At 46.4% G+C, this 64,517-nt stretch overlaps 3 protein-coding genes across 6 annotated transcripts in view; 2 read left to right on the forward strand and 1 right to left on the reverse strand.

Annotated features, from left to right (window-relative positions):
- The window catches only part of LOC121833252 (homeodomain-interacting protein kinase 2-like), a 20,765-nt gene extending 14,937 nt beyond the window's left edge, over nt 1-5,828 (forward strand). Inside the window, 4 exon segments of the mRNA XM_042286390.1 lie at nt 684-837; nt 3,935-4,153; nt 5,131-5,353; nt 5,355-5,828. Of these exon segments, the coding sequence (XP_042142324.1) occupies nt 684-837; nt 3,935-4,153; nt 5,131-5,353; nt 5,355-5,468 (710 nt within the window). The 3' untranslated portion in view covers nt 5,469-5,828.
- Nucleotides 5,829-6,367: 539 nt separating this feature from the next.
- On the forward strand, nt 6,368-11,783 carry LOC121833251 (heat shock protein beta-1-like). 4 transcript variants are annotated; one of them, XM_042286387.1, is made up of 4 exons: nt 6,368-6,527; nt 8,484-8,675; nt 9,816-9,974; nt 11,221-11,783. In XM_042286387.1, the coding sequence occupies exons 2-4, from the start codon at nt 8,493-8,495 to the stop codon at nt 11,419-11,421; spliced, it is 543 nt and encodes a 180-aa protein (XP_042142321.1). In that variant the 5' UTR covers nt 6,368-6,527; nt 8,484-8,492; the 3' UTR covers nt 11,422-11,783. The 4 variants fall into 4 exon arrangements, with proteins under 4 accessions (XP_042142321.1, XP_042142323.1, XP_042142320.1 ...); XM_042286389.1 differs by lacking the exon at nt 6,368-6,527 and adding an exon at nt 6,722-6,842; XM_042286386.1 differs by lacking the exon at nt 6,368-6,527 and adding an exon at nt 7,008-7,224.
- Nucleotides 11,784-15,490: 3,707 nt separating this feature from the next.
- Nucleotides 15,491-27,614, reverse strand: LOC121833250 (gametocyte-specific factor 1 homolog). Its single transcript, XM_042286385.1, has 10 exons — nt 27,481-27,614; nt 27,069-27,183; nt 25,515-25,638; nt 21,730-21,819; nt 19,583-19,709; nt 18,726-18,822; nt 17,491-17,533; nt 17,245-17,349; nt 16,510-16,654; nt 15,491-15,915 (listed from the first exon to the last, which is right to left on the reverse strand). The coding sequence occupies exons 2-9, from the start codon at nt 27,174-27,176 to the stop codon at nt 16,560-16,562; spliced, it is 789 nt and encodes a 262-aa protein (XP_042142319.1). The 5' UTR covers nt 27,177-27,183; nt 27,481-27,614; the 3' UTR covers nt 15,491-15,915; nt 16,510-16,559.
- Nucleotides 27,615-64,517: the final 36,903 nt, after the last annotated feature.

A 64,517-nucleotide genomic window follows, 5' to 3' on the forward strand; every position in this document is an offset into this window, starting at 1 on the left:
TATACTTCGCATCATCGAACGCTCATTCTCCGCCAAAATATGGCACTAGTAGTCCAAACTTCTAAATCAAAAGCTAAAGACTCCTTGCAGCAGCTGTGCATGGTTATTATGGAGGCTCGTCAACGATCTGGCGCTTTTGCAAAGCGTCTATAAGGGATTTTGTAAAATTTTCAGTGGGAAAATTGCGGCCAACATACCTCTCAAACACGGAGAGCCAAACGGCACCAGTCACGGAAAACTGGAAAAAACGGGCCCCAATTTCCCATAGAAATTTTCAGACAATTGCTTATAACTTTTGAATGATATAACGGTTAGTTCTGAAGCTTTGGCATCTGGATCGAACCACTAGCGCTACATTTGGGCAAGAAGACTAACATTTTTCAATTTGTAAATTATTTTTGCAGTGAAAACAAAAAAAAAAAAAACACCGTAAATTTTTGGGGAGACACAGTGGAGTTTGTTTTCATTTTGGAACCGCTCTTGATTTGCGGTCGTCACGTGACCCTAGACGCACCAATCGAAGACACGTCCCACGGAGAGCAGAGACCTTGGCAGGAAGGGCTTGTCCTGTTCTTCTTAACCGGCAACAGAGCATGAATGCTGTATCGAAACGGTTCGGTGAAGGCCATTGCGTGCAGCGTCGACCGTTGGGGGGGTGCCTCACGCCGTCCCACGCTGCGCAGGTGCGATGGGGGCCCTGCGACCCCGCATGGCCAGCTGCATCACGGTGCCGGACTCGGACTCTGAGGGCCATTACAGCCCCCTGCGGCCCCTGCCAAACTTCACCAACAGCGTGCTGGCCGCCAAGGCCATCAAGCCGGAGCCGCACAGGGACACGTAAGTGTTACCACTGGCTCACACACTTGCGACCTCTTACGACAGATGGATGGATGGAGAAAACTGAACCCTTTGAACCGGGTGTGGCTTGGCCACCTAGCCAGTGTTTTTTTTTTTTTTCTTAACATTTATTTAATATAGAGTTATAGCTTTTACAGCGGAGCCGTTAAGGACTAGTTTCCCGAGGATCGTGTCCCCCGCAAAGAAATGTCGACACAAAACTCTGGACAGCTACCGCCATCTATGACCAATGGCGGCAACCAGACAACCGGCTTCCCGGCCTTGCTCATGGATGGCGGCAACCTTTCCAGCCTTTCCACTCTGGTTTTCACCAGAGTAGAAAGGCTGAATTTCTCAAGGCGTCGTCCTAGATGTCGTCCTTGAGGTCGTCTTTGAGATTGTTCTAGAAGTCATTGTTGGGATTGTCCTAGAAGTCATCCTTGAGGTCGTCCTTGAAGTTGTCCTTGAGGTCATCCTAGACTTCGTGCCTGAGGTCGTCCTTGAGGTCATCATAATACAGCTTTGCTGGTCTTCCTTCTTCACCAGAGCGGAAAGGCTGAAAATTTTGTTTGTGACGGGGACACACTAGCGTCACCTATCGGGCAGCCGTAGAACTCTTGCCATTTCCGTACGTTTTCTTTTTCTTTTGTGTATCATTCTTCCTTTCTTGACCCGAAAACCTTTTGACAATGTTATAAAAGACCATTTCTCATAGATAGTATGTACATTTGACCTCGCAAGTACCGCAAAACCTTCGCTCTAATGAAGTGTGGTTCCAGGGTAGCCTCGAGGGGGGGGGGGTAGCAGCTAAGGGATGCTATTGCACTAAAAGTTCATGCGTTCTCATGTGTATGTGCTTAATAGTCTCCATTGTTATGACTATTGCATATTGTCATACTGAAATTATAAAGCACAAGGGACAGACATGGACATGAAGTAGACAGGACAGCGCCAGGGGCAAACTTAGAGGGGGGATCCGGATGTCCTGACCCCCCTCTTGATTTCTGCATGTGTAAAATTTAGGGCGTAAAACGAAGGAGAGGGGGAGGGCTTACTAAACATATGGTACGCTGACCAACACCTGACCCCCCCCTCCTCTCAGGAAATTCCTGCATCCGCCCCTGGACAGCGCTTTCCTGTCTACTTCATGTCCTAGTCTGTTTCTTGCACTTTATAGTTTCAGTGTGTTGAAGCAGCTAGCCCACTTTGATATTTTAGTGCATATTGTTAGCATTATTTCTGCCAAACAGATTAGTCTTCTATCTCCTAACAATATGCCAAGGCTCTCAAGCTTTTTCATTTATGCCCGGTGAATTTTCTGGCTTGTAATTATTGTATAATATCATAATTAGCTTAATGTAGAATCAATCTCGACCACATGTGAAAACAACTTTTCTTTTTATTTTTACATTGCATTAAAATTTTGCACTATGCTTTGTGGCATGGTGCCTTCAAGTGAGGACAGAAAAAGCTTTTCCAAGTGGCCAATAGACGGCAGATGGTATGCTACTTCACCTCCACTCATTCGAACGCCAAGCAGCAGTTCATAAAAGTAAATAATTTTCTACTTGCAAAGTTTTGCCAAAGCATCGAAACAAAAATAATTTTTAGTTTGTTCTATCCATAAACGAATTATTAGCAATCAAAATTAAGAAATTATTTCCTTATTTGTTTCGTTGATGCTCACTATATCTGTCCTCAAATGGGAACAGCACAGCCCTCATTTGCTTCACGCACTGTCAACTTTTGCTCACAAGACACGTCGACTTCGTATGCTTATGAGTTTTGTATCGCTCTGTATTCTCTTCGCAGGAATGAGAAAGTCTAGACAAGTTTTACCTGACAAGCGAAGAAATTTAAGCAATTTTAGACATAGCCTGATGACAGTGCTCATTGTCCCCAAAAAGATGGTCTCGAAGAATGAACAGCGCTGTTGCAGCAAGACACGCTATGCCTGTAGGTGTTGCAATGTCCCACTTTGCCCCAAGTGCTTTGCATCGTTAGACGTTCACGTCTGTTTTCCAGTGCTGCAGGATTTTGTTTAGTATTGTAGTACGGACACAAAAAAGTGATAAGGTGTTCTAGTTCAAATGCTCTAATCATTTTGATTTTAAAAATTTATAGCATAACACCGAAAATGAGATTACCTGACCACTGGAATGCATGTCGTCCTGAAATGAGGACACATCCGTTCTGCTTAAGCAAAATATATTTTTAAGTAAAAAAATATTTTAATTTTCTGAACATATTATGTACTTAACATGCATGAGAAGGTTAACCCCCTAAATGCCAAATTGTTTTTCCAAAAATAACTTAAAAGTGCCATATTTTTTATTTTGAATTATTTTTCTAGTATTAGACATTAAATTTGAAAAGTTTATTATGCAAAAATTAGCGGAGGCGAAAAAAGTATTTGCCAACTAAAACAAGTGCTGCCATCTATGATCAGCGCCGCAAAACTACTTGGACGAGCCTAGCTCGTCCATGGAATTGGCGGCTATCAGAAAAACCACTGGACGAGCTCCGATCGTCCATGGCATTTTTAACCAGAAAGTGGCCGACGAGCTCAGCTCGTCCAAGGCACTTAAGGGGTTAATGCCCCTCAATTCTTTTTTTTTTCTAACTTTAATTTGTGTCAATGCTTATTTAGGTTTATTTATTTAGCTTTTTTCAGATATATTTACTTATTTATATTCTGGCCTTCGAGGCTGCGACAGATCCCCGATCCAAACCCTTAGGCAAAATGTTTGTAGACTTCTTGGTCTAGAGCAGTTTGCCTGCATTTGCAGACACGGTTGATGCGTGCAACAGCCTCCGTTCTAACACGGCAACAGCATATCGCTTGGCTACGGCTTATTGTTTGGCTGACGAAGCATGCTTTATGTTTTGAACCACACGTCCCCTGTCCAGTGCACTCTAGAGCATAGGACGGTGACGCACAAAATTGTTGCTAGGGGTGATGCAGGGTGACACAACGAGCATTACAACTCTGCCGTCTTTAAAACTAAACTGAACATCGGGGGCACTGCTAGACGCTTCAAATACCGTGGTAGTGCCACGCACCTGCGCAGTACAGCGGTGGCATTGTGCCTTGCAGCGGGGGCATGTGCGGCCAGCCGACACCGCAGCACCCGGCTGGGACCAGCGGCGGGCGCCGCCTGGTGTTGGGTCTGAGCCCCAAGCGGGAGGTGGACGAGCGTAGCTCCCTGCTGGAGGGGGACCGTCTGGTCAAGGCACACCTGTCGCCCCTGCACCAGCTGGGGCCACCCCTACAGCTGGCGTCCTCGGGGCCCGCGCAGGCGGCCGACCTGTACCGGTGAGTGGCGCTGCGGTGCCCACACTCCATTCGCCCCTAAGCTGACAGTGCAGTGGGAGCTATGCACTCGTGCGACCAATCGGCGACCCTTCACCTGAGCCTGCTCGCTGAGCTCAGGCAGGGGCGGGAGCGTGATTGGGTGGTGGAAGAAGGATGTGTGAGCGGTCCCAACAAACGCGCATCTTCCACCGCACTGGCAGCTTAGGGGCAAACAAAGTACAGAAGACGCGTTTAACTGGTCCGTTTGCCGCACAGTTTTTCATTATTTATCGATACTGCTGGCCTTCTCTGGAAGGCCATTACGGGAGAGGTTGAAAAATGTTTACACAATTGCATTAAACTTGTAACAAACAAAACATATTCGCTGAGAATTACAGAAAGTTATCACTTATAGAAATTTTAAAAAGAAACATGAACACGAGAGAAAAAAAAGCAGCATACTATTTCAGCTTAAATTTGTGGATATATGAGCCTAATATTTGTAAAATTAACGCCAGTCATAACCACAAAAACTTTATTCATGTTTTGTTTTTTTATAATTCTGTATTTGTAAAACGGTGTTTTTAATGAACGAATCATTTGTGTCTGACGAGTTGACAACATATTCCGGTTTAAATATTTTGTCGCGATTTAGACTGCGTGATGGCTCGTGCACTTCATGTAAGTATAGTTTGGGCTCCCTCGATCGCCACCCGCGGCGTCACATTCATGTCACGCAGGGGCCTGTGGTGGAGGTCAATGCAGCAGATCAGTGTCCTGTTGTAGGTGGCTCTCCAGTCTGGCAGCTTGCACAAGCTATGGCAGCGGGGATTGGGAATGCCGCGACGACGGCAACACTCGCGTTCGCTCGTCTCTTTTGCCGGAACTTTTGCGACCAACCGCCGGGATAGCGACATTCGAAGGCATAGACATTAAACACGCCAGTCGAAGACACGTTCAGGCACCGTACAGTGAATGCCCGACCCCCCCCTTCGCAGCGAGTACTGCCGGCCGACAGTGTACGTGGCGGCCAGTAGCCTGGGGCAACCCTACCTGCCTGGCCAGCAGCAGCAGCCCAAGTATGTGCTGGGACAGTTCCTGGCGCCACCCCCTGCCCACCACCACGGCGGGGGCCGGGCCCCGGCCCCCCTGGCGGCGGTGCCGTACGCGGCCCACCCACTCCCGGCCCACCTGCAGCCGGGCCAGGCGCCCGCCGCTGCCCCCGCCGGCGCCGGGACCACCGACTTTCCCTCCCTACGCCGCCTACGGCCTAAACCCGCTGAGCCCCGGCAAGCCCCAGTACCAGCACGTGTACCACATGTTCGGGGAGGGATGACAAGTGCCTCTCGGGGCCCCATATCACCTGTACATAGCCCCCCCCTTCGCTGGACAGGGGGGCCAGCCCCGCCAACCTTTAGCGCCACGGGACGAAACCCGCTTTCCGGTTTTAGCCGCACGCACTGGTCAATGCTTGGCCCCGCCGCCTTTCGGCGGGCCGCCCGGCCGGAGCTCGTGCCGCCGTCGTTCCCACAAGGGAGTCAACCAATGCCGCCCCCGGCACGCACGTCTGGGCACCCGAGCATCGACGGTTGTTTTGCCTTGTAGATAGAATTGCTTCTTGAAAAGCGCCTTGTACAATTTTTGTAGATATGTATTCTGGGCGGTATGCTCTGGGTGTTGTTTTTTTTTTTTTTTTTTTCTGCACGAGTTGGTTAATGTGTACGGTTGCTGTAATTACAATTTTAATTTTTTTTTTCCTTTTTTTTTTTGCATTTCCTTTGGAAATGAAGTGGAGCCGTTTTATTGCGACGAGTCTGGCGGGTTTGCTGTGGGTTGATTTCCTTTACCCCTTTGGAGCGGTGTTGCTTTGGGGCAGAATAAATGTTTCTCACCCGTTGACGGGCGTCTGCGTGCTCTCTTATCGGGACTTCGGGGGCCCTGTCGCAAGGCCGGCGGCCTCTGGCACCCCGTGGGCGCGTGTGACGTTTCGGCTCGCGTGGGAGCCTTCACCTTCGAGAGAAGCGGTTCGAGCCATCTTTGGCGATTCTGGAGCGACGCGTACGGGAGCGCCGCCCTTCTTTCCCATTCCGGGGCCGATATTTGCGTTCGATGTCGGAACCGGCAGACCGGCTACGCCGGCCTCCTCGACCTTGCCGAGTGGGCCGACAAACCAAACATTGGGGGATCGCCATGGCGACGACGGCGCGCCCCACCGGCGCATGCGCGTAGGTTCGCCCGCCCTTTCCGACGTTAGCCCTCGCGTTCTTTTTAATGAGTCAGGCGAGCGGATCGTAGTGGCGTTGTTCGGGAAGTTTCTGCACTCGCGTCTATTAAAGCGCCAGTGACGCCGAGTTGCGCCAGTAGGTCTACCGGACGTGGATAGCCCGTTGTTCAAGTAAGTCGCCTTCCTGTCGCGCGTTTTGTCTGCCGGCTCCGGCGCGGAAGAGTGGGACAGGTGCCCGATAGAGACAAATTGAGACCGATAGTGTGGGGCGGGACGCGATTTTGCCGACGTCCCCTGGCGCGGTCGCGAGACGTGCGGTCGCCGGCAGGGCGTCTGACCCCGGAGTAAAGATAGGACGCTGCTATTCTAGTCGGTCTCTTCGAGACAAGCGCGATTTCCAGGAACGCCGGACGAATAAGCGGCGCCCGACGTATCGGGTGTCAAATTCCTTCCGGATACAGCTGCCAAGCTGCATTTTTATCGAGGGTCTGTATTGCTGTTATGTTGTTTTTGGAGAGCAGACACGTTGCTGCTGACGGTGTAATTTGTGGGTAGACTGACGCGTTTTCCTCTCAAGGGTCGGGTAAAGCCCCTGGCTTTAGGGGTCGGGCGGTTTCTTGCGCCGCCTGCCGAGGAAGTCTTTGAGGACACCGGGTTTTCTTGCTCGCGTGATTTGATTCCCCCTTTGCATAACACGATAACAGGCTCTTGACACTTACCTGACTCTCTATCAAACGCCTGACTGTGCATCCTGTTCATAAGTGAGTTTTTATCATTTCTTTGGGAAGAATTTGAGTGGCAAGGTGAGCTCCGTCGACTCATCGTCAACCTGCCTAGAGTCGAGTGTTGTGGCTGTGCACCTCCCTCCGTAAGTTACCTCTAACGCTGTGGCTGTGTCGTACCTTTAAACGGCAGTTTCTCGCTCACTGGGATAGACGTTAACTATGAAATGTCATCGAGTCATATATGTGACAGATCGAATCATTTTAAATCGTGACCTTTATCAGTAGAATAGTGGGAACTTTATATGCGGTGCATAAACCCTGGCATTGCTCGAGGATGGGTTCCAGCCACTGGTTCCAGCTGCCGCTTTGTTGTCCACTCCAAAAAAGAAAAAAATAATCAAAAGAACCCGAGCGGTAGTGACTTCCATTGTCCACTGCGTGCTCTGGAAACTCGTTCTGGTGCTTCATCCAGGAGCTGTAATCGTAAATGATTGATGGGATCGAGTTTGGCTCTTTGACGTCCGTCGAGGCCACTTGACCAGCCCACACAGAATATCGCCCACCAGAATTGCGGGGTGCGAGACGGACGCACCCATATATGGGCCTTGTCTGCTCTTGATGGCGAAAAGAAGTGACACTGCGTGACTGCATCTCCTGATCTCTTTTGCGCGGTCGAGTTTAGACGAGGGGTGGGGGGAGCATTGCTTCCGTTTGAGAAATTTCGCGCCGTCGCCAACGCGGTACACCTCCGCAGTTCCGTCTCCAAAACGCCAGCTTGCCACGGGCAGCGGTTCGTGTTTGCCGCTCATCTTATTGATAGAGCTGTAGCGGAGTTTGTCTCTCGCGGACTCCGTGATGACGGCAGTCGGACCAGTGGGCGCACTGCAGTGCATGGCGCCTGTCGTTAACCCGTGTCGCAACGCCGCTGCTGTGCTCTTGCCCAACTGCTCGTTGCTCACGGAAATGGGGTAATCTCCCCCCTGCGCCGTCGAGCGTCTCGCTGGCGCCAGCTTTCCCGGTCGGCCGCCTGGGGTTTTGACGACACCTGGGCGATAAAATCGCGGATCGAACACCGCGGCGCACGACGTTTGAGGTGTGGGCTTTGGTGATGGGAGGCAGTGGGCGCCGCACATTAGGAGGCCCCGCCGCTTGTACCATGTGAAGCGTACTGTCGCGCTGCTGCAACACCACCTGATGGCCAAGCCAAGGTGCCCAGTGTTCGGTGTCTTAGAAGGCTATTGTGGGGCACAGAATTCGGCACTGCAGCAAGTTGCTTAGACATGAGGAAGATACATAGAAAGGGGGGACGGACAACGAAGACTTCCAATCCTGGACAGCAAGTTGCTGTCCAGGATTTGTTGGCTGCCGTCGGCCAGTGATTCAGAAACCTTCGTGTGCGCAGATCATCACCATGGCTCCCGAGCGGCGTGTACCCATCCAGAAGTCCGAGCTCAGCATCCTGGACAACGAGTTCAGCTCGATCCGGGAACGTTTCGAGGCCGAGATGAAGAAGATGGAGGAGGAGATGTCCCGCTTCCGCTCCCAGTTGCTGGACCACGAGCGGGACTTCTTCTCCAGGGCCCCTGGCTCGCAGGTGAGGGGCCATGGACGTTTGCAGAACCAACACCACCTAGAAGAACCGAAGTCCCTGAACGGCCTTCCCTACCGCCACATAACATTGTCACGCAAGGACGGTGCCAGTTCTGCAATACACTGATCTTACAGCCAGTTTCATTACTCCACCGCTGCCGCCATGCATTGCGAGGTCTGTAGTCTTTATGCACACGCAGCAACCATGCTGAGGAAGAGCACGGGGCGGCACAAGTTCCCTCAAGCAGTGGCGCTAGCTTCCTAGTAACTACAGATATGGCGGCATCACATACGCATGGAACTTTCAGTGAGAACAGTCTATTGGACCCAAGCCCGACGCAGTGACCATAGTGGGTGACAGGTTGAGAACCCAATAGATACTATGCTTCCAGCATGTGCTTGTTGCTTTCCAGCAAGCTTTGGGTGTGTGACGAGGTGTTGTCAAAGGCAGAAAGCTCGCGCTCGAGGCAGAGCATATACTGATTTCTTCACCTGTCGTCGGGTGCAGACACGAGGCCCAACCAAATGCTGACACAGCAGTTATGTCCAATCTTTCTGCACCCTATCTCACCATGATGACATCAAGAGTCTACACTCCGTTTGACCAAGTTTGACCGCAGCCAGCGCTACCATTCGTTGGAGCCAATCAAGTAGTGGCGAACGTGCATTGTCACGGCGCTTGTAGTTTTTGTCGGTTTCCTATCATATGGGCTGAGCCAATCGCGCATTGAAAAAAGCGCAGGATTGCAACATGTTTTCCGTGCAGGATTGGTTTGGTTGGGAATAGCAAACGGCATTGGGAGTGCCGTGATGATGCACTTTTGGCACTACTCGACTGGCTCTATCGGATCGTATAGTGTCGGCTGCGGGCAGACTTGAAGTGAAAAAAAGTACAGTGCGCAGACTTTAGTTCCCGAGCCCGACGCATTAATTGGACGACGTCCGGCCGAACGCCGACGCAGCAGTCATGTCCTCCAGTCTGTGTCCACGCTCAGTCTCGTTGTGATGGCATCAAATTCTAGTGCACAAGCTTTCATTATTTTGGGTGGCGTTAAGGTGACCCCTCCGCACGCCCATTGCTTGGGCAAAACCATCTATCTGCCCCTGCATCGTCCAAGCCCCGACAGTAGCTCTCTGGTTGCAGACTGGCCTTGGTACGGGCAGCAAGACGTGGCTGGACGGCATGAACTCGCCCCTGATCCAGGATGCCGAGGACGGCAGCAAGCAGCTCAAGCTCCGCTTCGACGTTTCCCAGTATGTTCCGGAGGAGATCGTCGTAAAGACCGTGGACAACCGGCTCCAGGTACGCCTCTTGCGCTTACGCATTCTGCTACTGCGCTTTGCTTGCCTACGTTGGTGTGGTCTGTAGGTGAGGCTGCCTTTCGCCAGCAAACCGTGGTAGGTGTCAGCAAACATTGCGTACGGTCACCTTCACAGTGATTGGGCTCCCTTTTCTTGGGTATGATTCTGGTCGTTGCGAGAGAGCTGGCCAAGCTGAGCAATTTGTACCGTGTCCTTGTGCAACAACATCTCAGCACTAAGGGTGGGGAAGGACAGTCGATTATAGCACTCATAATTGGTTCCAATGATGTGGCAGCCAGAGTTGTTTGAATTAATTACATTTTTATTTACAGAAGATTACTCTGGCGGGCCTCCAGTCAAAAAGCTGCCATGAGATAACTTGACTGGGTCACGGGCCCTAATGCAAAACAAGTACAACAATGTTGCAGAAATATAAGAATGAAAGAGTAGGAAATAGAAAAACATTCACAACGTTCCTTATACAATAATTATAGACTTCCGCCTAACAAGTAAGGCGTGCACCCAAAAAAGAGTAAAGCACAACAAGGTAAAAAAGTTCTACAGCATGTAGTGAAATGAAAAGCAAGAAACATACAACGCACCATACACAGAAATTCCGTCTAAATAGAACACATACAGCTCAGCTGTATAGACGCTTTGCAGCAGCTCTGCATGGGCGCCGCCATAACTGACCTTCAGTTTTTGTTCCCCCTTATTGCGTTTACTTCACTTCATTATTGCCATAGCAGGCCAGGTTATTGACATCTTAGATTTTATTCTGTCTTTCTCCCCAGCATTGGCCTTTGTGGAGGCTCACCACGCCAATTTCAGTGGCTCGGTATCTCGGTAAAACAAGAGAAGGTCAGCAATGGCGGCTGTATTCTGGCGCGTGTGTAAAGCGTCTATATGATGGTCAGGGAATATATATGTTTTCTACCTGATATCTATTTAGTAGGTATCTATTCAATAGGTTTGAAAACTCCTCAAGTTGTTGTTTTTGCCCTCCCCTCTTTAACTGCAAGGGCATGTGATGTCGGAGTTAAAAGATGGAGGGCATGTGGGAAGGGAGGACGCCAGGAAAAGTGGAGAAAGAAAGAGAGATAGAGAGGTGACATAAGAGAAGTAGGGTAGGTTGTTCTAGCGGGAATGCTGAGCTGGTTCCCTGTAGTGGAAAATGCAAGGTGTTGATCGGTCTTTTAATAACTCTGCCGACTGATGTCATGTGTGCATTTGTGCTGGCCACGCAGGTCCACGCCAAGCACGAGGAGAAGTCCGAGAACCGCTCGGTGTACCGCGAGTACAACCGGGAGTTCCTGCTGCCCAAGGGCACCAACCCAGAGCAGATCCGCTCATCGCTCTCCAAGGATGGCATCCTGACGATAGAGGCGCCCCTGCCAGCACTCGAGGCGCCCAACCGGGAGCGCACAATCCCCATCGACAAAAAGTAGACTGCGCCCTTTTCGGTCGATGCATGCCTGCCGCTTTCGGAGCTTCCTTGGCAGCTATAGGCCTTTTCTAGTGACCTTTCCGTGTTTTTTTTCTTTCCTCGTCTAAGAGGTGCCTTTCTCGCGAGCCTGTTTTAGCTCACTCCGGGACCATAGTTTGGATTGTACACCGCAACTGCTTTCCGGCCAGCACGTGAGTGTCCTAGGTGGCAGAACTGCTTCTGGCCCCCGAGCCGCTTGTCGTCTTCGTTGTGCGACGGGCCTCCTCCGCCCGCAGCGGCGAAAGGCCAGTTGGTACGACACGTCGCCACGCAGCTGTTGAAAGCCTGTGTGTGCAGAGAATAAAAATTTCTGTTGACCCCCTCGCCCTCTGTTCTTCCGACTGGTGCACCTAGTGTCCTGTTCTGCCCGTGCATCAAAAGTGGTCCCAAAGTGTCAACAAATGATACGAAAGTCGAAGTGTCGTGTTGTTGGATGTCCCGAGTCTGGGGTGGTTGGACATAGACGTTCTGGAAACGAAAGCACGAGACTATGTGAGAGTCGCTGTCATCGCGACGTCCCAACTCCTAGCTGCCGAGGCTTCTATAGACTTGAGCTGGAGGGCGACCTGCAGCAGAACAGGCATGACACTGCAAAGACGTTATCGAGCAGAAATTAAGGAAGCACTTTTTAGGATGCAGTAAATGCCAGTCGGAGAGGGGAGGCACTCACTTGATCGAATGACGTTTTAGCGAACGCCCACGTTTCATCGAACGACACTTTAGCGAATAGTCGGCGGCGTTTTCGGGTGGGCCAAGTGAGTTCATATTTTTGTAATGAGTTGCCGTAGACTGTCGCCGCGAAGCGGCGTAAAGCGCAGCGCAACGGATGGGTTAACGCGCGCCCCCGTTATTCGCTAAAACGACCATTCGCTCAAATGTCGCCGTTCGCTAAAATGTCATTCGCTCTTGTGATATGGACCCGTCGGAGAGGAGTTCCAGGTACCATAGCCATACTGTGCCGCCAAGCCTGTTTTTGCTTTCGAGGTGTTTGGCTAGATATGTGGTGTGTCCTGCAGCTCATGGACCTTGCATGCTTTGTATAGGTATTCAATGTGGTGGCCTTGCTGCTGAGCACATACGACCCTGGTCGGTGTGCTGACATGCTGACCCTGGTCAGTGTGCTCAAATTTGTTTGGCTATACATGTGAAGCGGATAGGTGACTGAGATGCTAATGTAGAAAACTAACATGTTGATTTTTAAGTGTTACAGAGTGAAAAAAAAATTTATATTTTAATGCACTTGGCTTTTTATCGTTAAAACTGCATGATGCACGAACACGCCGATTAGAACCATGCAGTAGCAGCAGCACCAGGCCCGACAATTCCTGCCACCATCTCCACCGCCACCCACGCTCTGGTTCTTCCTTAGTGCGCGAGCGACGGGCTGGAGTTGCGAATATATTTTCCACCATTGAATTCGTTTTTCTTAGCAAGAAGTACGACTGACCACCAGAGTCCAGCATTGTGCGGTGATGCATAAAACCCCTTCATGTTTTAAAAGTAGCGCAAGCCTCAAGGTGCGTCGCTGACCCCCGTGCGTGCGTACTGAACAATGTCTGCACGTGTGGCTCGGCCCTCAGGTTGCTCAGACCGTCGAAAAAGTGCAACTCACTGCTCAAAATAAAAGCAAAACGAAGAAGCCGGCTGGTTGGGTGGACAAAAACCGTGCGCTCCGAGTGCAGTATGCAGTATGGGAGGGCCCCTGAAAAGGGACCAAGCAGGGAAAAAAAGTTTCGAGTGACGTCCGAAGGCGTGGTCAACAGGGAAATACTTGGTTACAGAGAGTTCTCACGCTCCTGCGTGAGAACTCTTTCCAGTGCCCACCGCGCACGGTAGGTGCTCGAAGTGCTTGCCGCGCAAAACAAAGCTACACCGACCGGCGGACCGCGGGAGGTGAACGAGGGTCGGAAAGCTATTGCCGCTCGAAGGGGATCTTTCCCGCCATCCCTACACAGGGGAAAAGAGGAGATCTCCATGATCGTGCCATCAGGCAATTGCATCAGGCCACAGATACCGGCCTTTTACTTTTCTCCGCATTTTCTCGGAGTTGCCGCGTCGCCCGCGGTTTCCTGACACTTTGCTTTACTTCGCAATTTTAGAGCGCAGCTTTAGGCGCCCGTTTCCGGCTTGAGCGGCGTCGCCGTAACCGCGCGGTGCATTTAGGTAAATTTCCCCGCTAAATCTAGCGGAAAAATTTCCCCGTTATATCTAGCGGAAAAACTTCCTCGCTAGATTTAGTGGAAAAAATTTTCCGCTAAATCTAGCGAAAAATTCTCTGGGGGGTCACGTGACCCCCCAGGACACGTGACCTTCAGTACCAGACAATCGGCTTGCCGGCCTTGCTCATAGATGGCGACAACCTTTCCAGCCTTTCCATTCTGCTTTTTACCAGAGTGGAAAGGCTGAATTTCTCTAGGCGTCGCCCTAGATGTCGTCCTAGAAGTTGTCCTTGAGGTCGTCCCAGACGTCATCCTTGAGGTCTTCCGAGAGGTTGTCCTCGAGGTCGTCCTAGAAGTCATTCTTGAGGTCGTCCTCGAGGGCATCCTAGAAGTCATTCTTGAGGTTGTCCTCGAAATTGTCCCAGAAGTCGTCCTGGACGTTGTCCTCGAAATCGTCCTAGAAGTTTTCCTTGAGGTCGTCCGAAGGTTGTCCTATGGTGTCGTCTAGATGCCGTCCTCACGGTCGTCTTAAAAGTCGTCCTTGAGCTCGTCCTTAGCCGTCGTCATTGAGGTCGTCCAAGAAGTTGTCCGACCATAGTACAGCTTTGCTGGTCTTCCTTCACCAGAGTAAAAAGGCAGAAAAGTTGTTTTTTCTGGAATTTCACGGACAAAGGTTGTGCCGCGATTCGGTGGGTGGGGAAATGGTTTACGCGAGAAGCCCTTCTTGAGCGAGGGACTGCCTACAGATGTAGCATATTGAGGGAATAAAGTATCCCAACTCCCAAGGCAAAAGGCCTTAGCAGCGACACAGGTTAGCAAGGGAGATAGCACTGCAGCCTGTGTTCAAGCGCAGCTTTCACGGTGGCCATCGGAGAAATCAAAGAATCGCGGCATTCTAGCCTGTATTTCTGCGCCTGGTTTTCGAAACGCCATTTGACGTTCTTCGTGAGCCAGCCTATGTTCAGGCAGGCACCCTATTAAAGGGTGCCCACCTGAACATAACAGTCCGAGCTTACAACTATAAGCTCACCGTTTCACCCTCTTTTCAAAAAGAGCCATAAAAACGGGAACATGCCGAAATAAGAAAAGGGAATCACCGGTGAATGTTTACCACCGAAGGACAAGCGTGTCCACCAATAATAAAGCTTTTCTTTTTATTTTTAAGAATGCATTGTTGTAACTTTTCACAGGAACGATGCTGCGCAGAGAAATTTCCCAGGAATGCATCCATGATTAAAATGCACCTTCATTAAAAATGAAAGCGTTCTACATGTAGGCACCCGATTTTTCACTGCATTTTACATAGACTCCTTAGATCGATGCCGCCGTATAGCCACTATTGGATCAGATTGTGTCAACATCTCGATTGTTTCGCGACAGAAATTGACGTATGGTATAGGTAGTCATAATAAGCTGTCTATGAACTGTAAAATCTCGACAATGGTTGTTTTTGCTATTTTAATTTTTTTTTAACCCCCCCCCCCCCTTTATTTTTATGTTTACAATTCTCTGTAATGCCAAATTAGAGCACAGCTCTTGAGGAGGAGGAGGGGAGGGTATGAAGGGAAAAGTTTCAACCCCCAAAGCCCCCCCCCCCCCCCCCCCCCTTTACCTACGCCACTGCTGGCGATGTTATAATAGTGTGGCATTTTTGCAAGTAAAGCGAGAGTACAGGCGAGCTGGACGAAGACAAACAGTAACGCAGGAGCAGGAGTTATGCGACGTCCATCCCCCTTAAAAATGATAGACACTTTGAAGTCCACGTGGTTGGAAGTGAATAGAAATCATAGACTCGCCCTACTACACAGGATATTCATTAGTCAGTCAGAAGAGCCCTAACAATGAATAAAGTGACAACTTGAGAAGACAAAGTTTAAGATGTGAAAACTTTTCCTGTGCATTTCCTGTGCAGCAGTCTTTATTTGGACGTAAAGCACACTAGAACTGGTTTATAAGTCGATTTGAAAGAATAAAATTGGCGACCCTGCCTTCTTTCATTTCAGCATAGCTTGGCAAACAGCGAAGTGCGTGACAGCTCTCACTCCACAGGTATACATTCGACTGTGCATCGGTGCATACAGACGCTCAGATTTGTTCGCCAGCATCGTAGCTTTCGCCATGTGCCAAGTTATACTGAAATGGATTATAGTGGTTTATCGACAAATTCAGTTCATTTGGTTACAAATTTCTAAAAAGAAAAGGCAAATATGGGGTGGCTCCTTCCATGATGTCAACAAAGAATGGGGATGGATGAATCTGCCATAACATGACGCTTGTAACATTCCTTTGTGTCTCGTCTGAAACGAAGAGCAGAAAAAAAAAAAGGAATGCAATTAGTGCACAAGCTTGACACTGCTTAAAACACTTCACAGCAATGCAGGCAGGACACGCATTTATAGACCCAATTCTTCCCATTGCATTACTCGGTAAGACAAGGCAATCAGGTTAAACCCTGTATGAGCCTAGGCAGATGGCAACATAGGTGCAGAGAACAAGTAGGCCATCCATTAAATGACAGGCAATACAACGATAGGTTCCACAGCAGCAGTCCCAACTTGGGCATGCAAAAGCTTAATTCCATTTTCTTTTCCCTATTCAAGAAATTTATACTTTCCGGCTACTACAGAACGCGGTTACATGGTCTTCGCTTAGCTCAAACACGTGAGAGTCTGTATAACTTTTGTTTCACTATAAGTCAGAGTGCAGTCACAGGCCACTAGGGGATGGGGGAAGGGAGGGGAGAATGGCACTATGCATATTGGTTAAAACGTAGGAGTGATAAAGAGATGGAACACCATCCATTCGTCTGCTTCACTTGTCCATTGTCTTTTGGTGCTTTAATTCGTTCCACTCTTCAAAACTGTTTGCAAAAGCAGATTCAACCAACCGACCTTGACGATCCAAATTTAGCTTCACGGACTCGTGGGTGCAGAATTGGGCATCAGTCCCTGAACACTCGACGTCCACGACCGAGGCCCATCAGCCTCATGCCGGCGCTCAGGCCGTCGGTGCCGTTTTCACTCGGCGTTGTCGAAGCTACGAATTGGGACAAAAACGCAGATTGTTAGAGGACCACCTTGTCACACACGCGCTATGCGAAAAGTGTCGCCCCGTACGGGCCTCCCTGCTGATAACCAGATCCGCCCCTAGAGACCTAAAAGTGAGTGGCCCTAATGTCCTTTATTTATATACTTTGGAAAATCCAGAAGACTGTAGTCTGCTGCAGGTTCAAAAAAGTGGGGTGAAACCCTCCCACAAAGCCCTCCTCTTCCCACTTTCACAGAGAGAATACTGGAAAGAAGGCGAGTAGAGAGGACGAAACCACCAATCGTGACGAGCAGAGTGCTTTGAGCCAAGGGGCTTTTCCCCCATCCTAACCCTAAGCTGATTGTACGTCTTTCCAGCGTTTGTCACCAAGGTGGAAAATGCCGAGTCACTGGGCTGTAGACGCAGCAACCGACATTCTGCGGAGAAAAGATACTGCCCAGGCAGAGTGGGTATATAGATGTTGAGATGTCCACCAGTATAGTACCAGACCTTCACCGGTGCCAAGCAGCCCAGTCAAAGTGCAAACGTGGAAATATTCGTGCAAACAGACGGGAGACACCGATTTGGGGACCACGCACCTGGTCTAGCCACGGAGCAACCGCGTCCCATGCCCATCCTGTAGAGGGCAGCCTTGTTGACGTCGTCGTCCGACTCATCGTCGCTTCCTTCGTCGCTGTCCGAATCTGCAAGCGCGAGAAACCGACCTGTGACCCACGGCGTACCGAAGCCTAAAGCATGCCTGGACTCTGCGGTGCACACTGATTGCAGTGAACTGCACCAGATAGAGTATCGTCTGCCTCGGATGGAAAGCGACCGCTTCTTACCTCGTCCAGCAGGTGTCGGTACGGGTGTCTTTGAAAGATAAATCTGGACGGGAGGAAAAGGAAAAAGAATTATCAGGAACTTGACCGGCGCAAAATTAAGGAGTTCATAGATAACTGATCTACACGGGAGATCTATTCGCAACTCCAGCCCGCCGACGAACCAAGAACCAGAGGAGCAGGAACGGCGGCAGAAACAGCGGCAGGGACTGTCGTCCTTGGTGCTGCTGTTAGCTCATGGTTTTGGTCAGCGCCTTTGTGCATCACGCAGTTTTAACGGAAAAACTAAGTGTGATACAATAGGAATTGTGTTCCGCTTCGCAATTACGCTGCACAAAGGTACTGGGATGTCCCACGTAATTGGAAACTTTTCGTAGATTGCACATGTTGTGGATTTTGGCTCCTGTGGTCGCCAGCTCAATGATGGCAAAAACTCACGCTAGAAGTGCAAATCTCTTGCGCACGATCTACGAAAAGTCTATTCTTTCCCGAAAATAAAAGAGAGCTGCTCGCTCAACAGTATGTCGAGCGAATGACGATGGGAAAAATCACGAACCCACTGGGAGTGGGTTCACGTTTTTCGTGCTGAATGGCCATGACACGGAACATGACAATTTGTTCCAAACACGCAAGAAAAAAAAAAAAGAAAAATTACACACACTTGTTCTCAGGTATTAAAAATACTAATAAAAAAAATTATTGGATTCATTTTCGGCGGGTCCGAGTAAGCCAGCAGTTTGTGAACAGTGCTTAGAACGGACAGTTTTGGTGACTAAAACCGCGACGGTCTGCAGCGAGTTGTGAGCCTCTAACACTGAAACGTCAACATCTTCTTCCCTCCCTCCCCCCTCTCTCTCTCTCTCTCTCTCTCTCTCTCTCTCTCTCTCTCTCTCTCCCCCCCCCCCCCCCCCCCCCGGATGATGTCATAAAAGCGTTGTGTCGTTGCCTTCTGCGATCCCGCCGGTGGCGGACCCTGCGGACGCCCGTTCCTCTTTAGGATGCTCTGCAGCCGGACGGCTGATAGAAACCGAAGCAGATATGAAACAGCGCGCACCGGCGATTGTTGCGCACGCTCACCTCACCCCCTCCCCGCATTTTTACGACCACCCGCCACGATTGTGCCGGTTTCTGCGACACTATCTGTTTGCCACTTCGGGATAGCTTTCGACGCGAGGGCGGGACGGGACGGTAAACTCGGCTGCACATGCCGGGAGGCACCGTGGCAGAAGAAAACGCACCTTGGGCTCTGTCCGCGGCTGACGTGGAATGGGTAGCGAGCTCGAGGCCGGCGAGTCCAGGTCCCTCGGCTTCATGCTCTCTGGGACCACCTCGTCGCTGTAACAAAATTCATACGTGTCTCAATTTTATTGTTTTTTTTTTTTTTGTTTTTATTGCACTAAAATTTTTTTTTTACGCGGAATTTGTTTGTTGTATTTTTATTTTGCTTATGTCGAGCGCACGTTCGTTTCATTTTGTTTGCTTACGTCGAGTACTTATATACAGCAATGTGTCATTAATATGGACACCTCCGTTTTCCCCCCAAAAGTCGTCCATAATGTGAGTTGTCTATAATAATGAGACAAAAACGCACCTATTTTCCCGGCGTGTCCCATAAAAAGGTTTCCATATGAAAAGTATTCACTGGAAGCCATTGCTCTGTGCACGGCTGCCGAGTGCGTGCCGACGGCGAGCTTCCACGGATCTTTTGTAAACCAGATTCCGCACCATCGAGACTGCCAGTCTTAGCAGCCGATTAATGCGAGCTCATTCCGAGCATGTGCTCCGAACAGCGCACTCAAATATGACATCCAGTGAATACCCCCTATAGTGGAGTATCCCTATTAAAGGGGTCTTTACAAATGAGACACGCCTGTATATGTATTTTGGCTGGCTGCTTGGCCCTACGCACAAGCAGGACACTGTCTTTCTACGCCAGCACTATTGTCCTTGTAGTTTTGTTATCGGAATAAAGTGTTATTATTATTATTTGTAACAAAAATAAATAATAAATAATTTACTTATTTCACCGCTTGACGGCTGAATGAGGTTTGCTGTTAACACGCAACCGGCATTCCCAAACGACTTGTGCACTTACACCTTACTGTGCAGCGATGCGTAATAGTGCCTCCTCTCCGCCGGAAGCATCCGCTGAACATTCATGAAGATTGGAGTGACCGCCGGTTCCGCGATCTTGTCTTCTAGTGTTGCGGCGACGCTAACATCTACAAACAAGAAAAAAGCAAAAAAAAAAAAAAAGAGCTCGAACAACTTTCAAAATTTTAAACCTCTCTCTCTCTCTCCTGCACGCCAGATACAGCGACAATTACTAGGCGTTGGGCTGCCTATTTGAGTTTGGCCCTAAAAACAGAATAAAAGATTGTCTATAGTGCACAAAAAAGAAAAAGTATTCACAAAGAAACAAGCAATCGGCAAAACTGGCAGATTTATGTCAAAACACTCGAAGCAAATAGGCTGATGTGGACAGCTCCAAAAGTTGGACATATTAGGCACGCACACTTACACTCGGCGTCAACTATTTTGTGCTCTGTTGTCGAGGCTAGCTGAGCTTCCACAGCGCTGCAGTCTCATACCGCTGAGAGCATGCACACCCGACTTCCTCTTGCATTTGTACTCTCTCATGCACGTCGCCTTCCCAGCATGGAGCATCACGAAAGCTATGCTAACCTTGGCAACGTAGCAACAAGTAGTAGATGCCAAGTATAGGGACACTTCGGTGTACCTCATGGCATCAATAAGGCCTTTCCGAAATTTTTGTTAATTAATCCTCCATCGAGATCCACCATTTCCCCTCGGTGTCAACCTAGAGCAGGAGGCTGCAGACGTCTTTACTCCATCTCGAAAGTTTGGAGCAACACCATCAAAAGCGCTGGAACAATGCAATCCTGTACGACGCTGTTTGCATGGGCAGTCACGTGAAGAAAACAGACAAAAGCAGGGATGGGCAGTATATCAAATACAAGTATTTGAAATATGTATTTCAAATACTTTGTATATTTTGCACTTGTATTTAATTACAAATTGGGTAATGTATTTGACGTGTGTATTTAAATACTAAAACGTGGGTATTTCAGATACAATTGTAAATAAATACAATTTTGTGGGCGAAAATACATTACATGCACTGTCCAGAGCAGGAAGAAAACTACGTTCTGCACCGTATGCACTGTCTCTCAATCAAGTGCGAGTGTTTAGTGACTTTGTGGTTACGGTCCTAGTCCAGGGCAAGAATAGTGATGAAATCGATGTTCACAGGCAGACTGGCTGAATAAGTGCCTGTGACAACTTGTGATGCTTTCCAGCCTGATATCCATCCATATTTTTGCTTGGAACATTCTAAATGCGAGGGGTCGTCCATATTTTCGTAACTGGTGCGAATTGCAACAATAAAAAATTCTCTAGCTAGTGCTGCGCGTCTTGGTCGTCTCGTTTCTTTGTTGGTCTATACCAAAAAGTAATCGACAAAAAAAGGTGCTTGAAACTATATACTTTTTTCACCTATTACGTACGTCCAAGCTGATTACATTTTTTTTTTTTTTATTATATTTCTATTACGTTACTAGAGCCTCGCACACCAACTCCCGAGCGTGCGATGCAAAATTAAAATGAGACACCCAGAAACCCGTTGCAAGTGCCCTGAAGTTGCTGATGCAAATTTTGAGGAATGTATTTGGAAAAGTATTTGGAGGAGACCAAATACATTTGGTTGTATTTGTATCTTGTACTTAAATGTTTTTTGGAAATGTAATTAGATTTGTAATTAAATACATTTTTGACTAAATACTTGTATTTGTATTTCGATACATATTAGCATGGATTTTGCCCGTCCCTGGACCAAAGTCACACGGTCGAGCACATTCCAGACCATAACTGTGGCGGCATAACGATGACATTCGCCGTTGTTTCCTGCTCTGTTCCCCCAAGACCAAGAGGCAAGTTGACTTTGTGCACACTCCAGTTGACGACCATACCTGGCTTGTATTGATGCCACATTAACTGCCATTGTGGCAACACTGCCGTTAAATGTGCATCAAGAAAAAACAAAAAAATCTGCACCATCAAATTTGTTTTTTGGGGCGCAAGAACAGTTCAAATGACCGCCGGCATTGTGTTGTGACGTCACATACAAGCCGTGTACTATGGCCTTCACACTATAGTCTATTTCTATGCCATTCTAAACCCGTTCAAAAAATAAATGTGATAGGGTGTTCAAGCCATACCAACCTTCGTCCCAGTTTTCTTCCGCGTGAACGGGTTCACCAGACTGGTAGGGAGGCACCGACACATCTCCGGTTGGCTTGGAAGTTTCAGTCACTGCCGGAGAGAACATGTTCGCGAATGAGTGGCAGGGAACGAAGGTCAGGCACAGCGAATTCTCGCACCACTGACCAAGCAGAGTCCAGCAAAACTCCTTGTTTACACCCATTTTCGGAAGAAGCAGCTGAGACATCCCCAGATCACCAAAATCTTTCCAACTACCACAGTAAAGAAAACCGAACAAGAAATTCCAAATTTGTTTTTCTTTTTAAAAAGCCTTTTTTTTTTTTTTTTTTATAAATGCGTAGAAGCATGGCTAAGAAAAAAATAATGGGAGATAAACTAAGTTGACTCCAATATCCTACAAAGAAATTTATGGTAAGCAAGTGTTCCAAAACGAGTTTAGCATGCCAATTAGAGGGCAGCATATATAGAATGGGCACGTAATGTGCGATGACAAAGCAGCCAAGTGCATATGGCGCGTTTGGGGGAAAACAAAAGCATGTGGTGCGTTTGGGGGCAAACAAACGCAGGAAGAGTGCAAGGAGCAGACGAACTTGCACGCCGTGTAAACCCAAAACTACAACATCAAAAATATTTTCTAGAAATGGCGAAAACCAAAAGTAAACGCCAGAGTACAAAGAATCCGACGTTAAACCTAACTATAGATGTTATACAGTAAACTTGCTTTGATTTCACATCAATTCATTCAATTTTTGTTTCATGCAATTATGTTTATGTTTCAAATACGTGGCGAGCACCCATACATTTCTAAGGTTGCTCACCTACAAATACAAACAATCATCTTTATTTACTTTCTTTGAAAAAGATACAATATAAAGCCCACATAAGCCAATAATGGCTTGTGCGTGGGTCGCGACGGGAGCCTCAGCCTTTTATTGCATAGATAACTAAAGGTAACAAAGCATACCAATATAAGTATAAATTACTGCAGTTCCGCGTTCTTTCACAGCTTATATTAATTCCTCTAACTTGATGAGTAAATATGTAAAACCGGTCCAATCATGCTGAATTCGTATTTACATATCGTGAAGGATACTAGAATTCGTGACTTACAAGGTAATTCTTATGACTGAAGAGAAAAGAGAACCTTTTATATTATGTGTTTCTATTTATTCCTGTTACATTTTACGGGTTTTTTTTTTTTCCCTTGTTCAATTATCCATCTTTTTGCTCATTTTTTTATTCTAGGGGATTTTATTTTATGTAGCTCATCCTGCAATGTATTACAAAGCTTAGGTATGTGATATTGCCTTGTGGCCTCTCCACATTTTGTCCTTATAATGGTTCAACAAATTTTTTATTTGGTCTTAATGTCCTTTCTTTTTCATTTTCCTGCCAATGTTTGCTGTTGAAAAAAATGTTTTCAAATAATATCATACTTCATTTGATCTCTGAAACGTAACTTTCTATTTCTTTATGCATATAATTCGAGAGATCAGTTTCTTCGCTTCGGTAACCAATATTCCTAACTATCCTTTTTTTAATCAATTCTATCTTTAGTAGTAAATACTTGGCCCAATGACCAGTTCTGATCATGCATTTTTATTGGAAATCCATATGTAATAATTTACCACCGAGAGGATGCATACTGGTCTATAAGTTAGGAATTTATTTTTCTCACTATTCTTGTATATAGGCCCACCGACGGATGTTTTAAGCTTTTTTGGGACGATGCCGCTAGAGAATATACAATTATACAACTGTAATAATGCAGGTTTCATTATATCGATGTGGTATTTAATGTCTCTAGCCCTAATTTGATTCAACCCTGTTGCTTTATTAGTCTAAATGTTTTACAATTTCAATTAGGACAGTGTCATTCATATTGGGGAAAAATATTGAATCCCTATTTCTTATTTGATTTGGTTGCCTTTCCACTGCCATACAGCATAGAATTTCAATTGACCGCACACATTCTGTATTAAAACTATTTGCTCCTGTAAACCGTGTTCGGGACCGAAGTTTGTTTGAATACTGCCTTCAATCGTTTTTTGTTTTTTCGTTGCAACAGTTGGTTTACTAAGGGCCAGCATTGTGCTGTATCCTTTGTCTCAGAGAATTTATTCCAGTAATAATTTCTTTTGGTTAATCTTATTAATGACATAACTTTATTCCTAATTATTCTGTGATTTCCTTTGTACTTATTATTAGGAAATTGTTTCAGCAGTTGCCAAGCTTTTTTTTTTTCTTTGATCAGGTCATCAATTTCTTCAGTTATCCATTGATTTTGTTGTTTACGTTTTTTCCGTACTGCCTTTCCATAAATATCTTTGAATATATTAACAATATTATCATATAATTTTTAGGTTTCGTTCTTCAACGTTCCAGTCTATTTGTTGGATATATTTATCGACTATCTTATTATTTACAAATGAGCCTTCGATAGCTTTATTACTGTTTTGAATAAAATCTGCAATAGTTATTGCCACAAAATAATGGTCAGCCACTTTTTCAGAAATGACTTGTCCTTCGAGCTTCCGTTCTTTAGACCATATGTGTATTTGATCAATACACAACTATGTTAGTTTCTCGCCTATTTCTTCCCTTGTGAATTGATATATTGACTCCAGTCCCACTTGTGGCATGTTATCTAGGTAAATATTTATCATTAAACTGGGTTTTGTGATGTCTAGATTAATATCCTTTAGAACTATTAAGTCTGTGTCTTCGTTTTCATTTAGCCATTTGTTCATATCACCTAAAAATTGTTTACATTTCTAAGTGGTGCTCGATATGATCCTAGTATAGAAGTTTTCTTTCCGTAGTCTTCAATTTCAATGTGAAATACAACTGCTTACGTGTTCCTTGAAGGCTCAATAGACTGTGTTCATAGTTTTATCCTCTTGATTCGCATCAAACGGCACCCATGACCCGCTTACAATTGGCATATACCGTATTTACTCAAGTAATAGCCACACTATTCATGAACAATGTCCTTGAGTCTACTTTCCCGCAGAGCACATATACAGCCAATCATCACGTTGTGCATATATAGCAGAGCGAATAACTAGATTAAGAACACGATTCTTCATACAAATGCAATCTTCACAGATTGTATCTTCGAGCGAAGACGTTATTTCTGTCCTATGAACCGCTGGAATCATGCTGTCGATCGTGGTGATTGGCAAACCGTGTACTCCGTGGAAAAGCGAACTCTCAGGTTTTCTTCGTAAACAGTGCGGCTATTACTCGAATAAATATGGTAGCCATATAGAACAGATCACTCTGAGCACTATCCCCAACATGTTTTGTGACATATGTAGCTTTCGACAGCGTATTAATGCCAATGTTTTGCTTTAATGTTTTATTTTTATCGTCTTTTTGCATCTATGTTTATGATGTTTTTATATTAGCTCAAGAGGAGCTGGAAAGTGCACTGCCAAGGAGATGTCAAGCTGTTCGCGGAGACTGAAAAGTTTGAATGCATTTGAACACATCCAAACATTGAGCCGGAGACAAAAGCAGCTGCTTTACGCCTACCCACTAATCATCCAACCAGAGCTCAGGGTTTCGATGTCCCTGCGTCCTCTCGTTTTCCCCTCACCCTCAATTTCTACTCACTCTTTGAGACTCTCGGGATATCCACCCGTAAAGGGACAGCCTTCCCACCGAAGTATCACACTGTCCTCTCGTTGGCGCCCGCATGTAGTTACAGTACTGAAGCGACGAGAGCGCCATGACAAGTGTTTGAAATCACACTCCCCACAAGGTAGAAGAGGCCAACTCACCAGTAAGGAATCTTTCCACCGTGGTGTTCAGGGGACACGTGTGCATGTGGTGGTAAAATTCGCTGGCGGGGACCATGTGCTCGGCAGAGTAGGGGCACGGCTTTAAGTCCATCTCGGGATGAGCCTAGGACAGGAAAAAGTGCACATAAAGATACTGTGCCCGAATAAGTGCTGTCAGTGTAACTAGAACAACTTGGTTGGGAAACTCGTCTTTGAAATGAAGGCCCTTCACCTCCACCAAAACTGAGCCACTACGAGCTAGGTTCGACTGCATCACCGCCCTCTGGCACCCGGTAGATTCTGTTAGTTAGTTTGTAGGCGTTTGGTTAGTTGGGGGCGCATAACCCCTTTTGAGATAAGAGGCTTGGCAAAAGGTCACTTTGCCATCATAGGCGAGATTTCTGCCTTTTTTGGCCTTTTCTCACTTTCTTCGGTGCATTTTTTTAATTGGGCAGCTCTTGAGGAAGACGCAGCACGGCACGACTGTACCTTCTTCGTTCTGGCGTGTGAAGTTCCCGAAGTGGCCGCCGCGGCAGGAGCAGCGGCCACTTGAAGGGCAACTCCGCTTCATTTTTGTTCTTGAAAAAACAATGCAGTCCTCTTTAGTATTACCTAGGAAGACCACACGTCAAATATTACAACCTAGTTTTGTCTAAATGTTTCTTAAACGGTTTGGCAAACTTTGGAACGCGCCAAGTTGCCGAAATTGGCAGACTCTAGCGGGCAAATTGATGCGCCAACAGCGCAGTGAAAGCTATGGTGTTGGCATTGCCAAGATTGAGCTAAACATGGTAAACATTGCTATTTTATGTGTTTTTACTCCTCCGGGCAAGAGTAACAGCTGATGTCAGCAGAGTGTCTTTTCAGCGCTCAGTGGTGTCCATGTGATTGGCGTAACCCACCTGCGCAGTGCGCTTCTCAGCCTTGGAACCCGTCTCGCTGTCTGTGATTATTGTCTCTTGGAGTTTAGTGCGCACTATGTGCGCCAACTGATGCCACAGTTGTGCAGACGTCATCAGATATCATGGACACGAAATCATGGTGAAGACTGCGGTGCAGGCGACACTTTCGCCTTGCACACACCTGCCCCAATGGTAACCCGCACCCATCCCACCCGTCGCAGCGTAGAGGATCACATAGAGGAGTCAAAGTTTCAATTTCTGCTAACATTAAAAGTAAGATTTCATAAAATATATCCCATCTTTTGCGAAGCAAATGACGTAGTGCTTTTTATTATTGCCTTTTAAGGAGAAATCACTCATAATACCAAAACTTTTTAATTGAGCTGAGTTGCCCTTGAAGCACATGTTGGAGCCAATTCAAAAGGTGGCAGTTTCCCAACCGAGTTGTAGTAATGTCTAGTGTTGCACCCATGAATGCCAATGTCTGACCACGGTATCAACACCCAAATCGATGACAGGGAGGGGCGTTGGCTGAAGTATGACTCGGATTTAAAAGCCACGCATACAATGCAGTTTAGGATTCTCCAATCCCAACGGACGGCACGGTAGTTCGAAAGCTAAGATGTATGGCGTCAATAACGATGCCACATACCTTTCGACACTTGGTGATGTGAATTTGCAAGCGGCCGCTTTTAACCTGGTGCGCCGCGTTGTACGGGCAGGTGACCAAGGGCTCGCGCCTGGTTGTAAAGGTCGCCATAGTGAATCTGAAACAAGGAAAACGCTAGTCATGATTAGACATTCAAGCTGGGGCTGGTGCCCGAAACCAGTCCCCACTTCGGTGAGACAGACACTTGCGGGTATTAAGTGTAAATATTCTAGAAGATTCTGGACGTCCCAAGTTGACCAAAGGTTTCAGAGAAGCGAAGACTGCACGGTAGAAGGCGGGATAGCACCTTCGTTCGCGCAACATGTGCGGAATCAAACGTTATTTTTCTTTTCTCGCTGCAAATACGTCAGCGCTGCTAAGCGTGAATACAAGTTCGGAAGACACCGAAAAATACCTGAAGCAAAACAAGGAGACAGTTCCGCTGAATCGAGTAAAAAATGCGGCTAACGTAGTGGCTTCTTTGACGTACGAGCAATACGAACTTCCAGAGAAAAAAATAAGAAAAGTACAGAATGAATAGATGGATACTAATGTAGAGAATGTAGAAGAGCAGTAGGGGAGCGCCACTGGGGAGCGCTACACCGTTCCTTTCGGGCGGCAACTTGCGCCGCCTAGCCTACGACATTGACTCACTCTTTTAAATTTTGTCCTAGACTTTTTCACCCAGTTAACCGGTTATTAACATGTTTTTCTAGACATGTCACCCTTTTCCAAAGAAACAAACAAAACGAAATTAAAAAAATATATATATGAAGGCTTCTGAGCCTTCATATATATACTGAGCTGCAAACGGTACAAAGGTGCTTATCGTATTTATTGTAACTGTTTCTCTTACCATTCTTTTCATATCACCTCGTTCTTTGTGCACGACTTCTATTTCTGTCCCCTGGATTGTACAATTACTGCATTCCTGGGCCTGCTTCGCTACTTCTGAGTTGGGAGCTTTCTTTTTAACGTTTAGCCCATGCGCGTTTTTTTTTTGTTTTTTTTTTCGTTTGATGTTTTTGAGTTTTTGTGCAGTTTTGCGTAATTCGCCTGCGCTCTCGCTGCAATTTTGTTGATTCAAACCTTATCTTTGTAAATTTCATTTCATTTCATTTATTTGGCTCAAGAGTGTTGGGACAAGAGCAAAAAGGCCGATTTTATCATTTGTCATCTCGGCTCTTCAATCCCCGTTACACTTTTCCCCTCAGCCTCCCAGGCGACATTTTTTTACGGAGAAAAAGAAAATATATCGGGGTAATGCTTCGCCCGTGACCTGTGGCGTCACTAGAAAAGAGGGGGGGGGGGGGGGGGGGGGGGGGGGGGGGGGTTCGCGGCGGGCCACGGTTTTGGGTGCCGGCAAGGAGGATAGAAGGGTAGGTAAGGGCATGACGCCAGCCGCGTAGCCTCCACAAGCCATGCTTCCTTGACGCCTCGCCTCTCAGGCCAACGTGACCGCATCACGTGACCGCAGCTAGCCTTCGTTTAGCTATGGGTCGGTTGCAAGTCAAGAAGGTAGGTGAAGGTCCTCCCACAAGCGTGATGCGCCCGTTTCATTTCTCTCCGCAGTCAAAAAAAGAGTTCACTGGAAACGCTCCTTGCAAGTCGTATTTGTTTCCATCGGAGGGAGAAAACTCTAATCTCCATCTCGTGGCTTCCACAATGCTAAGTCAAAGTCGAAAGATAAAGCAAATATGTACAGAAAGGCAAGACCCTCCTCGCGCGTTGGCCGCGACGTCACGGAAACGATGGGACGCTATTGGATACGGAGGTGGCGGAGGGATATATGATTCCCTTCGAGGGTCATTTGCTTACACCACAGGCTAGCCTTCGATCTGATATAAAACCTACCGGACGGAGCGCGCGCAAGCATGCAAGGAATCCTTCTTCAATCAACCATCCATCTCACACGTGACATGTCACGCACACCGATTGCCGGAGAGATCTACGGTCACGTTGGCCACAACATCGTTTAAACTTTTTACGGCTAGGCTTTACTAATATTGTAACGTGCCCCCTCCTGGTACTTCTAACCTCCTTGAACGCCGCTGACCCTAGTGACGCCACTGCCCGTGACGTCACATTTGTCAGTGACGTCAGATCCCCATGCATACCTTTCCCCCAACCACAGATCAGCCAGATTTTCTCTCCCTTACCTATTTCTGCAGAAATCGTGCTCTAAAATTGTCTCCAATGACGACCCCCTTCCCCCCAATGAATCCCGGACAAAAGCTCACCGGACAAAAGCTCACCCATTTTTTCACAGACCCGGACAAAAGCTCACCAAGAGAAAATTTCATGTTGGTCTTACCACGAGTGCGGACAATTTAGGTGCATGCGTGCGACACTAAAATGCAACGATAAATTAAATGTGGCAGGCGCGTGGTTTGTTCATTAGAGTAGAAACGGGTTTAATTATCGATTGGTTAGAAGTGAATCCAGTCCCTTACTAGCTCCAGCAGCCTTGGTAGATCTCGGTGTACCGGAACCCCTCGAAAATATTTTTCAGACGATTCTGCAGGTGCAGAGTGGGGTAGAAAATACTCAAATACATAAAATAGTCAATATTTCTTTATTCATGCTTTTTTGATGGGATGCGGAACTTGATCTCAGATATATAGAGAACGGATATTTCGAAACATCTGTGGGGTGAAGGATGGCAACTTCAAAGCGAAGTATAACAAACTATCCTCACCAAAATACATAGTTAAATCAAACTGAAGTAAAACAATGTCAGTGATGTAAGGGACATTAAATGAATTGTAAAAACAATTGCCACTGCAAGCAACGGGTAGCGCTGCGCTCACGCACACCTTGTGTACTGATCAGGATTACGTGCTATCGACTAGAAATTACCGCGAATAAAAAGTAACTGTGACTAGTTATTTCACAAAGTAATTTACACGCTCTCTCGATGATTTTATTTATGCCAAGCGCCTACATATTAAGATGCAGCCGCCTGCGTTCATGGCAAAGAATATCCAGGATGTCCACCGCTTGAACTTCAATGTCGCGCTCGGTGAACATTCAAAAGCGCTAGACCGAGCAGTCGCTCATTCGAAGTGGACGCTCTCAGGTATGTTTTCAACCGTCGTAGTGAAGAGAACGAGCGCTCAGCTTCCGTCGTTGTTACGGGCAGGGTCGCTAAGATCTTGAGGAGACGATGGACGTTCTGGAATAGGGCCTCCGGACAGAGGGCGACCGCCTGTAGCACTGACGTGACGGGCGTTTCAAGTTTCTCTTTCTTTCATTGGACGCCTAAAATTTCCCTATTTTTGGCGAAGTTTTTCTCACTTTGCGAAATTTCCCTCCATCGAGACACCCATCTCGATGGTCGCTCACGAATGCGATGAAGTCCGTCTTGCTTTCTGCTTTTCATGTCGAGGTGGCATTCGATGCAATTCGTTATTAGATTAATCTTTTCGTTGCGCGGAACATCAGAAACTCTGAAGGGCCTTCATATTCACTACACGCAAGGGTATATTCAAGTTCGTTTCCACGTTCGGCCTGTGGTTTGCGTGTTTGTGTGTGGTGTGTGATGTCATTTATCCGAGTGACGGAACGACGAGTTCGGACTGACGACTTCCAATTGTCCCGAGGATATGCCGCTGCTGCCTTTGGACGACAGTGCAAGATAAAGCGGCCTAGCAAAAATAAGACTCTCCTTCCTTCGGCATCTTGTTATGTAGCACGATTTTGTTAAACCTTTAATACATAATAGGTTTTGGTTTTGAGATTGTTCAAAATTACCCTCGCCCTATATATGGGCCCCTAGTGTTTGTGCGAGGACAATTGCTCTAATTTTTCAGCGTCAAGAATTTTTTTTTTTTTTGCTGCTTAATTTTTTGTGACATTATAGCCTGCCGGTAAGAGCTGCAGGCGGCGCCAGTTGAGTGAGAGCCCAAAGTTATACCCTGCCTCGGTGTAACTTGGCAAAGGAACAATAAGCCCCAAATTGCGTGCCGACGGCTTCGATATCCGCTAAGTATACAAGCGCAACGCACACATATTAGAGCATGACGCAGCGAAAAGCCTGATACGTAAAACTCCGGTGATAACTCCGGTAAAGGATTATTATTATTATTATTATTATTATTATTATTATTATTATACAGAGTCACGTCCCGATTGGCCCGCCAGGCCGCAGCTTCCGCTGTGCTTGCATGTTATGCGATCACGGCTTCCTGGCCTACCCAATATTTCTGGCTTGAGACACTAGGCTATAGTGGCGCCACCAGAGTAATAGCTCACGTTTGAACAATGCAGCTGCCACTCCCAGGCATACCCAATGTTTCTTGTTTCAGTCGCTACATAGCGCCGAACCATACAGCATTGCAGGTTGGCTATAGACCAGTGTCCGAAATCCTAGCCCCCAGCGATAAAAATGTGAAATAATAATCACAAGCGCAGGCCTTATGAAGAGAGGGGCTGCGCATAAAACAAGGTTTTTGCTCTTTACAGCGCTCTTGGCATTGATATTGTTCTTGGAGCTTCGTGACTATGCCTTTCCGACGTTCCTGCACTACGTTATGTGCAAAAAATTTAATAAAAAAAAAGTTTCGCGAAAGGCGCCGCCCCCCCCCCCCCCTTTCCCCCTTTACTGTGTCACTGCGTCAGCATAAACAAACATTGCGGCGCCCCTGGAACAGAGCAGACACTGGTGTTTTGTCTGCCCTTCACGCATTGGTAATGCAGTACTACCTCAAAAAGCGGGGGGAGTTCTGTGCTGTGAAAAAGTTTTTAAAGTTAGTGTGTCGCAACTACGACGACAATAGAACAGTGAGCCACCACGCTCGTATTCCAGTAAATGAATCCTGCTCTGTTTTCAAAAATGACAGTGCAGCTTTACCCGTTTTATCTAACAGCGCCTCCCTAATCTTTGCGTGAACGTCCGCACCGCCGAGCTCACCCTGCTCCGTCATTGGAGGGGGGAGAGGGGGGGTATTTATGCCATTGGACCCCTCCCGAAATAAAATCCTGGCTACGCCACTGGACTCTCTTGACATCATTCCGCTTTTTATGTAGAACTTCCGTCTGACGAAACCACGCAGAACAATCGATGTATTCCTCGATGTGCTTTGCGATTTCTGAGTTCAACGCATTTGTGCTTACATTTATCTTATGTTCTAATGACCTATCGTTTACACATGTCGAGGTTTGTACCACGTACTTGAAATCACATGCTAACGGCATTCATACACCACACTTTCTACGCAAGGAAACGAAGGTTCCCGAAGAGCCTTCTGGCAGCCTTTGTGGTTTGGCTGAAATGGCGTCAGTCTGCTCATTTTGAGGTGCGAGGTGAACACTGCGTCTACTCTAATTTTTGGCCGCAATCCTTTAGTTTATGGGAAATCCCTTGGAAATACGGGATTACCGCTATCTTCTTTCTTGTTTGTTCCTTTTGTTGATGTCCATCGCAACATGGGTCTCGAAAGGGATATTCATGCACTACACAACTGATTTGGTAACGAATCACGATTTGGTAACGAATGTTGATGGAGGCAGACATATTGACTGTGTTTTCTTAGATTACAAAAAAAGCATTTGACACAGTATCAGATTAACTGTTTTTACACGAATTAGAGCTCCTAAATCTAGGCACTACCATACATAAGTGGATAAAAGCATATTTATCATCAGGTCGTCAATGTGTTATTTTGAATGGTGAAACTTCTAGTTTTATTTAGGTTACATCTGGCGTTCCCCAAGGCTCTGTTTTGGGACCGTTGTTATTTTTTTACATCTGTTAATGATAGTAATGATGGTCTGAATTTGAAAGTACGACTGCTTGCAGATGAATCGAATAGAGCAATGATGTATAAAGTGGAAGGTGGAGGGAGCTCAATGTTAAAAACATGTGTCCATGTTAGTTTTACCCAAAAAATCAAGACGAAAATTAAAACTAGATTATAAGTAGAATGAGGAAGTCGTACCCAAGAACCAAGCAGTGAAATATCTGGGTGTCACGCTATCAGCTGACTGCACTTAGAACGCTCAGATTAACGATGTTGTAATGAGGGCCGGATGAGAACTTCGATTCTTGAACCAAAATTTAGAAAAAAAGTCCACGAAAACTATTGAGGAGGTCGTCTAGCTTAACTATGTAGGACCAGTTTTGGAGTACGCCTTCACCGTCTGGTACCCTTCGCAGCAAAACCATGTTGTTGCAATTGAGCGAATTCAGAATCGTGCAGCTCGACTCGTCCTGACGCGATACGACCGTTTGGAGAGTGTCACCAACATGATTAAACAGTTAGGATGGTGTCCATTGGCACAAGGACAAAAAAAAAAAAAATTGTACTTGAAGTTTTTATGCAGTATTATATTATATTAGCAGGCATTGAATACTCCCTATAGGAAGTATTCACTGGCGGCCATAGCTGTGTGCGCGAATGCTGAGCGCGTGCTGATGGCGAGCTTCCACAGTTCTTTTGTAACGTGCATTCTACACCGTCAAAATGGCCGGTCTTAGCAGCCTATTAATGTGGGCTCGTTCTGAGCATGCGCTCTAGACATCACCCAGAAATATGGCGCCCAGTGAATACTCCTTATACTGGACTGGAAGTTTGTCAAATTCAACTCCAGCACTTGGCTAACTCTTTGCAACAAGCGGACTTTCTCGACGTTCATTGACAATACAGAATACTGCTTTCCAATACAGAACACTGTTTTCCAAAACCAGTGCAGATAGGAAGCATCACATTATAGATAAACAGTAAATAGAAAATTATTTTTGGGATTATTTTTGTGTGGAAATATTTCTTTTAAATCATCACAAGAAAACCGCTGTGATTTAAATCACGGTTTAGGTGATGATTTAAATCAATAATGAAATCATGATCTTGATTTTTATTCGAAACCCTGGCGCAAGCTCAGAACGCGATGCACAGCCCAGTAGAAACAGCTCTGCTATTACCAAGATGGCGTAGGAGGATTGCGTTTTTTTTTTTTTTCGGAGTTCATCCGAGTTCATTTTTTGCTGAAAATTCGGGGTTTATCGGAGTTTATTTTCAATATATTCCGAACTCTTTAAAATTCGAAGCTTACTTTACTGTTACCACATCCTAAAAAAAAAAAAAAAAAGTTGGTTATCATGATTTGTTTTTCTGAAGGAATCTCGACGTGTAATGTAATGTTTTATTTGCTCAGGAGAGCCGCGGCACCGCAGAAAGGCAAAAGCCCGTACCAAGGAGGCCCGCGGTGCCGTGTCTAGTGATGGTGATTATGTGATGATGTAATGTACAGATGAAAATGATGGTGATTATGATATGGTGTGTTAGGCCTAGCAGCAATCTTCGCGGTGATGGTCTTCGCGGTGCTGCCATCGGCTGCTTACTTCTGGCAGGCAGGTCTCAAGCGCCTGGAGAGGGCCTCTTCGCGTGCCATACTTGCATACGAGCCGGCCGAATTACCGGCGGCGCAGGGAGTCCAGCACCCTCGCAGGGGTTGCCAGAGAGCAAACCCCTTTCTTCAGTAGTCATTCAAAGGAAACTGAAGTGGCACTTCCTCAGGACCACAGACACTGCGCTCTTATAAAACTTACTTGTAAAACACTGACATCTTTGCTTTTTATTATGTCGTTGCCACCTCTAAATTCTGAGTTTTCCGGACAAGTCCGGATTGGAGTAAAATTTATCGGCGAGCGTCGTTCGGATTTATCCCAGAAGACACGGAACCCCGCGTATGACGCAACGTTCAGGCAAATTTGGTTCAGCTTTCGTTGCGCTGCGTCCTCGCGTGGTCGCCGGGAACCCAATTCCTGCTGTAACACGAGAAAGATGCGCGGTGTCTCCTCTCTTTCGTTGCTCGCGTTGATCTAGGCGATAGGCTACACGCACGAGATGTCGCAGCATGATCCAAGGAAAGCGACAGTGACAAGTTCGCCCCTGAGCGAGCACAGCCTTGACCTCTTTACAAAATAAAACATCCCTAGCGAATAGTGAGTGAATGTCCAAAAGGAAAGGGAACTACTGTTCGCGAACACAAGAAAAAAACTTTACTTGCTTGGAGAGAGGGTTCACTACGATTGATCGAACGCCATTTAATCGAAACACGTTCTATTGAATTAAGCTCGGTTTAGAGAAAGCGGAGTGTCAGTTAGCAAAAACGCCGTTTAAAAAAAAAAAAAAAAAAAAAAAAAAACAGGGCTGGCTTATTGCCACTTTTTTTCTTTTTAAGTAGATTTCTTTAAATAAACGGGAATCTCTAAAGCGGCGTTCGCTAAAATGAGCTTCGGTAAAACGGATGCTTCCATGCCAACTATAAACAATTGCAGGCAAGGCCACTGGCCGCCCCTGGCGCGCTGGTTTTTAGGTTTTCTGAATCACGAGATCTTTGATTAAATCATGCTGCATCATATTATGAGATTTATATATCATTGAAATAAAAATTAAAAAAATAACGATTTAAAGTACTACTAAAGAGGATTCTGGGACCGTCTGTTCTTGTTCATAACTGATTCTACATGCCCTAAGCGTTCTAAACATAAAAACAAAATTACAAGCACGCGACACCGATTTTTTTTTATTAAAAACGTGATGAAAGGTCGGGACACACGTCTTTCTGAGCGACGTTTTCCGCTCAGGAAAGGCGGGGCATACCTCAGCATCGGTGTCAGCGCGGTGACGGTAGGCGCTCGTCGGCCAATCGCCAGCCACCTCTCCGAGAAAGGCGACATGCGATTGGTCGAAGAGCGGAAAATACCTCTCAGAAAGACGTGTGTCCCGACCTTTCATCACGTTTTTTAATAGGGAAAGCAGCGTCGTGTGATTGTAATCTTTTTTGGGGGATTTCTAGGACGACAGCCTCTGCTGCGTCGCGCGATGACAGCGCAGCAGAGGTTGGTTGCACTATTTCTCCACGGGGCGCGGTGCCGCCGGGGCCGAGATGCGCTCCGACAGCAAACCGAAACTTAAAAACCCCGTCGAATTTGCGCCGTTTTTCAGGAAGCCGTAAAATGCTTCGCGTGACTTCTATCGTTCTGTAATTTGTTGATTTAGTGTTTTTCGATGATGCTGAGCAATTTTCTAATTTAGACCATGCCCTTAACACAATATTAAAAAAACGCTAATTACGCAAAAATAATTAACAACCTAATTATCCCGGACTTTGATAATTTTCCTAAATGGGCCCCTGGCCCAGGACCTAAACGCCACAAGCCATTTTTCGTTGCGATCAGTAGTTTTCGCAGGAGCGATTAGGCCTGCGTTCTCTGAAACACCCTGTATGTGGCGTACGCTGCGACAAACATGATTATTTACAAACAAGTCCTCGTTTTCTCCGAACCAGAGACGCTATTCGGAATCTAGACACACTTGGCGAAAACGTCGGCGAGGAATTCGGCGGCCGTGATTGGCTGGCACCGCGCTTGGCCTTGGCAAATCACGGCGGTTCAATAGACCGATCTCACCAGCCAGTTTGACTACGCCACCGTTGCCGCAATGCATCGAGGGAACTTGGTCTTTCTGCGCGTGTACAACCTCGCTGGAGCTCTGCGCATGCAGGGCACGAGCAGTCTCGTGCACTGCCGATTGCCTCCTGTGAACTAAAGTTATGGCTGCCTCGCGCATGCGTCGAACGCTTGGTGAGATCGGCCTATTCTTCGCCGACATGTTTTACCAAGTGTCCAGGTTTGAGCACCAGGTATGTCTGGGGGCCCTTGGTCTCGGCGCTGCGCGTGCGCACAAACCAGATTCGAGCGAAGTAAACCGTCTGCGCACAAGCCGTTCCGACGAAAGCACCACCGCTACGGCGTGACGTCGAAGTCACAAGTCGAGTATTTTCTTTTTTCCTAGCCGGCGAAGCGGTGTTTCCGCGTGAAAGGATGGAATTATCGATGTGTATCTATACCGCTGTGACGAAGGACGTTCGAACAAGACACGCGTTACCGTATCGCTTGCCGACGAAACAGATTAAGCTTACACGATTGCCGTATGTGTGTGCCCCGATACATACGTTTCCCTCTTTGTGCGAGGCAACTTCTCGGTCGCTCATCTGGTCTGCGCAATACGAAACACTGCGCCGATATCTGCCTCCCACACAACGATACTTTCTACTTATTCTTTTCTTCTTTTCTCTCGCTCTAGTCTGCCGGCTGACGCAAGTCTGGCCATCCAGTTCACGCCAGATTCGGCAGATCTGGCCGGAGTAAAAGATCCACCCCAGCGTCAGCTGTTGAACGACACACGGCCCAGCTCCTCGCACACAACGCCCCAACAGCTTCTATCAGGCGCCTCCTCGCTATCTATCAAAACCACTCACGTCGGGGCCCTTATCCATCTCAGATATCTCAGGTCCCGGTCCGGAGGGGAGGACACACACACGACGCATACATACAAGTTCTCGAGTGCCGTATTAGAGCGGGCAATCTGGGCCGGCCACCACAGAGAGCGGGAAAGGGAGAAACTTCGCGCCAGTTTGACGTCGCTTCCTTCCCACGAAGACCTAAGCAGCCGCGCCTCCTGCGAGCTGGACGTTCATTGGAGGGCCACCTGGACGAGGCTAGAGTCCTGCGGACCGCCCGCTCTAGCGCTCGGACCCGCTATAAATAGTTTACCGACTCTTACGTCTTTGCTGAGTAAGAATTGCTCTCACGATCCGACGTGGTCAACGAAACGGTAAGTCGCAGCTCGCTCTTGTTCTCGGGCGTTCGCGACGAAGCCACCCGCAAAAACTGCTTTGTTGTTTTCATTTTTTTTTTATCGACTTTCGACAACACGACCGCACAGACAACTTAAGAAACTTCGGGCGCGGCTATATACTATGGTGATATCTTCTCGCTTTGTCCTTCGGGGTTCGGCGTATGCCGCAGCCTTATTGGCTGCCTTTCTTGAGATGTCCGCGACTGTAATACACGCAATCAAAGGCTAAAGAAAGAAAAACATACAAACACACACACACACACTAAACATGCAGAATCATTGCGTATTCGCTCTGCTTGATTGGCCTAGCCGATGACAGCATAGCAAACTATAGAAAAAAAAAAGCGACGAAGGCCGTAACGTATCACTTTTGGCGCAGCTTGGTTGGCCAACGGCTCGTACAGCATCACTTAATTTGAGACAAAGTATGGCATAGATGTAGTGTGAGGCCGAAACTCGACCCTTGGGTTTGTTTCTTCGCAAAATTCGGTTAATGAAGAATTAAAAAAAAAAATGGTTTTCAACCGTAAACTGGACATCTGCGATGCTACACTCTTAGAAAAAAGGGTCAGTATAGTCCTCCCTAAAGGGAGGAACGCTCTTGACACATATGTTCCTTCAGAAAGGGAGAAACTTTCGTCCCTTAAGCAGGGGAGGAAAAGTTCCTCCGTCGACTGCATCTCATTATGGCGGCCACGAATCGAGCAAATCGAGCTCGGTAAGGCTTAACGAGAACACTAAGTCTATTGCACGAAGCGAGAGGAGCAGGAAATAAAAACGTAACACGAGCTTTCCGCGAACTGTATTTATTTCCGAAGTTTCTTTACCCCTGCAGGTAAAGAAACTTACGTTTCGAAAGCATGCAGTCACTCAGTCTTCTCATCGTCAGCACTGCGATGTTCAACGGAGACAACCGGCACTCAGTTCGCGCACTTTATGTCCTACCTTTGCTATTCCTCGAGCCACAATTCCTTCGTCAACCGTAGCGTCAACCGCACATCACGGAGGAGTGAAAATCATTCGCCCGCAAAACCAAAAGCCGCTCTAAAAAAAAAGCAAATCCGAAGCAACCTCTTGGCTTATCTCAGCACGGTAACACGAAATTATGGCGTAGCCGCGTAGCGTAAAAGGATGTTAAATCGCTTGCCACCAGATGGCAGGGTCAAGCAGAGTAATCGCACGTAGCTAGGCTAGGTGGCGCTAGGTACCGCCCAATTCATGTTTTACAAAAAAATATTTTTATTTTTTTACGCCACAATTGCGTTTCCTTTTCTTCGGAATCTCTAACACATGGGCTATGTTCCAAATCTTACCCGAGTAACCTGCCTCCTACGTCAGCGGGTAATACCACGTGACATCGCGAGTAAACGATCCGCGACTCGATTTTGGAACGGCCAGGATAATCACCTGGATTCTACGCGGATTGGCTTCGTCTTGGGCGACGGCAAAAAGAAAACACAGCAGCGATGGCAGAAAATAGCGGATGATCCTTTTGATTGTGGAGAAAGCACCCGAAGAACGGTAATATTAATGACGACGCGGTGTTTTTTGAGGTAGATCCACCTGCTCCTTTTACTCACCTTCATTTTGAGCTGTATATTGAGATCAAAATTACTTACTCCTTACAGCTAGACATAAAAAAATGTGTTTTTATTAATCAGCGCGATCGCTGCAATTCTAGTCACGGTGCCCTAAACGCATATATTCCACGCATTGTAATTTGCACCGATTATATTTTGCAGGAATATATTCCACACGGTGTAGCGGTACAGCGCGACGGTGCTTTCTCCAGAATGATATGAAACTCGCGTTCGCTTTGACGGGAATGTGATTACAGTGAAATTTTCGAAGCCTTCACTGCTTTACAAACGTTATCCTCTCATTACACACGCTCTGGAGGAAACAAAAATACTACATTATCATATACCGAGTTCAAACATTTTCGGCCTTGAACGTGAGAATACGGCATTCCCCCAACGCCGAGGACGAGGATGCGGAGAAGCTCCTGTTTACGCTCGCACTCAGATAATAACAAGTTCACCTTCCCGGGGAAGGTGGACGGTCTGGATGTAATGCAGTCAATTCCTGCGTTGACAACAGCAAATCCCAATAACCACACATGCTGCACCTAATTCTTTGTCATTTCGAACGTCCGCCACGAAAACCAACGGAGCAAGCGAGCTTTGACGGCTGTCGGCGCAGAAAGCAGACGACGAACAGATCACGTGACGTATTTACTCGATTTGATCCGACTTTACCCCCCGATCGAGGAGGGTAGCGCGAGTAATTACCCGGGAGTAAACAACCCGCTTCTGGAACGCGAGTTCTGACGTCATCGAGTAAGCTCGAGTAAGTTTGGGAACGCCACGGTACGAAACCTTTACTCCGGAGTCGGATCGAGTAAATTTTGGAACACAGCCATGTAGACACGTTGCGCACACTACAAACATCAGGTCAACCTATATTGAACGCATACACAGGCATCGCACATACAAACATCAATACAACAGCACACTACCCCGATCACTACTAGCGAGCCCTGCGTTTCCGTCTTTTATTGTGGTCGTTTTGAACGTGCGGAATTTTTCGGTGACTCCCTAAGCAAAAAAAAATATTCCGAACATGTTCATTTTTTTCCAGCAATGTCACACATCTGAGGCTATTCTTAATGGCTCAGGGGATGAATCTCTTATTAAAAAGAAGACGCTCAATCATGCCATAATTATTTGAAAGCCAATAAATCGAGCCGCTCCAATGTGGTTCCAAGCCATGAGTTTGTTTTCCCGCATGGCCCTTCGTAGCCAGTATTTATATTGTAGTGTTCGTTTTTCTATTTGTGCTGTTCGCGCAAAGCTGCAATTGCCGTCTTGAATTAATCTCTGTAGAGCGGATATCCACTCAGCTGGAAGTGATGCTTCACGGGCACAGAAATCGCTTTTCGATCAACTTGAATGCAGTCAAAGCCGCGACTTCCGACAACTGTTAAGTGTACGGAGCTGCGCCGTTGCGAGCTCGAAAACTTCTAGCGCTCATCCCAGCGCGCCACTTAGAGGGCAGTTTCTACAGGAACCGTAATATATTTAAACAGTAAAATAAAGGATAGCGTTTTTTTTTTTCGATTTTGCCTGTCTTTTTTTTTTATGCTAAACTTCCATTATAAATATACGGACTTTCCGTCATACTTTCGTAGTGTTGTCTTTTCCCCAGAGCGCAATCGCTCTCGGGGACCGACAGTCACATTGGCCACTGTACGATAGGAGCTTACCGTTCAGACCAGCGTTCCAACATGACTATCCACACGTCCATCGACTGCACCTAATCCCTCAAGTGGTTTTAAACTCTTTAATGTAAAGCGGAATGTCATCCTGCGACACCCCGGCCCCTCCGATAACGACCCGACCAGCGGCATCAATGCCCGACAGTTTACGTCATCTCATCTTGTTGTTACACCACTGATACGCGAACACACGGTCACATCGGCGATAATTCCAGTCTTCTGTTCACAACCCACAACACTGCCATCACGATGTCGCTGACACGAAGAAATACAGAACCACGTTGACGATGTTGCTGACACGCAGAAGAATCACGTTGAACGCCGGTTGGCACTCGGCACGGAAGGCACCCAGGCAGCCGGCAGGAAAACCTGCCTTCCTTGGACGCAGTTCCCGCGATTTCCATAACGTCGAAAACGTCGACACAGTTCCTCGTGGTTTCGCTGCTGTAGTTCCGCGTGTGTCCCGCAAATTGGAGACGGCCGTCTTACCTAGAGCACTATATAGCTCCTTCGGAGCAGAGTAGCGCAATCTAGAACGCCGCCTCTCGGCGACTAGCGGCGAACGCCCGGAGGTTCCAACTGCGGTCAGAAATGCATGGAGAACGTGAGAAAATCGTTGTTTCTTCAGTTTTGTGGGGATGTACGGAATGGCAATCGTTTTTGACATAATAATGAAACATTTTAGAATAATTTGCGATAAGTTTTGTGCCATGCAAGGACGTAACTTTTTTTTAAAAATTGCCTGAGCGGCATCATGCAGCAGACGACACGGCGACGTCACACCCACTGATCTCTATGACAATTGCTGGATCGCGTTTGCCCGCTCCGCGAATGCGGTCACTGGCGGCCATCTTTAGGTAGAGTTATATCACCTCTAGCCGATGTAAGCTGCTGCAGCCGCTGTCATCCATCCATGGTTTTGGCAGGTGAGTTGGCAGGCTGCGGTCAAATTAGCGTGGGTGATATTGCGTGCTTGATTAAAATTATTTGACGAAACATGTTTTTGAAACCCGCCGTGAACAGTAGTTCGGTTTTTGAGGACTTGGTAAAAGTTTCACGAAATCGCAGCACCGGGAGAAAAGCAGCACAGCACGTATCAAAAGTCGCATCAAAAGAAGCATCGAAAGCAGACGACGGTACGGAGTCTGCTTTTGATGCGAGCTGCGCTGCTTTCCCCCGGTGCTGCGCTTTCGTAGAACTTTTGCCGGGTCCTCAAAGATGAGGCTACCGTTCACGCCGGGTTTCAAGAATCTGCTTCGTCGAACAACTTCAATCAAGCACGAAATGTCACCCACGGTACAGTGTACTAGATCTACGGCTATTTTTAGGGCAGCCTGCCGCCATTGTGCTGTCCGCCATATTACTATGATGGCTAGAGATGATATAACTCTACCTAAAGATGGCCGCCAGTGACCGCATTCCGGTCCATAGGAGGAGCTGGTCAAACGCGATCCAGCAAATAGACATAGAGATCAGTGGTCACACCATTCACGTGACCCGCTCCGGCCAACCCGAAAAGCCCATCTCCGCTGCGAGCAAAAATCGTCTGCTTCAAACGCCATTGCCCTGGAAATTGCCTTCTCAAAATTTGCACACGCATCCGATATTATTAAAACTTTGATAAAGTGTTTAGCGCCTTAATAACTTCACGACAGGCTAGTTTTGAAAAGTGTGAACTCGCTGTTATTTTTTTAATCAGCCGTGTTATGTCGATCTCCATGTATTCTCCCATAGGGCGGGCCGCCTCTTGGAACCCTGAGTACCACGTGACTCGCGCCTAGCTGCTCTGTCGGCCATGTTGTCGGCGAAACACGGGGTTCAAAGGATTGCGCTACTCTGCTCCGTAGGAGCTAAATAGTGCTCTAGTCTTACCCAGTGTATGTAGCACTGCTGGCACTGCTCCGGAACTTCGCTGTTTCTAGCGGCTTCGTTAGCTCATTTGATAAAATTAGTGGTAAAAACGTCACTGCAACCGAAATGTTCTGCACGTTTGGACTAGAAGACGGAATTACAGACGGCCTTCGCTGCCGCTGAAGCTCAATCAACTCAACATTAATTTATTAAACAACGTGCGCGATGTGCTCGAAAAACGAAACCGAAAGAAGATGGGTCGGGAGGGCGAAAGCTTTCTCCGGTCTGCCTGGAGGAGGAAAACGTCTCGGAGAATAATAAGGACTTTAATTTTCCTTTCATCGGTCTGGGTTTGTTTATGTGTGTTTTGGTAAACAAAAATAAACAAAAACTTTACAAAAAAAAAAAAAAAAACCCACTTTTCTGGGGATCGAACCGCTGACCACTTGGTCAGTAGCGCGATGTTCTACCCTTGCGCCAACTGAACAAGGAGGAACTCGCCCTCCTCCTTTCATCTGAACTGCCGTTCCTCCCTTCTCTGGGCAACTTGTCCGCAACAAGGAGGAACAGTCGCTTTTGCTACCTTTCTCCTCCCTTTTTTCTTAGAGTGTACTCCGAGCACGACGTTTCAATTCATTCAGTGTCGCATAAGGCTGTTATAATATGAACTTTGATTTGTTTTGATTTGAATTGTAAAGTAAAAAGATTTCTTTTTTCGGTCTCCTTATTTGTTTTGTTTCCAAGTTTCCAACCAATGGTTAAATGGGCGTAGCAACGATATTCAATTGTTTTTCACTTTACACGAGCTTAATGGGACTAGTGGGACTCAAGGACACTTGCACGCAAGGCCGCTGGCCAAGAAACTCCTTTGTTGCGGTGTGATTTCAAGGACAAAAGCGATCATTTTCATTCAATCTCTCCTTTGCGAAATTTGATGACGTAACGTGGGGATCGCAGTACACTCCAATGACGATATTTGAATGCGGTTCATAGATTGAACCCAAGCATTGCGTGTGCACTCCATTTGTGCTCGTGATAATTACTAGCTCGAGAAGCATTCGGGTAGTGGCCCGTGTCCAACCGCTGCAACGACGACAATAGCCGAGTCATAACAATGTCTGGAACTCAGCGCGTGCAGGCTCTGAGCGCGTGTACTGTGGTTTGCCAACCCCAGCGCGCGGCTATGATTAACATTGGCGGCATATAATCGGCTCCAGATCACGTGGCCGCTTGTTCTGGCTGCGAGTTGAGGAGGTGAACGGTGCTCGTTTTTTTTTTTTAATTTTTTTTCTGGAACTTCTATTGCTTGTGTGTGTGTGTGTGTGTGTGGGGGGGGGGGGGGGGGGGACGAACGCGTGTTTCATAGGTCATTAACGTCAGGGATCCGTTCTAGGCGGTATTTGCGCCAAGTACAAAAATTGTTGCATCGCTCCTTTAGAGGGATACGGAACCAAGGAATTTAGTGTCCATAATAAGTGGCGCACGTTCTTTCCACGAGCCAGCAGCCGCCGGTGTGCGCGAGCACGCGCAACAAAAATGACGTCAAAGACCTCCATTCGCGGTTAGGATGACAGTGAAATGCATGGGTTTCGGGCCAAAGGAGAATAAAGACAAGTTTTTCATCTACACAGTGGTGTCTGGTGTAAAAAGTAAGCGATGAATTGGTCTAACAAGCACGTAGCTTTCACTTGTAGAGATGAAAAGCCTGTCTTTATTCCCCTTTGGCCCGAAGCCCATGCATTTCGGTCTGTGACGTCGTTTTTGTTGCGTGTGCTCGCGCACACCGGCGGCTGCTGGCTCATGGAAAGAACGTGCGCCACTTATTATGGGCACTAAACTCTTTGGTTCAGTATCCCTTTGAAATCTCCGTTATTAGATATACTTCACGCGGAATTATTATTATTATTTTATTTTTTTACGGTGTGGGCAAGTCGAATGATTTTTCGACCTTTTGATCTTTTGACCTTTTGACCTTTTGATCGTACCTTTTGAAAAGTGCGCAAAGCTGCTACCTTTCCGCGATCGCTTCAAGCAACGAGAGCTGTTATACTCTACGTTCAGAGATGATGGGTCCATCAATCAGACAGCGTCAAAAGCGCGCCGTCATGCTGTTCGGGGTGTCTCTGCGCGTGTTCTATCATCGCCGAACCAATCATAAACAGAAGAGGCCCAGTGACTTGCTCTTTTGACGCTGCCTGATGGATTTCATTAGCTCGTATATAGCGTCGGCTGCGCGTCTCTTCCGCAGCACGTATACATTGATAGCACGACGCTCATATAATCTGCCTCAGTGCTTCGCGTACTCTCACTTGTGGGCAGTCATTTCTACTCGCTACTTTGACCTCACGTGCGTCAAATGGCTGTTCTGTCAAAAACAAAACGCGCACTGAGAAGTCTTTTTTTTTTCAACAAAGTTCGTTTGAGTAGGAAAAGATGTATACAGTTTTTTTTTATTCTTGCAGATTTGTTTTAAAAAAAGCCGTGAAAGCTACACTTATGCGGTTTGTGCAAGGAAGTTATACGCCCAGGGGGACATTATGTGGGCGGCTCATCTTTGCGATAAGTCGGCTAATTAACTAAAATTCACTGATTAACTTTTTAATTAGTGAAAATAGACATATGGTTCCAATTAGAAACTTGCGGAGCGTCGTCCAAAACCCCTAAATCAGTAATTTTTAGAAAGACTGAGCGCGTGAGAAGCGCAGTAGTGCGCTGAAGTTACCATTCGTGGAGCAGGTACAAGGCTGGGGCTAGATAAGAGACGGAAAAATTGCGCGGGCGCCTTACCGCAACCGCTAGCCTTGTACCTGCTCCACGAGTGGTAACTTTAGTGCACTACTATGCTTCTCACGTGCTCGAAGTCTTTCTGAGAATGACTAATTTAGGGGTTCTGGACGACGCTCAGCAAGTTTCTAATTGAATACATATGTCTACTAACACTAATTAAAAAGTTAATTGACGAATTTTACTTAATCAGCCGACTTATCGCAAAGATGAGCCACCCACATAATGTCCCCCTGGGCGCATAACTCACTCGCACAAACCGCATGGGTGTAGTTTTCACGCCTTCTTTTAAAATAAATCTGCAAAATAAACACACACACACACACACACACACACACACACACACACACACACACACACACACACACACACACACACACACACACACACACACACACACACACACACACACACACACACACACACACACACACACACACACACACACACACACACACACACACATATATATATATATATGCATTATTCGAACTACCGTTTAGTCGCTAACGATGTTGTACGGAACGGCTTTCCAAGGAACGACGTTACTGGAACGCGTTCTTTTTGGAAGAAATTGAGGAACGCCGGCGTTCCTTCTTGCATCGCTGGAATGAAACCAAAAACTCGTTACGTTAAAAAAAAAGGCGTTTTTATTTATTTATTTATTTATTTATTTTTTTTTTTTTTGGGGGGGGGGGGGGGGGGTTTACTTGAATTGAGTAGGCATTTAGGCTTTAAAATCACCGACTATTTCAACCTCCGGCTTCAATGGACGGGGAAAGTGTCCGAAAGATAGTCGAAAACAAAGAAACGGGAACAAATCTGACCGACTCGACACGATATAGTTCGATCTGGATATTTTCACTCGCTCGCTTTATTTTGTCCGCGGATTATCCGGCACGATATTTCATTAAAAACTCGAACGTGACATTACCGTAACGACACATTCTAGTCGTAGTGACCTGACGAGAACGATTATTCTTTCCGAACCACCGGAACTTGTACCGGCACAACTCGCTCCAAGATCGAAAAGAAACGCGAGGAACGAGCTTTCGTTCTTGTTTTTGGAGGTACGCGTGTGCAACGCTGACAGCTCGATAATATTTAATTTGTAGGCTAGGTGGCGCAAGCTTCCGCCTGTTATAAATCGTACAGCCGCTAGCATCCATCCAGCCAAGAAGCGCAGGGCACCATGGCTCGTGATGTTCACGTTTCTGTTATGACTGGCTGCACAGCGATAGTAAGATGCTCGCCACTTTGCCATGCCCTGTTAAGGTGACAGTGTTTATAATTACTATGACAAGCGGTGGGCGAACATACACGAGCGGAAATAAAAAAAAAAAAATGTCCTCAATCGACAAACGCGCCGCTCTCATTCGCGGACATTTTATTATGAGAGCCAGACGTCGCGGATGTTATCAGTCCATGGCAATGTACCGACGGCCCGTCGGACCTCGAGTTCCGTTTTGAGGTGGAAGACGAACCTTGATAATCTTGAAAGGAGAGGGACGGCAATCTGACCCGAATTACGCGTGTTCGCGAACGCAAGTGATACGCCAAGTTCCTTGTATCTGCAAAGGCAAAAAATATCACGATAAAATTAAAAAAAAAGAAAAAAATGTTTTGTATTGCTATGGGATGTCGGAGATGAACTAGGTAAGCGCGTTTTAGAATCTCATACACAAAGGCTTTACGTGCTCCAATCCAAACTGAGGTTTAGACTTGGCACAGACGCTGTGGCGACGACGCTATTTGTTCGCGTATACGCGTTTGTGTACGCTCGGCAAAAAGTCGCTTTAAGCTTCTTAAAAAAAAAAAAAAAAGGAAAATAAATAAACGAGTAAAAAAAGAACGCCATGAAGGTCATTCAGCAGCTCCGCCTCCAGCACGATCTCTTTACCTTCGATGATAGCTTGACTTCTCGTGAGCCTAGAGCACGCATGCGCAGTCAAAGAAAAACGGAATGACACGACGGCGTGCTGGAGGCCTGGCAACATATAAAAACGGCCTGCCGTTCTTAACCCTTTCAGTGATATATAGTCTGAACAAACCGCGTCCCCTGCTGTGGGCTCCCTTATGTCAAACTACTTCAGCATGTTTGCGTTCTATAGACAGATGAAACAGCTTAGAACCTGTCGCTATTTTGCTCGCATATATATGTTGTACACGTATAAGAGAGCTGGTCGAAGCATAGAGCTCAAAGCAAAATTATCATCGCACGAATCTTCAAGGCTTATGAGCGCACACGAGTTAATGAAGATTACTTATGGTGAACAGATCTCAAAGACTGAGGAGACACACACAAACGCGCATAATGTCTAAAAAAAATTATTGGTCAAAAGTGAAACTGAGTAGAGCTCAAAAACACACAAACAGGCCCAAACCAGTGCTTCGTTCAATCGCCGTACAAAAAAACAAAAAAACAAACAATTTGTTAGAACAAAAAAAGTTAGTACAGGTGCGTTAGTCAGAATTTGTATCTACCCTTTTATTTCTTTTTGCATTTTGCGGGAAGAAGGAAGATACGCACTCAGTTTCAAAAGATATCGAAGAAAATAGAGGAACACAGAGCACACTCTAAAAAATGCCTGCGCGTCTACTTACCTGCAAACCACTCAAAGGGCCAATCTCTGCGATCTAGGAAATCAGCTCAGCAAATGATGAGTCGTATCATATGTTTAGACCTAAAAATGAAGCCTGCGCTGTGGCATTACGCATTGCAAAGCGTCATGCTTGTATTGCGTAATGCCACAGCGCAGATTTATTTTTTAGGTCTAAACAGATGTTCCGCCTCATCATTTGCTGAGCTGATTTCGTAAATCGCAGTGATTGGTGATTGGACCTTTGAGGATTTTGCGGGTAAGTAGCCGCTCAGGCATATTTTAGAGCGCACGAACCCAAGAAAAGCACGAAATTACCAAAGCCCCCTTTTTCCACACGCGCCCAAAATACACCCTTTCACGGCTTTCCTATACCTATGCTAAAGTTACCTTTCACGACTCTCAGCGTTCCGAACATCAATATTACCTGTTAGGCTAGCAGGTTGCACGTATTGAAATACAGGCAGCGTAAGAGAACAAATTAGTGCTCGTCCTGTCTTGGAGTATATTTCTCCTCGTCCTTTTGCAGCGTGTTTAGTCCCTATAATCGAAACGTCGCTCCACAAATACCCGCGCATATTTGTACTGTCCACCTATTATTGTTTCAGAGAACCGGCTTATCACTCCCATAGCGATATGCGCTTCGCGGTTGCCCCAGTACGACTGATATCACCTTCGGGAGGCCACTAATCCAGAATCGCAGGGGCGGATTAGCGGGTCAGGCTTTGGGGAAGGGGGAGGAGGGTGGGGTCTGCAGAGAGTTTTGTAACGTCACAGACAGATGTAATGTCACGGGCTTAGGTGTCTTCGTCGCGGATAAAAATAACTGCCTTTTTCTAAAAAAAAAACTAAAAAAAATGAAAGCCGTTTACAAATCCCTGTAACGCCGATTTGGAGCGCAGCTCTTGAGGAGGAGTACGGAAGGGTACTGAGGGGGGTCACGTCACCTGGGGGGGGGGGGGGGGGGGGGGGGGGCACGTGACCTGGGGGGTCACGTGACCTCGGGGGGGGGGGGGGGGTTACGTGACCTCCCCCCCCCCCCCCGGTTACGCCGACGCCGACGGCGACGCCGCTCAGGCTGGAAACGGGCCCCTAATGGTACGTTTACACCTGAAAAGAAATCCGCTGCCGCGGGAGCGGATCCGCTCCCGGCGGCGGCGGCGACGAGCTGGTTGTGTTTACATCTATTTCCTTCGAGCAGTGGCGGCGGCGCCGGCTGCGGCAGCGGTTCCCGTAACGTCTCGTCAAATATGACGAGAAGGCGCGAGAGTTCCCGCCTCGGCTCTCTCTCTCCCGGGCGTTGCTGCTCCCGGAAGAACGCGTACTCGTGACGTAGGCAGCGTCGCGCTGCGCAAGAATGTCACATCCGGTCAGCGAAACGCCTCGTTCGGCGGCAGAAATAGATCCCGGACCTATTCGGCTCGCCGCCGCGTTTTCCGCCCAGCGTTTCGCCCCAGCGGCAAAAGCTGGGCGGATCCGCTGGCGGATCCGCAAGTGTAAACGTACCATAAGAGCTGCGCTCTAAAAACAAAGAATTTCTTCCTAAAAAAAAAAGGCTACTGTGTATACTATATAGTTTATTTTTAACGTCTCTCTCAGCGCCTGGACTTTATATTTAGGATGAAGATGATTAATTTTGTTGTTTCTCCGACAGCCTTGAATCGATGGTCGCGGACAAATGAGCCGAGTCGCTCTTTGATAAAGCTACTAGGAAGTAGGTCGAGTCTATGTGTACATATATGAATAGGGCGCCTCCGCCGCTATCTGGAGACTCGCTCGAGGTCGCTTTGTAATCGGGGAGCGGAAGGATTCTGCGCTCTCATGGAAAGGCCCCTCTTAGCAAAACAGGCTCCTTGCAACAGTGTCGGCGGCCGCTTGATAGACTCTCGACGCTAGCCTATCTGTCGCAGGCGGGTGCCCGGCCGAGATTGGCCGCTGATGCTTTGGAGAGCAGCTCGGGTTCGCGTGCACCCACAGTGAGGACTCGGAAAAACTCTCTCGAGAATAAAGACGTACTTCTCTAGAAAAACAAATAGGTATTTGGGGGGAGTATGTAGTCAAACACTCAAGATGAACGCTACACAAGAAATGAAAGGTATGCTAAACAATGCAAGTGGAAGAATACAAGGAACAATAAAAAGTGATAGCTTTGAAGTGACGATACAAGTGCAAGATAGAAGAAACAATGCAAGATACGAGAAACAATACAAAGAGGCTAACAACAAATCGCGCGATGGGTTCAATCCCCACCCCGGCCCGTTTCGATCTGGATGAGCATCGTACCGGCGTGTGGTCGTGTATCACTACTGCGTGGTGCGCGTTAAAGACCCCAGGCTGGCGGTTGTACTGCGCTGGCTAAATTTCTCATCGACAACTAGGAGACAAGTCGCCCGTTGAGGCAGACCAAGTTCTGAGGATTATAAACATACACACAACCCAATTATTATTATTATTTTTTTTTTTACAGTTCGCCCGTAGATTTGTTTTTAAGTTTTTAGAGACAGACTTTTGTCGTCACGAAGGGGCTTTATTGGTGTGTGTTATGTATCGGCTGGTGGCAAGGATCACAGGACCTGTTAGGAGGCCATGAGTCAAAGGTTTGAGTTCCGTGTTTTTTGCTAAGTAGCGCGCTAAACCAAAAAAGAAAAAAAAAATGAAAATTGGGAATACCGAAACAGACCGAATTCGAGCTGTCCTTGAATATACAAAAACCATATCTCCGCGGGTAGGGAATCTGTCTACAGCCTTATGTTGTTTTGACGGCCGGAACACAACCTCCACCGTACCTGTGGCGTCGACCGTACCGGCGCGATAATCACGTATAAACACGTGATCAAACGATAGCAATAGCACCAATGCAAAAATAAATGATTTTTTTTTTAAATAGTGCCCTACATATATCTGAAATATTAATACATTTAAAAACAAAAACCCATTTTTTGTCTCAAACCACCAACTTTCAAAACCTTTTTTTTTTTTTTACTTTTTTAAGTTAACAGCAAAACGGGCAGTCGTGTGTATCATTACAGCACCAGAAGCTCTTCTGGTTCGTGGCCAAAAAATCACAGGTGTTCTTGTTGAGTCGGGCACTGTTAACATTTATCATACCAGTGTTTATTTCACGCATACTATCAGTTAAATCAGGGTCTTTGACAGAATTGGATGGTACAACTAAGTACAACCTTGCTTTGAAAAGCAAGAAATACTAAGTAATAAGGTAACAACGGCAAAAGAGATACAACACAGGAATAGATATTGAACCGCATTCGCGAAGAGGCTGCATAAAGGTTCAGTTCAGACTCCCACGCTTCGCGGCTGATCCGCTTCGCGGCTGCGATTCGAAAGTTATTGTGAATGCAGCAGAACATCAGTACATAAAATACAAACAATATAAATAGGTATATATAGTAATTTTAGCATCGAAAATAATACAAAATATATATATATTAAACATATATGTATATATATATGCAATAGTTACGCTATATTTAAATAGTAAGAAACCAACGTTGGATATGGAGCGCAACAACATTTTCTGGTACATTCTATCCGAAACGGGAATGTTTGCAAGTAACGCGAGCGCTTGTGACGATTGATAAGCGATTGATAAAAGGTAACTTGATCGGTGAGCAGTGAATCATAAAGAAACACGAAAAGAAGTTTCAAACGTTTGCTTCTCCACCTAGACTCAAGCGAGGGAAGATTAGATAGAGCGTACCGCCATAATGGTGATTATAATCTTTGATAATTTTAAAAACAGCAAGCCCTAATCTACAATACTATAAATAAGGTATTGTCCCGTGCGCAGCACGAGCTTATAGTGCGTGCTTCCCACCGGAAAGTTGTTATATAGTTCTACGATTTCCGTCAAAACACTAAATGGCCGCGAACGAGAACCAGCCGGATTCAATGTGAGCCGTGCACAGTCGAATATTGGGATAAAATGTGTGTCATTCACACAAGTTTAAACACACTATTAGCTACTTGAGCGACCAAAAGCGTCGATGGGGTCGCAATTGCTAATACGCCAATCGCAAACTGGAACGTCTTTATCTGAATTTGTTTTTCGTCGACGGAAATTGGCGCATTATCAGGGTGTCAACTGTCAGAGTGTCAGTGCCCCTTTAAGGAAGTGAACGCTGCTCAATTTTTCTTCGTTTTTTTTTTTTTTTTTTGACGAATGCTACGCGTAGAAAGTTAAATGAATTCGTATTTCGTACGTTATAACGTCAATGATTTATTTCAAACGAAACAAGAAAACATTATTTGTCAACTTAGAATGCGTCCCAGCAACAAGGTCGGTTTCTGTAGAATAATAATACGGATCGGTAAGTTTGTCTGCTTCCTGCGCAGGGGTGGCACTGACGCCCAAACGCCGCGCTCTGATTGGCTCTGATGGAGGGATAGTGTGTAGACCTTTTTCCCCCTTTTTTTGCGGAACTTAACAGCAAAATTTTCCCTGCGCTGTTGGTGACTTTAGTAAAATTCGAATCCAATATTGTTTCAATGTAGTAGCTTCGTGCTCAAAGGCGTGGGGTGTATTGAACATCCTTTGCGATAACGGATTTTCCGTCTCTCTCCACTTAACACTCGAGGAGCCCTACTTGATGGGGAGTTAATTGCAGCTCCCGAGAGTCTATCAGCTTGTTCGCAGATAGTGACCACATATAGTCGCGCTTCTCGTCGCGGCGCGCGCGTCTTTCAGGTTCTTTACGAAGGTGACCCACCCCACTCGACACCGGCAGGTACTTTGCCCGAAGCAATCTTCTCGGAAGCGTTTATCTCGAGGTACACCGATTGCGACATTGTCCTACCGGCACTTCGAGAAAAGCACAGGTGCAATCGTTCACCAAAAAGAAAGAAAAAAAAATAGAAAAAAAAAAAAGCTTTTTTGTGTTCGACGACGGAGCCATAGAGTGCCCGGTCGCAGATTTGGAGCGCGAGGATCTGGCAGCACAGAGCATCAAAGAGCCATTTCTCCGGGAACCTGGACGTCAGCGCACAGCTTTTGCAGCGGCGAGGACTCGAAACATGATTTTCCAACCCGACGAGGAAAGAAGCGGTAGCGCGATGAACGCCAGGAGTACGAGTGGACATTCCGTCACTCGGGAGAAGTGTGTTTTGGCGTCTTGCCGCCGCGGGGCGCCAGTCACGTGGCTCTCCTGTCATCCGTTGTCTGCCGCTCCATCTTTTCTATTTCGGCGGCCGCGTCTCGTGGCGATCTGAGAGGCTTTGTCAGTATAAAGTAGGCTATGCTCCTGTACATCGTACTAAGGTGCTCGCTGCACTCATGATGACAAGAGTATCTGTCGACACGTGGTCAAGCGTCTTCGAAGCACGTCTGATTCATACATACTATGTATTCTTCAAACATGTCTACTTCATATGCATACATGTACGCTTCGAACATGTCTATGTGATGAGCAAGTCGTCTGCTTCTTGCACCCGCGGGTTCCGGTGACGTCAGAACGACGCCGTTTTCGGATTAGCTCTGATATTAGGATAGTGGGTAGACCTCAAAGCGAGCTGGCTTGAGGTCTACCCACTATCCTTCAATCGGAGCATATCAGAGCTCGGCGTTCTGACGTCACAATAACCCCTGCAAAAGAAGCAGATAAACTTGCACGCCGCATAGACAGTTTTTTTTTTTTATATGACCAAAGTGAAGACCGTCATGCAAGGAAGAAACACGTCCGAAACCGTTCTGCAGACTGTTTTGTCTGATGGTACTAGTGGCGGGATCGCGGCTTTAGGAACCCTCTCCCTCTCTCTTCTTGCCCTACACCTGCTATGCAGCAACAGACCGATCTCACTAGAGCCAGTTTCGTTACACCGCCGCTGCCACCATGCATCGTGGGGACTATAGACCAACACACTTTACAAACAAGCCCGCGCTCGCCCACACCAGCTGTGGGCAATGCGCGTGCGCAGAACCCAGACTCACGTCAAGCAAACCATCTGCGCATGCGCAGTGCCGACAGCAGCGCCATTACGGTGGTGTGACGTCAAAGTGTTGAGTTGGTCTATACAGTCCTACGGTGTTTTTTGAACGCGCGAGAACGCCGCTGCGTGTCTGGCGGGAGACGGCAGACGCTTTCTCGTGCGCTGTCGCCTGCTTTCTGGGAACAAAAGTTAAGGCAGCGTCACGCATACTTGGAAGTGAAAGGCATCGGCGTGCTGGAAGACCTCTGAAAGTATAAACACATCGCAACGAGACACATGCACATCTGCAATGTGCGAATCGGACTCTGTTTTGCCGCTGCGTGACATCACCAACACCGCGCGATAACAGTCTGCTGTGGCCAAGACCTGTGTCCGTTGCTGCAGCTAAAGATATTGCCCCCACCAAAAGGGTGATGTACTCAAAAGGGTGATGTACCCAAAAGGGTGATGTACCCAAAAGGGTGATGTACCACACCAAAAGGGTGATGTACCACACCAAAATGGTGACGTACAGGTGACGTGTGTTCGTCGCACAAATACTCTAGCTCCGGTAAACTAGAGCCTAACATCCCCAGCTTGCCCGTTTCGATCTAGATGAGAATCGTGCTTAATCGCTAAACTGCATGACGCAGGTTAAAGGCCACAGGTTAGCAGTCGCATCTGGGCTGACCAAATTGCCCATCCAGGTACAAGTCGCCACGTATAAAGACAGAGTAACTTCTCACTATCTAGGGGTCGATACAACCAATGTGATTTTCTGACACACGTCTATAGCGACTTCGCGCTGACGGGTCTCCCGGCAAGCGATCAGAGTCCACGCACGAGTCGCAGCGAGCGTCAGATGCTTTGTGATTTGATGCTCTGCATCCGCTGGGCATCCTTCATTTAGTTGGGAGGCACGGCTGAGTGAAATAGCCACACGTCTATTTAGGTTGCGAAATAAGCTTAGAAAGCTTTACAAACGGTTTTTGATCAACTAATAAAATCACATATACAAATATCACGTGCCAGAATATATTCAACGAGTTATTACATGCACAAATGAATGAGTTGGCCAGTATATCCAACTACCCTTCACATTCGTGAATGAACGTGATGGCAGTGCATCTAACTAACCATTTCATCAAGGAATGTGCTGGCCTGCACATCCAAGTAGCTATTACATTCACCAATGAATGTGTTAGTCAGAACTCTAGCTAACCATTACTTTTATTAATAAATGTGTTGGCCAGTGCATTCAACTATTACATGCAACACTGAAGCTGTTGGCCAGTACGTCTAACGAAGCATTACATCCATCAATGAATATGTTGGCCAGTATATTTAACTGACCATTTCATCCATCCATGTTGATGTTCACCATGCACATCCATCTAGCCATTAAATCCATCAATGAAAGTTGGCCAGGGCATCCGACTAACAATGCCAACCATCAATAGATGTGTTGGCCAGCACATTCATCTATATCCATTACACCCATTAATGAAGTGTTGGCCAGTACATCCAACTAACCATTACCATCCAGCAACGGATGTGTAGGTATGTACATCCAAAAAGCCAACTACAACCATCAATGGAAGTGTTGCCTGTACATCCGGAAACTAATTACCAACTATTAATGGAGGCGTTGGTCAGTGCGTCCGATGAGTCAGTGCATTCATCAATCGATCTGTTGGTTTGCTGAAAGTACTGGCTCCTGCTGGATCCGATGGCCGTAATGAATATACCATCACATCTATTGCGCCGTAGGAAGAGGAAAGTGTCAAATGATCGAGGAATTATTTCGGGAGTCTCTATTGAGACAAAAGGCGAATGATGTTCGGATATATATCTTCGAGGCCAGCTCGGTTGCGCGGTGTTCCCCAAATCTTATCGCTGCTGACGACTGTAAGACAAGGCGTTATCAGCCTCTCGAGCTGGACACGTCCATTAGTTTGACCCAAGTGGAATCACGCGTAGTGCTTTCTCCGTTCAGCGCATTAGGTGTTTGTGTCAGATAGGACGCCGTGCCAACTGCGTGAACGACTCACCGGCAGACCCGTGCTAGATACCAGGCCGTGATCGGACAACAGTTATTTGGCACGGGATTCAAAGTGTTCCCCCGTCTGCTCATGTCGCCAACTGTGGCGACCTTCGAAGCTTCGACTTCCGTCCCAGTGAGACGCTGTTCGAGTGGTTCCGCGCCGCGACTATGTTGCCGAATTTTAAAGCCGAGGTCACACTGCGAATCTGTTGGCAGACTGTTTGTGCGATGTATGAGCAGTGTGATGCGTGTGTGATGTTTGTATGATGTATGAGCAGTGTGATGTATGTAGGATGTATGAGCAGTGTGATGTAGGTATGATGTATGAGAAGTGTGATGTATGTAAGATGTTTGCATGATGTATGAGCTGTGTGATGTATGTATGTATGATGTATGAGCAGTGTGATGGATGTATGATGTATGAGCAGTGTGATGGATGTATGATGTATGAGCAGTGTGATGTTTGTATGATGTATGAGCAGTGCGATGTTTGTATGATGTATGAGCAGTGTGATGTATGTATGATGTATGAGCAGTGTGATGTATATCTGATCTATGAGCAGTGTGATGTATGCATGGTGTTTGTATGATGTATGAGCAGTGCGATGTTTGTATGATGTATGAGCAGTGTTATGTATGTCTGATGTATGATGTATGAGCAGTGTGATGTACATCTGATCTATGAGCAGTGTGATGTATGTATGATGTTTGTATGATGTATGAGCAGTGTTATGTATGTATTATGTATGATGCATGAACAGTGTGCTGTATGTATGATGTATGAGCAGTGTGATGTATGTAGGATGTATGAGCAGTGTGATGTATGTATGATGTATGAGAAGTGTGATGTATGTAAGATGTTTACATGATGTATGAGCAGTGTGATGTATGTATGTATGATGTATGAGCAGTGTGATGTATGATATTTGTATGATGTATGAGCAGTGTGATGTATGATGTATGAGCAGTGTGATGTATATCTGATCTATGAGCAGTGTGATGTATGTATGATGTTTGTATGATGTATGAGCAGTGCGATGTTTGTATGATGTATGAGCAGTGTTATGTATGTATTATGTATGATGCATGAGCAGTGTGCTGTATGTATGATGTATGAGCAATGTGCTGTATGTATGATGTATGAGCAGTGTGATGTATGTAGGATGTATGAGCAGTGTGATGTATGTATGATGTATGAGAAGTGTGATGTATGTAAGATGTTTACATGATGTATGAGCAGTGTGATGTATGTATGTATGATGTATGAGCAGTGTGATGTATGATGTATGTATGGTGTATGAGCAGTGTGATGTATGTATGATGTATGAGTAGTGTGACGTATGTATGATGTATGAGCAGTGATGTATGTATGATGTTCGTATGATGTATGAGCAGTGTGATGTATGTATGATGTATGAGCAGTGTGATGTATGTATGGTGTATGAGCAGTGCGATGTATGTATGATGTATGAGCAGTGTGATGTATGCACGATGTTTGTATGATGTATAAGCAGTGTTATGTATGTACAATGTTTGTGTGATGTATGAGCAGTGGTATGTATGTATTATGTATGATGCATGAGCAGTGTGATGTATGTATGATGTATGAGCAGTGTGATGTATGCATGATGTTTGTATGATGTGTGATGCATGTATGATGATTGTATGATGTTTGAGCAGTGATGAATGTGTGATGTATGTATGATGTATGAGCAGTGTGACTCGGGATTTAGGAAATTTTCAGTTTTGTAAGGAAAACATAGGTCCAAGGAACACACATGAACATCATTTAAGCGCATGCGAAATAAAAAGAACAATTTTGAAAAAATTCTACATCCCTTCTTTTACGTGCGTTAAAATGTTTTTGTTTTTAAGGGCGGCGGATCCACGGCCCCAACCATAATAACGGTGGCAGCTGTGCTGACCTTCCTGTTTGCCGTGCAAATGTCGCGCCTGTGCGCGTGCCACGTATTTCGCCCTTTTTGCAAATAAGTGGCCAATTCATCAGAGTGTCTTGGTGTAGAAGGTGACATGCGTTTCTACAAAGCATAACCCACAATAAGAAAACAAAAAGTGCAAGTTTTGGTATTTTCAAAGACATATGCCTCTACGCATTCCAAGTTTCTAGACTTGTAATGCATCCAAGGCGCGTTCTTAATTTGTTAATGAATCGATGAAGGACTCGTGTGGTTCTGTACATACGTTCGTTCTTAATTAGTACACTCACATCTAAGCTCATGCTCCTGGTAAAGATAGGAACTCAGCGTAAGAAATATTAGAAGTGTAACGCCAGCAGTTTCTTTGTAAACACCACTTGATTTTGAAAGAATTGCAAAGAATTCCCTTCACGCGTTCTTGGTTTTCTCAGATCACGCTCTAACATCAGACATCTCTTTTTATTTTATTTTTTTAACTGTATGCTAGAGGAACTAGACTGGTTATCTGTAAGGCTGGATTGGTTGTTTTCATATTTCGATCAGTTTAAAGTAATTTTACATCATGCGACTATTTTGAAGCTCGACTCTTCATATTAAAAAGGACGGGTGTTGAAGCAGCTAGACGACACGCACTTGCGCCATCTTTTGAGAGGTGGCTGAAATTCGAGGCTGAGAAGTTCAGAAAAATGTGGTGCTGATTTTGTCCCTGAAGCAGAGGAGTCTTGTCTCAAATATTTTCTCGCGCTTCTACCTCGTTCTTGCAGTAAATAATCGTTAGTATTAAAAAAAAAAAAAAGACGTTTACAAAAAAAAAATTGTAATCCGAAATTAAGGCCCAGCTCTTGAGTAAGGGAGGGCATGGAGGGGAGGGTATGCCCATTCTCCTCCTCTGTACCCTCCCGTTAAATTTCCCCGCGAAACTTTCCTCTAAATCTAGCGCGGAAATTTCCCCGCTAAATTTAACGAGGAAATTAACGTCACGTGACCTTAACACCAATTCAGTTTCCCGCTAAATTTAGCTGGGAAGATGACGTCACATGACTTTATGTCACGTCAACCATGAACAAATTCAGTTTCTCCGCTATATTTAGCGGGAAAATTGACATCACGGGCCCTCAACGCCAATTCAATTTCCCGCTAATGTTAGCGGGGCGGTTACGCCGACGGCGACACCGCAAAACACGAAAACAAACGCCAAAAAAAAGCGCCCTAAAAAAAAAAAAAAATCGAGAAGCGCGTTACAAAGGTCACGAGCAAGTTCTTGAAAATACCTAGTGCCTATAAATAAGCTATTCCATGCTGCCCGCCGTGTTCCCACACTACGAAAGGTGCAAATATTGAACTACACATAATAGCGACGACGAAGTAGAATTTTGTTTCGTTTGTTTTAACTCCAAAATACGCTTTTACGACAAAAACTCAAGCAGCTTCGCAATGCCTCCGCTAGATGCCGTCAGCCGCGGTGCTGTACGCAGTGCTATGCATGAAATCCGAAGTGCATGCGAGACTAGAAATAAAACAGCGCGGAGTAGGTAGACTGGCTTTGGGGGCACATTGCAAAACGCCAAACCAGGGAGTACAAGGAGACATGGGATGGGCATCATTTGAGAGCAGGGAAGCGGTGAGCAAGATAGAATTTGAGGATAGGTTGAGGCAAATGGATGGGGAGCAATGGGCACGAAAGGTTTTCAGCTATTTATACGTGAGGAGTGTAGACACAAAGTGGAGACAGCGCACTAGGAAATTAAGAGGAAAGTTTTTGGGCTATGGCGAAGATACGGAAGAGCAAGTCTCAGCTAAGAAGAAAGTTAAGGCCACAGAAAGAGATAGGTGGCTAGAGGGAATGCAGACAAAGACGGCTCTGGAAAGCTATAGATTAAACAAAACAGTTATTGCCAAAGAAAGTATTTATGACAATTCTAGGGGAAGCTCATTGCTGTTTGAGGCGAAGACGGGTGCTCTGCGAACCAGAACATACAGAGTGAAGTACCAGGAAATGGATACAGTGTGCACTGCTTGTGGAGAGGAGGACGAGACGGCTGAGCACCTGATACTTTACTGTAAAGGGCTTCACCCTATGCCTACCGAAGACAACATAGATTTCATAAAGTCATTGGGTTTTAGAGACAGCGAAGGGAGAGTGGATTTCAAGACTGTAGAGATTACCAAGCAAAGATTAAGTGAATGGTGGCAGAAATCGAGAGAAAACTAGGTATTTTCTTATTCACTGATGGCAAGGGGGTTTCGTAGCCTCACTTTCTTTGCACTGCGGAGTGAATATAGATTTCACATTTAAATATTCTAAGCTTAAATGGTAAAACAAAATGGCTAGGTGGCGTAAGCTACCGCCCGATCCAAAGGGCTCAGCCGTATTCATTCATCCATCCATCCATCCTATTTTGTAGTTTTATCGGATCTAGACACTGAACTCTCACGCTAGCAGTATTGAAAAAAATAGTTTACCATGTATTTTACAGCGATCGCAGTACAAATCTCGGCTCAGTTTTGTGTAAAAGCCTCAGGATTTGGTACAGTTACGTGTCTAGTGGTCAAAAATGTGCAACATGGCGGCGGCCAATCGGGGGTCACTTTCAGCTGCCAGTTTATTGCTCTAAGGCCCTCTACCTCGTTGAAGCCGGACCATGATCAAAACTCGTGAAGTTTCCTTGCGCTTCTCTTTCGTTCTTGCAAGTGCACGCAATCAGTGTTGGGAAATTTAAAGACCCTCTATCCTGGGAAAAGTGTCGCCATTCATTGTTGTGGAAATGCTCGAGACACGTACCGCGCGCCACCTTCTGGGAAGAACATTGCATCTGAAATCTAGCTCAGTGCTGGACCGTGCCGCCATAATCTTCCCAAGGGCTGCACGTTGCACGTGCCTTGTGCATCGACACACCTTGCGCTACTTTTGAAACATGAAGGGGCTTTAGAGAAATTAAGTCAAGCGGGATGCTCAGCACGGTGCTGCCCTGCCATGTTCTTTAATGGCCGGGCTAGAAAGAGCGGTTTTCCTTCCGGCCTTCCTTCACTCTCGCCTATGAGCAATAGGACGTCTTTATCCGTGTGGAGGTGCTACCACACTACCATGCCCAACACCGCCGGAGCCATCCTGAACAACTGTCCCCTGACCGCTGCGATTGAAAATGTGTGTCATTATACCTATTTGAAATAACTATATTAAGCCAATTGAAATAAGTTTCGGCCTACCATAATTAAATGCTTTTCTATATTACAAACTGGTTTCTTGAGGAGACGAAGAGAAAGAGGTGTTTTGTATAAGTCCCTGCAAACAGCCGGCCTCATGACCTGTGGGTCTAATTACTCTTGACACTTCTTCAACTAAACTCCGGAGCGAAGAGTACAACCCGGTGAGGAGGAGGTGCCTCCGAGAAGGAATTAAAGTGCGATAGTATGGGTAGCTTACAACGGCCGCTTCGAGGTGCCGCCGCTGGAGCGAGCGGTATGGGGTTACAGCGACCCCTCCAAGCTCCCGTCGCAGGGACCAACAACTCCCCGTGCAAAGGCCGTAAGAGATCGCGCCTGTTCACTCTAGTCCGGCAATTGTTCTTCCAATTGCTGAACGAGGCAAGCGCATCCTCATTAGGACAATTGTCTTGAAACCTAAACACGTCAGGAGAATAATGCGGGGGAAAACATGCGCTGCAGAGCCCAGGAATCAACGACTCGAACCACGCCGCTGCCCGTTTCGATATAGATGAGCATCGTACCGCGGCGTGCTAAACTTTCTCACCCACATCGGAGACACCATGGGGCTCTTGCAGAGTTTAGCTTTCCAGTACCTAAGGATCTAACAACAATTTACTTACTGTGTATCTGCACAAAAAATATTTTCTACGCGAAAATGAGCAGACGTTATCGCGTTTCGACGTCACGTGCGCCACGCTACGAATGCTTGCTAAGTAGAGTACGGGGATTAGCAAGCGTCGGTGACGTGAGCTCCCTAACCTCAAAATACGATGACGTAGATTAGCAAGCGTCGGTGACGTGAGCTCCGTAACCTCAAAATACGATGACGTATATTCCTCTAACTGGAGAAAATTTACGTCGTGTGGTACACTACAAGAGCAATATGACACTGTAAACATTAACGCTGTTGGTGTAAGAATGCGACGACTTCAAGCATCCCACATGTTTTTTGCACACGCCATCAAACTTGTCGTTCCAAACCATCTTTTTTTTTATTTTTTTTATTCTTGCCGGAACGATGTGGCAATTCTCGCCCCTCGGCAGAGTACAGGGATGAGCAAGCATATGTGATATCGCGCACGTGACCTCGAAGCGCAATGACATTTGCTTCTCTCTGGAGAAGAACTCTCCGTCGTCTGAACACACTATCGGAAGCTTCACCAGAAGATATACGTGGCAGCGTGGGAAAGCCGGTTCTCGCATGCAGGCATACAACTAACTTCGATCTTGCGAAGATTTAGCGTGACATTCCTCCAAACCTACCGTATGCACACACCGGCATTGTTCAGAAAAAACGTCGGCTTTCATTCGGACGTTAGGCAGATAACTTGACAGGCTGGGTTGTCATCGGCTAGTCAAGACATCATCATTCGACCAGTAAGACCAGGAATTGCACGAAAAGTGCCAAAAACGAACAATCTACTGTCGGCGTTAAATTAAGGGAGCACTGTACTTCCCAGGATGCATGCACGTTTTCATTTACAAAAAGATGAAACAAAGATAAGAAGTCTAAAACGAGCCATTAGGCTTCGCGTGCGTGGAGAAGGACAACGTCTTCCAACAATTCGGGAAAAGAAAACAAAATCCCCCCCCCCCCCCCCCTTTACAGAAACATCTTGGATGCTTCCGCCGCTTCTGCTCCAAGACGACATTTCATTTTATTTTTAATACAATTTTGATTGCTTTTTAATGGCCCATTTGCAGCACTTCCATCGAGTATTCAGTATTTTGATGGAGAGTATTATTTTGCAAGTGCGGCCGGAGCGTATGTTGAAACCTTTCAAAGGTCTAGCTTTTGCGAGGTGGAAAATGCATAAAAATCCTGTGTTGGATGGCAAGCTTCTTGTTCTCAAAAGATAAGATAGATAAGCGTTCGCGTTGACTTTGTGCGACCACGCTTCCCAGTGCGTCACTGTTATAAACACTACCAGCCAAGCACGATTGCCTCTAAGGTTCACTGTGATAACAGTTAGAAGCAGACTTGTACCGTACGCATTACAAGTAATCAAATTACTTGGAATCGATTACTTTTTGGAGTAATTTTGTAATCAGTGGATTACTTTTATTAGGCAGTAATCACAAGAGTAATCTGATTACTTTTTGAAGTAATAAGATTACTTGTAACCGTTACAATTTGTCCACGGGACCCCCCCCCCCCCCCGGGCACATGCCTTTGTTTTATATGACAAAAAAAAAAATTTGCTTTTTTTTTTCTTGAACGGAAAAAAGAAAGATTTTTGCGGAGCTGTAGGAGACGAGGTTACTCTCTTTCTATGTACAGTTTCTGTGGAATGTCTTTTTTTTTTTTTTTTCGAGCTGGGACTGGGAGTGGGAAGCCCCAGGGAAGCCCCAGTGCGTGACAAAGGCCATTCAGGGCGAAGTTTGAGGAAGCAGAATGTAGCTTTGTGAGTCCTTCGTTCAAACTAGCCCCCTCACGCACACACACACATAAATAAAAACATTTAAAAATCCTGCTTAGGGTACCTACTCGCAGCCCGTAGGAGAACCAGAACCGAAGAATGCCTAAAGCTGATGCAAAATATAACAAAGGCAGTTCAAATATTTTCCCATTTCCCCTACGTGGTCTTCGTGAAAAGCAATGTTTCGAATTGAGAAGTGGTCGGGGCGATCTCTTCCTCTAATGGACACTACACATGATCCGTTTCAAATCCTGGAGCTGCTGCTCTTTTGTATAACATGCGAGCTCATCCATATGTGAATAATAAAATGAGCGACGCAAACTTTGAGCGACAACACTTGCTCAAGCTTAAAAAGATCTAGAACCCCCTCCGCCCCCCCCCCCCCCCCCCCCACACACACACACACACACACTGGTGAATGCCCAAATCATTAAACGTCTTCAAACGAATTCTATGCTTGTGTCCGCATTGTGAAGGTGCAACGACCACGAAGAGGGAGCCAGTTTTTCTTCTTCAATACTTGTGCAAAAGTGAAATATAGGTTGGAAGTAGTTCATTGTTATGAGCGCTAAAGATGTGTCTTCACACAATAAAGTAATCGAAAAAGTAACGATTACTTCTTTAAGTAATGTTTAATTACTTTTGCCGTCGAGTAATCAAGTAATCTAATCGAATACTTTTTAGCCAAGAGTAATAGTAATTGTAATCGATTACTTTTTTTTTGTAACGTGTACAAGACTGGTTAGAAGAGAGGAAGAAAAAAA

The sequence above is a fragment of the Ixodes scapularis genome, unplaced genomic scaffold (genome assembly GCF_016920785.2).
Source record: "Ixodes scapularis isolate PalLabHiFi unplaced genomic scaffold, ASM1692078v2 PGA_scaffold7__128_contigs__length_106722199, whole genome shotgun sequence".
Classification (NCBI taxonomy): domain Eukaryota; kingdom Metazoa; phylum Arthropoda; class Arachnida; order Ixodida; family Ixodidae; genus Ixodes; species Ixodes scapularis.

Bases quoted from the DNA above. Each gene is read 5' to 3' on its own strand.
- LOC121833250 (XM_042286385.1), bottom strand. From the start codon at position 27,176: ATGGCGACCTTTACAACCAGGCGCGAGCCCTTGGTCACCTGCCCGTAC. The intron at 21,820-25,514 runs GTGAGTTGGCCT...TCTCTCCGGCAG, and splicing joins GGTGGAAAGATTCCTTACTG to TGACTGAAACTTCCAAGCCA. The intron at 17,350-17,490 runs GTAAGAAGCGGT...TCGCGCTTGCAG, and splicing joins ACCGACACCTGCTGGACGAG to ATTCGGACAGCGACGAAGGA.
- LOC121833251 (XM_042286387.1), top strand. From the start codon at position 8,493: ATGGCTCCCGAGCGGCGTGTACCCATCCAGAAGTCCGAGCTCAGCATC. The intron at 8,676-9,815 runs GTGAGGGGCCAT...CTCTGGTTGCAG, and splicing joins CCAGGGCCCCTGGCTCGCAG to ACTGGCCTTGGTACGGGCAG. The intron at 9,975-11,220 runs GTACGCCTCTTG...CTGGCCACGCAG, and splicing joins CCGTGGACAACCGGCTCCAG to GTCCACGCCAAGCACGAGGA.